Consider the following 72,089-nt stretch of genomic DNA (forward strand, 5'->3'; position numbering starts at 1 on the left):
ATGTTGTCTTTGACATGTGAATCTTTTTAAATTTGAATATGAAGTCTCATATGCCTATAAATAGATCATTTGAGAGCTTCACATTCGCAACATCCAGAGCATACAACATTCATTCAAAACTTTCATTCTCTCTTCTCTAAGCATTGAGCCTTAATCCTTGTTCATTTTGAGAGATATAGTTTGCGCTGTATTGTTCTTATTTTACTCATTGAGGAGTGTTTTCTGATAACCTACCTACTATCAGCTTTTATATCAGAAAAAGGTTGTGTATAACCCTTGTGCGTGTAGAAAGTATTCTATACGGGGAATAGTTGAATCACCACTTGTAAGGTGATTGCAAGTGTAGAGGGTGTTCTATACGGATCCTTTGTAGTGGTGTTGTTCAAAGGTGTAATAGGTTTCTATCTCCATCTGAAGGAAGTTGAATAGTGAATTCGGGGATCCTCAAGGGGTAACTTGAGGCGAGGACATAGGCAGTGGGGCCGAACCTCGTTAACATACTGAATTTACTTCTCTTTTACCTTTACTCTTTATATTTATTACTGTTTCGCATTTTGTTTATATTTTATATTGTATATTTGATTTATAATTGTTATTTTTTTAAATATAACTCAATTCACCCCCCTCTTGTGTTAGTCATCTGAGCAACAGAATGAGATCTTGAAAAGTTGAGAAGTGCCAAGAAACTAAGATTCACACCAACGAATCTAGGCATGAAACCTCTTGCCAATTCGAATTGGCGGGGTAACTAGGCCATGGGTAGACAAGACTCAGACATAGAACTGGCCGAAATTTTTTGTTTGCCTTCCTTGAGTGGCTCAACATCATATGAAAGGATGACCTAGTTCGTGATCCCTTCTAGATTAATGGGTGAAGAGACCCCTCCCCTCTGGGACCGCTGCAGTTAAGAGGAGAAACACTGAAGGATAGGAAAGGAATCGAAACCCGACCATAGCTGAACTCCACCTTGAAGGTTTTTCGCGGGATAATCCCCAAGAATCAAGTGGGAGGTTAGGAGTTTTTCTGCCAGATATAGTGGAAGGAACAGACAATAGGGAAGCATCTTGGTCACTCTGAAGAAACATTTCCTTGCCAACCTCACAGGAGACATGCACTCCATGGTCTCAAAGTACCTCAAGAAAAGGACCTACAAGGCCCGAGGAAAGCCCTTGCAATGCATAATGAAGGGCCACGTTGATATTGCACTTTTGCTATTGGTTATGGACTTAATTGTATGATTAGGAAGAGATGGAACCTGACTGGTCAACTCTTGGTTACCTGACTCAAAAGACTCAGCCTTCAAGACTAAGGCCAAGTCGTCCTCAGCCTACTTCATCATTTCCTCCAAGTGATCACCACAAGTCGAAGCTGGGTGAGTAGGCTCACCATCTTTTGGAGGCAAAAAAACATGTTGTTGATGACTAATTGACGACGTCGAACCATTACTCCTAGGAAGCGACAAAGATTGCCCACGAAAAAGAGTGGAGGCATCCCTAAAACTTGACTTATTGGAAGATTCATCCCTACCATAGACCAAATCATTGTCCAAACCAGGCTTATTTTCCTTATGCTCTGGAGAGATTGGAGGCCCCTCTTTTTGTCTACGAGAGTGGGCTGGACCCCTAAACAAGTTTCTTCCCATGACGTGGGAACAATCGGGAACAACAAAAAAATGGGTCAATATTTTTTCGAGTGAGGAAATATTGGAGTAAATTGCCTTAAGATTTTGCCCAATCTAGGAGTAAACTTATTGAATGTCAGTCTCCTCTTGGACTAAAAGCACCATGTTATATTCGCAATCTTCAGGGACTACATTCCACAATGTTTGGACGGGAAAATCTTGGCATTAAGCCTCTCCCACAGTGTACTCCCAACCAATACCTGACACGAAAAATAACTTCTTGTGCTAGTCCTTGATGTGAGAATAATTGGCAAGTGGTCTGTAAGCAAAGGCTACACAAGTCCCTATCAAGGCGGTAAAGTATACAGGAATTCCTAAGCAGTAAAGTCAGGGAATTCCTAGCCGCCTAGCTCCAATACCCGGTGCCACACTACACAACACAATAATAGCACTCTCCAGGCGTTGGAATTAAGCTGGGCTGGGGCTAAGCCCAAGTAATCTAGAATGTCCCGAATTGGATAGAAAAATGGGAGACAACCCCATGAGAAACACACTCATGAAAAGGGCCACCTTTCCAGAGAACCCTTCAGAATCAATAGCCCCTCAGTTGGGCCCAAATGCCTGCAACACGAACAAGTCAATTTCCTCACAAAGCCTAGGTCTGCCTAAGAAGTTGTGGTAGACCATGATGACCCTCAAAGTCATCCGAGCAATGGGAACTAGCACCCCAACCTTTTAAGGGGAAGTTAATGGTGAGAAGAGCGAGAACCACAAGAACCAAAATGAGAAGCATTGTGTAGAGCCACCGGAGACAATGAGAGAATAGTGGTTGCAAAGAAGAAGAAGATTTAGGGTTTGAAAAAGAATACAACAGCAAGCGGCAGTTAAGAAAATGCAACAATAGAAAATGAAGAAATCTGAAAAAAGGAATTTAACTAAGGGCATTGACATCATCCAACTAGACCATGATAGGTATCATCGATACATATATGGAACAACTAAATCTTATGATTTGTGTTGCACAAAGGAATGGGGGGAATAAACTGGCACACACCATCCCCTGCATGGGGAAGTGTATCGTCGAAGCAATTATTCAAATATAAAGGATAATTAAAAAGACAAAATTGGAAATTCCCACCACACACATGTGATAGGAATTTGTGGGGTCATTGAAAGGCCGAATGGGCCCTTATAAAGGAGTAGTTTGGTCCCTCGACCAAGAAGACCTATGGGCTAAAAGTCCAAGGCCCGTGATCCACGACCAAAGGACCAACAACCATTGTGTGTCAACATAGAATTCAAATACATTTGTTGTCAATCATTGTTTAATGACATAACGATCAAGACAATCTCTCGCATGATATACGCCTAAGATATTCACCTGGGGCATCAATTCCCTCCAAGGTAATGGTTGTTTGAGAGCCTTAAGGATCCATGATCCAATGAGGATTAGAGAGATCCTAGCAAGAGTTAAGCCTCCCTCATCATGTATAAATAAATGTTAAAGGACATGTTTGAGGTAATTTTGGAACTTTATTCACTTGAAATTCTCTCCAGAATATGTAATGACTTAGACATTAGAAGTGTCCCTAAACAAACCCAGCTTCTTCTACTTTCTGATTCGATCACTGGAAATTGTTATTAGAGCTACGAAATACGTCTGCTACAAACTATTTAAAACATAGTTATAAAAAGAGCTGAAAAGACATTATATACATATCATTTCACAAACCAAACGACACCTAGATTTAGTTTATACAAGTCAAGCTCTAGTTGGTTAATTTATAGCCTTATAATAAGAAATTACATACCATCTTTAATATTTTTTTTATAAAAATTAAATAATCTAATAAGAGATAAATTCAATGTGAGAATTTATAATTTTAATAATTCTTATTTTCAAATAAGGGTGCATCTTTGGTCCAGAGTTGGTGTAAGTTTTACACCCGCAAATTACGTGCTACCACCTAAGGATCCTATACACTTTAAAATAGATTAGACCACACAAGATTATTATTAAAACCCTAAAATTGGAAGTTCCAAAAAAAAAAAGACTAACGCTAATTAATTTCTAGATCTCATTTGACCATTGCTGTAGATGTATTTCGTAATGATAGAGAGGCGGATGGAAATTATGCAAAACCGATTTTGGATTTGGTTTTGCCAAAATCAGTGCTAGTTTCACTGAAATTGACTAGATAAGACACATCTTTAGCTAGATTTTTTGACGTTAGTTCTAAATAAATCCGATGGGTTCAGGCAAAAATTAACATTTGATTAGCCAAATAGGGTCGATATGCAAATCAAGCGCCACGCAAGCACCAGGGTGGCACCGACCAACCATAGCACCTTCACAATGTTGACATCCATCTAGCAACAATGCTCTCTCTTTGTTTTCCCTAAAAAAATTTAATTAAAAAATATGAATTATGATGTAGATCAGTTTATTGAATTATATCGATACATTATTGGAGGAAAAAAAAGATGTTTACTCTATTTTGTTTCTTCTCAAATATTGAATAATAAAAAATTTATATTAATATTTAATATTGTTTCTATTTCAGACAAAACATTATAAATACGAATTACGATTAGGTATACCATGAGGTATGTTATATGAATGACGGCGTGGGAGTCACGAACGAAGCAGGTCCGTGGTACTTGTATTTTCTTTGCGTATTTTTGTTATTTTGTCGAGGGATGTGATGGTTTTTCCTGCAACCGAAGGAAAAGAGGAGCACCTATACCAAACTCTCTCTCGTATCTCGCTCTGTCACTCTGGAAGTCTCTCCGTCTCTCTCGTCGATCGCTTCCAACCAATAGATACACAATCCCACCCGTCAAAACCCTAATTTTCACTTTCTACAGCAGGTCACTATATTTTTCTTTTCTTCTTTCCGATCTACGGAACCCTAAAGTTTTGCAGCTTCTAGATTAAACCGAAACCCTAGAGTTTGTTTTTATCTATGCTTTTCCGGAGCTGATGGGATCGAAATTCGAGAATATTTTGGGACAATTTCGGGATTCATTTCCTATAATATGTTAGATTCGGGTTCTGGTTTGTGAGAAGGTTTATTTCTGTTTATATATTTGTTGTTTGGGCTTGAATTTGCGGGAATAGGGTTGTGTAAGGTCGCTGGGAATTGAAAAAAAAACTTAGAAAACGGGGATTTTTTTTATGGTTTCGGAATGTTCGCTTTCGATGAGGATTCTTTGTAGATTGAGCTAGATCGTATAAAGGAAAAAGCCAGCTTGTGGAGTTGGCACTTCAGAGTTTTCTATTATTTCATTTTGTTTGGGTTGAGATTTGGCTCGGAAATGCCGGAGTAACCGATCGATGAGCAGGAGTGTGCGATTTCCTTGCACTAAATTGTAGGGTTTTGTAGTGTAGTTTCTTGAGTAGGAGTTGGATTGTCCTTGGGTGGATATAGTTGTTGAAAAATTTAAGTATGTCGAAGTGTTTTTAGTTATTCTGACGGTGATATGATTTCGGGGCATTCCTTAAGGGCAAGGGTTTGTTAATAGTTGGTGAGGAATTGGTATTGGTTTCCGTGGTTGAGACCTCACGGTTTTTTGTTGTTGTCATAATATTGTTTGTGTCAAACTTTGCAGAATGAGCTTAGAGAACGAAGACCATATACTGGATCAGCCAGTTGAAACGAATCATGAAACGCAAAAGTAATGAACTTATATTCCATTTCCAGTTTTTGATGGTCGAATTTTACTTCTTGCCATCTATTTGATATTTTATTTTTCTTTTCTGGTGACCTTTGATAAAAGAATTGGTTTTAATGATGTAGGAAGTTGAAAACTTCATATTCAAGGGAGTTTCTATTGTCATTAAGCGAATTGGACGTTTGCAAAAAGTTGCCTGGTGGGTTTGATCAATCAATTCTAAGGTACGAAGTCTCTTTTAGACGGGCTAATAAAATGTCTGCTTTTGCTAGCATTGCCTTGCCTTGTATTGCTTTGGTTAGTGCAACTGGTTTACTCGTGCATCATGCTATGTCTTAATCTGTTTTTGTTTTTTGAACATAATTAGTGACTTTGAGGATTCTTTCCAAGACCGGCAAAGAATCTCTGGTGGCTTGTCATCGCATAGTTACAAGCGTAATGAATATGGTTCATCCCCACCTACCAGAGGGGATTTTAGTAGTTATTCACGGGGTGTCCACGGAAGATGGGAAGGTCGCTCATCTGTGCGAAGCGATAAAGATAGTGATTCGCAACCTGACTTGGAGTCAGGTAGAATATTCCATGCTAATGTTAATATGTTTTATTTGTAAATTTTTCTATAACAACATGGACTAGCTTTTATATTTTTTCTATGCATATCTATTTGTGTATTGATATTTTGTTTCCTTTTTGTGTGGTGTGTATTTCTTGTTGGCATGTGGAAGCCATCCTTGATGACATTTCTAATATGCCTCAGGCAATATTGAATAGTTGGTTACCAACTGTCAGAAGAAAATGCTTTCTAAGTTTGTTGCCTGAAATATTACCCTGGGAAAAAACGATGAGTCCATTGCATGCGTCGAATTAGCCAATAAGATATTGGTGTTTTTGAAATCATTTTATCCAATGAGCCCATGCTCAAATGGTACCTCTCACCAGAAGGATGGGATGAAGGGGGAGCTCGTGAGTTAAAATCAAAAGGGGAAGAAAGTACTTTGTAACTGTAGTTTGGTCTAAAGCATACAACTTGCCTGGGTGTGCTGGTTCAAATCTCCTTTAACATTTTAAAAGGCTAGGTTGGCCCTGTGTACCTGGGCTATGCCTAGTTCTCATCGGTAAAATCCTTCAATAAAGATTTTTCGTTTTTAAAAAAAAAAGGCTAGGTTTGCAACATATATTTAGCTTGCTCCTGTTGTTATTAGACTACTGAACTACGTGTCTCTTGTATACATCCAGTGTACTTGGGCATTGCTAGTCTTCTATTAGTAAAAGTTTTACATGTTAATAAAATTATTAGACTATTGATGACAAGTTTAATAAATTGTGACAGAGCGTGTACTAAACTTGTAATGGCAACAATTAATTTTGTAATAAATCATGTCTTGCGATATCCACACACATGGAAGTTGTAATGTAAAGAGAACATCTAAGAGATTTTTAGTTGATCATTGATGGATGATGGGTCACATGGCCATGTTGAAAGATTTGGAGGGAAGGCAGGAAAGCCTCCACCGTACAAGATCTTGTATGAGGTTCTGGACCCGAACCTATGTCCTCTGTCTTGCTTTCCAGAGGGTTGTTCATAAGCACAATGCGTGTGGAATACATAATTTCATCTTTCTTGCTGGAGTAGCAGTGGAGAGGGCCTCCTTTGTGCTCAGTTTATATCTCTCTTCTGTCACCTAACTGAATTGGGTAACCCCTTCTTGCCTGTTTTTGTTGCTTGCATGTCCTGAAAGCAACTGAAATATATTCCTTTGGTAAAATGTTCTACTGTTATTCTATAGTTTGTTACAGCATTCTATATATGCCTATCTTTCTACTGCATAAAAATTACAAAATATATATTTTTTTTCTAGTGCTGAGATCTAAATAGATGGTCGGTTTGCCTAAGACAAGCACTGATCTATAATCTGTGCTGTACATTTTGACTAATTATATTAATAAGCAGATACGGGCAGGCAGTATGGCAACCAATCTCGGCGATCGTGGCAAGTTCCTGAACATGATGGACTTCTTGGTAGTGGTTCTTTCCCAAGACCATCTGGACTTGCTGCCGGAGTTTCGGCTTCTAAGTTTCGAGCTAATGATCACTACCATCTCAATAAGAGCACTGAGCCCTATCATCCTCCACGGCCTTATAAGGTTGGACTTATGCTTGTTTATGTTCCTCACTATTATTTGTATGAAAGAATAGAACGTAATGCCTAGAGTTGTGGATTTGGAGTCATAACATGACTTTTTCTATGCTCCAGCATGATTTTATCTACCTCAAATAATAAATAAAATGCAAAAAGATCGAAAACCAGTTGCAATTCGTTTATATAGGCTTCCTTGATACTGATGATATTATTATTATTATTATTTTTATTCATAAAAAAAATTATCACTATTATTTTTTGTACTGTGTATTCTTCAGGCAGTACCTCATTCACGAAGGGATACCCATGACTCCTTCAATGATGAAACATTTGGTTCTTCTGAGTTTACAAGTGAGGACAAAGCGGAAGAGGAAAGAAAGAGAAGAGGTAATTTGCACATTTTTGCCAGATTGACTGGCAAGGCAACCCGTATGTGTTAGCAACTTTAACTGCTTTTCTTGTTAGCAATTTTAAAATTGATTTACTTGCTTTTCAGCATCCTTTGAATTAATGAGGAAGGAACAGCACAAAGCGTTTCAAGACAAGCAGAACTTAAATCCTGACAAGCGTAAAGATGTGTTTGACATCACCACACTGCTAGAGGACTCCAAGGATGAGAAAAACATTTTGAATCGAAGCAAGGAGTCTGATGAGCCTGTAAAAGCTTCACTCAATGATCCTGAAAAATCTTCACTTCCCTCTCAAACTCCTGCATCCAGACCACTTGTACCACCAGGTTTTAAAAGCACAGTTTTGGAAAGGAATTCTGGACCTAAGTCCGTGATTCATCCTCAGACAGCAGAGGTAACTGGTTTTTATGTCCATCCTATTTATTGAAAATTTAACCTATAGTTTTACCTTCCTTGTGCTTTTATAGTTTATTACAATTTCTTGTAATTTATGAAAAGTCGCCAGGAAAAAGGCTGAATCCTGGGTGTCAATCTTGAGTAACTACCTAAATTCAGTACTTTCTCAACAGAGAAACTCTTTATCATGAAGAATAAAATGTGAATTTAAGATAACTTGAAAGTTATTCTGACTATGCCTAGATAATTTTAGGGAGTAAAGAGGATTTTGCCACTTGTCATTCTTTTCCTCTTTTTTGTGCTTCTCTCTTGCTATTTACATATTTGTATTGCTGCGTAAATATTTGTATTGCTGCATAATATATTGATATACGTATCCATGAATGATTGTTTACATGCATTTTCTAAAATATTAATGAAGAGCTTTGCTACTCATTAGCCACACACACACCACACACTAGACCTTTTTTTCTTAATTTTTTTTTGGGTTTTATTCTTCTTAAACTAATTGAATTCTTCTACTTATCATTCATATATTACACATTTGGTAAGAGAAAAAAAATAAAAAAAGTGGTGTATGGGGATGATGAATAGAACTTTTCATTAATGAAACATGGGGTTTTGTTGTTTTCTTTGTATACTCCGTGTACTTGGGCTACACCTACTTTTCTATGAAGAAAGTTTTATTTTACCTATAAAAAAACATGTGGTTTGTAGAAAATCATTTATTGGATTCAGAAGAGCTAATAATCTACTGACAAGTTTACTGTATAGGTTCAGCACATGCTGCTTGAGATTTTTCCTGTTTCAAATTTTTATAGCTAAATATATCTTGACCAAAGTTTGAATTCTCTTGCCTGCTACCTGTATTTAAACATTGTCTTTCTTGTCATATGTTAACTTATGCTTGTCCTCTCATTAGTCCGTGTCTGTTGCTTCTGTAGGTTGTGAATCCTGAACTTGAGAATAGCCTTTCACATGCCAAAGTTAACCTTGTATTAAATGGGACTTCTGATAATAAAGTGGAGAAACAGCTGACAGAACAAAAGGGTTTCACTACACAGCAACTTGGAAGTACTAGTAATAAAGTTTCCATACATAACAAGAGTGACAAGAATCTGAATGTACCATCCAGTAGCATGATGGATGTAGATGGTCAGTTGCATAAGATTTCGTGTTTTTCAGAAGCCTTTGAAGCTTCAGAAGATGGTGAAGTTAATAAGCTTAGTGGTGAGAAGGTGACAGGGAATAAAATAATTGGTGAATCCAATCGTGATCATTCAACTTCAATCCTAGATAAGCTTTTTGGTTCTGCTTTAACATCAAGTGTTGGTGGGTCCTCTAGTTTCATTGAGGTAATGCTGATTTCTAGTGGACTTTTATTTGGTACATATATAAACTTTTGGCTGTACGGTACACTGTCTATTGTCTTTTAAACCTTTATTATATGATTAAATCTAATTATCGAGATATTTTTATATACAATGAATTATTCCGAATTTTGTTTCTGATGTGTTCATGATATTCTTTCTACCATTGCCACAATATTTGCTCTACGAGTGTAGCTTACTTGATTAACTCATAGTGTAATGATATTTGCTTCCTAAGAATTTTTAAAGGTTTATTAACTATTTGTAGATCACTGAATGTAACCATGCCTGTCAACATTAGAAGACTATACAGAGAATACAAGCATGCTTTGCTATCATCAAAATTGGTCAAGCAACTGATAATAATTGCATTACTTACAATCAGACTTTGCTTGTATTAGGTTTTATTCAAAGTTATGATTTATTGAAATGGGTGGAGCATCTTATGGCTCCAATCTAAGTCCCGAGTGAAGTGAAAATAAATTTTATTGGTTGAGCTTTTGCATTAATATATGACCTGCTTGTAGCTCTTTTGGCATATCTTTACTTGTGTGGTTTCTCACTGCGTCTCCCAATGAATGGATGCTTTGTTAACTTTTGGTTGATGCATATTCTTCAGTTTGTTCGAAAAACATCTGTTTTCTTGTTTGTGATTACATACTCCTCTACATGATGCATATCTCTCATAAAATTCTTTTTGTTGCTTGTATAGCATCCTGTTAGTACAGGAGAAGAGACAGGTGATAGGACGGTAGAGGAGACAAGGAGCTCTCATGCTACTCAGTCTTCCAAGTTTGCCCGTTGGTTTCTTGAAGAAGGTATGCTGACATTAATCTTCTGGTTTCGAGTTGTTGGACATGTTACCGATAAAAAGAAAAAAGTTTTTGGACATGTTCAAATTTTAACTGGTTGTACATTGAGTTAAACAAGATGCTTCTTTCTGTTTTACTGCAGAAAAGAAACCAATGCATGATCTTTCCAGCACACCAAATGACTTGTTCTCATTGATTGTTGGTGGTGATAAAGGGGGATCCCTGGTTTCTGATGTGAAGAATACTGAGCACATTATACCTAATATTCCATTTGAAAGATCTGAACCAGCAGAGGAGCATAAAACATCAAATGTAACAGCTGATATAGTTGAAAATTCTGAGCAATTTTACAAGAACGATAAACCACAGGCACTTCCAGCTGTCCTTACTTGTGAAGATCTTGAACAGTCAATGTTATCAGAAATTAGTGAAAATGGGTCAACTTTGCAGCCGCCTGTACATGTCTCCAGCATTCCTGATCCAAAGACTGAGCTGCCAAAAGTTAATATTGATGACCATGCTTCTCAGCACCTCCTTTCATTGTTACTGAAAGATGGTGTACCATCCTCCAACCTAGACATCCAAAGTTCAGAGAAACTACAGAGCAATGAGGAAACAAGTTTTGTCTCTGCGGCTCAGACAAAAGAGGTAAATGCCGAGCATTCTTCCAACTCAGGGCAGACACTGACACTTGAAACACTTTTTGGGACTGCTTTTATGAAGGAGCTGCAATCAGTTGGAGCACCAGTTTCTGTCCAGAGAGGTTCACTTGGGCCTGCAAGAGTTGATAAATCAGATCCTCATCAGTTTCCTTTTTCTGTCATGGATGATGCACTTGTTCTTACAAATGATATTGTCCCCAATAAAGCTGGTTATGAAAGCAGTGTTTTGACCTCCAAGCAAAGACTGCAAACTAAACCTGCAAATATTGAGCAGCAATGGTTAGGTTTTGATGATCCTCAAACTGATCTGGATTCATCGCAGCTTCGAACTGGATTAAACTCTAATCTTGGTGGCCTTGATGGGCCTGTTGATATTCGGCTTCCTGAAGAGGATAGCTTGATTACAGTTAATGATCCTTTGAACCCTCGGAATTATGCATCTGTTAAGACTGCAGCTAGAGCTGAAGTGTTACCTTCCCCAAACACCCAAGTTGACATTGCTGAGAAACTAGCAGCTCTAAAATCTGTCTTCAAAGAGGAACGATCTTTCATGGGAGGTCAAGAAGGTCCACCTCGTTTTCGTGGTGCTTATGATGTGAGGGAGCCTGATTTTCCCTATCAGAATCTTAGTGTCCAACCATCTTCCCCACAATTTCACCCCCCTCGTGCAAATCATGTAGGGCCATTCTCCCATCCATTAGATTCTCACCCTACTAACGTTAATCCTCAGATGAAATTTATGACACCAGAAGGAATCATCCATCATGATTCTCCGCCAAATCATCAATTTTCTGCAAATATGCTTCATCCACATTTTCATCACCCCAGCACTGGATTGACTGGTTTTGATCCTCCCAATCATCACCCTATGTTGCAACAGATGCATATGTCAGGCAACTTTCCTCCTCACCTGCTTCAAGGATTTCCCAGGAGTGCACCAATGTCAGCTCAGCCAAGCAGGGGTGCACCTTTGCCTTCCCATGCCAACAATCAGATGACTGGCTTTATGCCTGAACTCAATCCATTGCAAGCTTTTCCTTTCGGTCACCGGCAACCCAACTTTTCTGGTCTTGGAATGCCACCACCGGGTAAAGCTCTCACCCATGTGATTTTTCTTCTGTATTTTATTTTTTATTTAAATGTGACTACCTGCTTCCCTTGCTTATTTTAATTGGCTTGCAGTAATATTCACTACAATGGTTTCATTTGTGCTCAAATTGTGCTGATGTACCCTTTGACTTCCCATTTACTTGCCGGAATTTTCTATTTTGGAGTGAATGATAAGTTCAAATTAAGAGCAACATTTCCTTACTTGAGTGGTAACCTGAACATGAAGCCATTGATTCTCTTTACTTCATTTGTCTCGATGAGCCGAGTAATGACCGACTGTAGCAGCCTTTTATGATTGTTTCAATGGGTGACCATCGACCAAGTTCCATGTTCATTGCCCCATCTTGTTATTGAGTAATGATAGCCACACAACTCTTTTCACAACTACTTTTATAACCATGTTTTAAAATGGGGGGAAAAAGTTCCTTACTCATTGACTGCCTGCTTTTTAATATCTTTTTTTTGCCCTGAGAGGGGGGTTGGTACACAATGCGAGTTGAAAGCAATACTGGACAGTATCTTTTCAAGTTGGAAGTGCTTATTTGCTGATTTTTGTTATTGTAAAATGTAAACCTTCAATAGACCACAGGAATAAAATAAAGAACTCTAAATCTTCCGGGGTGCATTTGGACTGTAAATCTATTTTTATTTTTTGAGAAATTGTACGTCCATTATATTCTTTCATTTAATTTTTGTTGGATTTTTTCAGCTCCTGAAATTGGTGGAGGTAGTAATAATCCAGAGGCAATCCAAAGGCTTTTTGAGCTGGAACTCAGGACAAATTCAAAGAAGATTCAGCCTTTTGCCGCTGGTGGGCATGGTCAGGGGATGTATGGTCATGAAGTGGACATGGGTTTTAGGTATAGATAGGGCTTGCTGATTGTGATCGTGTATATGACCTTGTAGTCAATGTCTCTTCCTCAGATCTGCAAGTCCTTGCATCAGTGATGGGATGGGATTGTTGCTCTTTCAAAGGGGAATTTGGTGGGTTAGTGTAATTACTGGGATTTTCTCGCAACTTGCACTTGGTAGAGTTGTTTTAGCTCAAATCACATCGTATTCACTCCTGTATGAGTTGGTCTTTAGTTTTTGAAGTTCTTAAATCCTTCTGAGATCACGTTTCGTAATATTTAACTTCAAAGTGTACAAAATTAGTGGATGTAAACATGATAGAATGAAAACTCTGGAAAGAAATCCTAAAAATAGAGATGCAATGTCAAGTTCACTATAAATATTTTATATTCATGAAATGATGTTAAATCAGCTATAAATCTAGAGGAATGTTACACATCATTCTATTCTATATATTTTATATATTAAAATATTTTTATTTTTATTTATTTTTTATTTCATTTTATTTTTATTAAACTAATTAAATTTTTCTATTTATTATCCATATACAATATATTTATTATAAAAAAAAAAAATTAAAATAAGTATGGTGTGTGAAGTGTGAGGATAATAAGAAGAATTTTTCATAAATTCAAGGGAAATGGTATGGTACGTGCTATCGGCTAATTTATGGGTTAATTGGATGAATAAAATAACGTAAAGATGGAGGGGATGGACCAAGAGCCACCCATAACTAAGCTAGTCACTGTTTAGACCCCTCCCAACTCGGAGCACAACCACAGGGCAGCTAGAGACGTAGACCAGGAGACATGTCAAACACGGGCACAAAAGCATGTGTATTTTAGGGGATCAATCTCTGCTAACGCGCATCTTTTGTTGTTTGGATGTAAGAAGTGTTTTATTTTATCTTATCTCATATTATTATTATTAAAATATAATTAATAATTAAATTTTTTTAAATTTTAAAATAATAATAATATTATAATAATATTTTATTTAATTTCTAACTTTTATTTTAATTAATCTCATGTCAACTCACTATCCAAATGACACCTTAGGGTTGACATAAAATCCTAACACGATTCATATAAATAACGAGTGATATGATATGACCCACTTCATCCGTTTAATAATTAACTTTTACGGAGTCAATCTAGACATGACACATTTAACCCGTTTCAACTTGCTTTTCTCGCTTCAATCCGTTTAATCCGTCTCATAAATGGATTGAATTGACCCGTATATTTATTTTTTAACCCAATTAATATAATTTTATATATAATATAAAAATAATTATATACAATTATTCACAATTGCAACTGGATTCAGGATAAAATATTTTACTATCAATATCCAAATTAATAATATGCAAGAAAATTAATATTTTCAAAAAATAAAATTACATGTTAACAAAATTTTTTTAATAGTTTGAGATATTAAGTATGCAAATAATAATATTATTATTATTATATCCCAACAACGAAAAAAGGCATATAAAATTAAATATTTATAAAATTTGAAATAGAACATATTCTTGTTATACAAGTCAATTACGAGTTTTGCGGGTTGACTTGCAATCAATTTATTTATTAATTGTGTCTTATCGAGTTAATTTGTTTTGACCCAATCCTATTTATATCAAATACAAACCTTTTTATTTCATGTTGAGTTCACGAGTTACATCATATATTGTTACCTCTATTTTCAGTGTCTATCTTTTAGGAAATGCAATTCATTATCATCCCCCTACCATCCCCCTACATTGGATAATAATATTGGCAATTAACCGCGTCTACACACAAAAATATCTCTAATCAATACGTTCCTTTTGGATTTTCCCCCGAACAGGTCAGATTGGTGATCCTCTTCCTCCTTAGTAGATACATGACACGAAAATTGTTTAGTAATTTTTTTATGGGTAAATAAAATATTCTTGATCATAAGAAATGGTAAAAGTTCAAGTATGTGAGACATATATAAGAGCATCGTCTATGCATACTAATTTAATAATATAGGAAATTCATGAAAGGTCATTCCATTAAATTAATTACAACCAACCAATGAAATAAAGTGTCGAAAAATAAATTTCTAAACTCATTCATTGACCATTCTCGATCATTGAAGTCTCATTCGCTCGTCCCTCCAAATCACCAGTCGTGTATTAATGGGGCCATCTTCAATATTTTTGCAAATTAAGAATTAACTTGAAGCCTCTTCAAGAAGCCAAGAGATTGATCGCCCTTCTTGGCATTATCCAACGTAGTCCCACCTGAGCTAAGAACATATTCCATAAGGTCATGACAATCTCATAATATAGTACATAATCAACGGACTTCCATGTATTTAAACATACAAAGAGCCTTTAGAAGGAACAGACGGTGAAATTCTCTTTATTAAAGTAATGCCAAGAAATCTTGTCTTCAACTTCCTCCTCATATCTCTTAGCGTAACGTCAAGAAATTGTCTTTAGTTTTCCCTCCATATGAGTAGAGTATAATAGGTCATAAAACTTTGAAAATGTGTCAACTTTCCAATTTTGTGCATTTCTAAGGGATGTAACATTCCATTGGATGGCATCAAGAGTTTTGCAATCAAGGCTTCTTTCATTTTTACCGTCCATAGAATTCTAATTAAGCTTTCCTTGAGTGCCCTATCGTCACACCATATGTCATGCCAAAACTTGATTTTGGATTCTTCACCCACCTTAAGGCAGATATTTCTAAACTATGTATCACATCCACTCATGTTTTTTCAAAGCCCCACTCCATGCTTCAATTCTATGACAGACTGATAGCTCTCCACAAGGCCTCCTGTTCTTGGTGGTGTCTCCAAAGCCATTTGCCCAACAGAGCCTTGTTAAAAATCTGCAAATTCCTAATGCCCAATACTCTTTTTGAAATAGGGGAGAATACCATAGCCCATTTTACCAAGTGAAATCTAAACTCATAAATTATCACCCTTAAGAAATCCTACTTCAGTTTCTCCATGCAACAAGCTATCTTGGTGGGGAGTGGGAATAATGATAGAACTTATGTCAACAAGTTGGAAAGGGTACTTTTAATCTCTATGGCATCTACCACCAAAATCTCTATGGCATTGATTCTCCTTTGCGAATAAGCCACCTAGTGGAAGAATTTGGTGCATTTATCTCCTCCTTCGACTATAAGGCCCTCGATTTCTATCTCTAATAGAAATGGGCAGCGAGTCTCGACCACCCATTCACCCGCCCCCACCGTCCGGACTCTACCAAGGGTAGACGGAGGCCCTGCCCATTAGGTGAGGACGTATGGGCCCCTACCCACAAGTTAGAGAGTTATGGGGACGAGGCCCAGGTTGAGCCTAGGCTTACTTGGGATATCTTCCGTCCGGCCCGCATATATATATATATCTATATATATTATAATATAAGTTAGATTTATAATGAAACGACCCGGTTTTGGAGATATCCAAAACTACGTCATTTCATTACAGGGTTAATGAAACCCTTCCCACCCCTGTGCTTGAACTCTTGATTCCTCCTCAATCCTCACTTTCAACTCTCTATGTCTCTCTCTCAGACCCTCTCACTCTCACCTTAGTCTCTCTCTCTCAACTTATTCGTCGTTTCCGTTGCCATCCATATTTCACACCATCACCAAGGCCAAATTCATTCTCTCACCATCTTTCTAAGTATCAATATGAAAGTTTCCCTTTTTTGTTTGTTTTTTTTTTTTACAACAGAATAAGGAGGATGGAATTTTTCATTGGATTTGGAGGATGTGATTGATTGGTGTTTGTAACTTTGTGTGTTGATTGGGGTTGATTAGGGGTTTGGATTGAGCCCCTAAATCAATTATTTGTACAATGTGTTTCAATTCCCCTAATTTATGTTAGGATTTTTTTTTTTTTCGAAATCCTAGATTAGTTTAGGGCTCATTATGAAACCTCTCAACTAATTTATTTTTAGGGGCTTCAAATTTGAAACCCCAAAATAGTATGTGGTTTCAAAATTGAAACCCCAAGAAATTTTGGAGTTTCACTTTTGAAATCCTAAAAAAGTTTGTGTGATATGTATGGTTTTAATTGTTATGTGATTTTTGTATAAGTTCACATATTTTTGAGTTTGTGAATCTATGGATAGTGGGTCAAGTCTGAATACTAGCACTAGTGCTAGCTGCCCTACACCTACCACTACCCTACTCCTGCATGCATGGGCTCACCAAAGAAAAAAATCTCACTATATCATATTAGAGTGTGGTGACCCCAATGACCTACAAGCAATGACGGAACTAGGATTTGGTGTGTGTGGGGGAGGGGTGCGATTGGCAAAGTGTGTTGTCATATGTCAACATAAGTAATATGTGTTTTTTGTACATGATTATATAAAAACAATAGTCATACGTCATAAATTGTATACAAAAAATAGATGTTTATAAATGCAAAAAGTTTCTTATTTTGCTAAAGACCTTTATAAAAAGATATCAACAAATAAAAAACTCATAAAAAAAATGCTTCATTATCATCTATTTTTCCAAAAAAAAAAAAAAAAAAAAAAACTGAAACTTGACTTCACTAAATTTCATTTTTCCTCTTATTCAGAAAAGAACAAAATGAACAAATTGAGGAAAAGAAACTAAATAATTTGGAAATAAATATGGATATCTAACGGTCAATCTATGCCAAAATATTATTTCATAACTGGTTTGAGGACTAATGTATATGAATTTTAGAAGTTTGTTCTGCCCTTATTTGTATGAGTTCCTTTCCGAGCTGAATGTCTCAAAATTTTGAAAGAGTAACTAGATAGGAAGAATCCAAAGAAAGCTATAACTTGGAGTTGTTGGAAAGGTGCAAGGAGGAAAATAAGCAAATAAAAATCTATGAGTAAGAGTCATTGAGTATGCCATTGGGAATAGAAAATGTGATGTTAGATGAGAACTTAACAGTGACTTTTTGGCAGCCGGTGATAAGAAAAGATAATATATTTTTTTTAGTTTTATACTTTTAGATTAAATAATTTATTTGTTCAAACTATTTGAAATGGCTTGTACCTAGGTGAATGGAATATCAGTTGTACATGATTGATAGTGAAAAAATTAAATAGAAAAAGGAAAATACTTATAATAGGACAAGACTACATGATATAATTTATTTTGGGGGCGAAAGCACGTGGGCCCGTCCCCACACCTAAGGTTTATGGAAGTATGATCCAAACTAGCGAAGAAGTCATTTAGCTTGTATGGTGGTAATAGACGAGCTACCTTTTTTGTTTGTAGATGATGAATGGTTTTAAGCATGTTTTGAGTACTTGAAATCTAGTTTTAGCACCCCTTATTGCCACACGGTAGTGAATAATATTTTTAAATTATAAGGTGTAATGAAAGATTTATTGAGAAACCTATTGGTGGGTCAAAGAGTTTGTCTCACCATTGATACATGGATATCGGTCCAAAACTTGTACGTCTCTGACTACCCATTTTGTAGATTGTGATTGGCAATTACACAAAAAGATTCTCAAGTTCTGTTTAATTGCCAATCACAAAAGTGAGACCATTAGGAAGACATTAGATGTTGCAATAAAGAAGTGTGGTTTGGAGCAGGTTGTGTTAATAACGGTTGACAATGTCTCCTCTAATGATGTTGTACTTGAGTATCTTGAGAATAAGGTTAATGAAGACAATTTGTCAATTTTGTGTGGTGAGTTTTTGCGTGTTCAATGTGCTGCACATATCCAATCTTATTGTAACCGAAGGTTTGAAAACTTTTCATGAGTTGGTTGCAAGATCAAGAATTGTGGTGAGATTTGTGAGATTTTTACCAACTAGGCTTGAAAAGTTTAAGGTGTTTGTTTGTGTTGTGGGCATAGAGTGCAAGAAGATGTTGAGTGTAACACCCCGAAATAAATTTGAATCGAAAGAATTTATTTTATTTAGACATTAGATATGCCATGAAGACTTAGGATAAATTTATGGATTAAGCACTCATTAGGTTTTTAGTTTGGTAGCGTAGTCAAATAATGATCTGTTAAGGGAACGAAATGCCTTTTGAATTTCTTTTTGAGGCACTTAGGCTCATAATTAGATAAAATGGATTGCATCATTTGATTCGTAGGAATTTTAGGATTTTATACTACAACAATTTTCAAGTGCCAAATGAGCCAATCAAAAAGCATCACTTTATCAACCACTTGCCACCTCACTATGTAGGACATCCAAGTCAGCCTAAGAACACTATGGAATCTCATTGACATATGGCACCATCATCATTCTTTATTTGGACCTCATTTACATATGTCATGCTTAGACACGTGTAAACAGGTTGTGCGTGAAACAAAGTAAGACCAATCATTTCTTGCAAAGGTCATACAACTTTTTGAATGCCCATACCCTTCCACTTACTCCCTTGTACTGCCCTTGACCAGCCCACTCTTTTGATTGAAATCCCAACCCCAAAAATCAAGCCATACACACATGCCCATTCCAATTGGTTTTTCTCTCTTCCTTCACACTTGAGTTAGTCCTTCTTGTAAGCAACCAAGTCACCCTTGTTGTACCTCTCTTACACTTACCATACCCTTCCACTTACACCCTTGCAACATTCAACATAAACCCTCCCTCAATTGCACTCACTTCACCGCCCAACACATCACACATAATTGGTTGTTTGTTTCACACACATACCCAACTCAAACTTGTAAGCAACATATCCAAGACCCATACTCTCTCATGCTACACGTACAACCTGCACTTAGGGACTCCTCTCCCTCTCTTTTAGTCCCCTCACATCACACACACTCACACACATACACACAACCAAAATGAGAGAGAGAGAGAGAGAGAGAGAGAGAGAGAGAGAGAGAGAGAGAGAGAGAGAGAGAGTGAGAGTGTGTTGCTAAGTTGTTCTTGTTTCAAACTCTCCCATTTTTCTGCTCAAAATCGAAACTCACTCCCTCACCTTCTCATTTCCTTTTGTTCCACAAGTCCACCACAACTCCTCCCTACTTGCACACAAGTTTTCAAACCAAATCTTGCACATTTGAGAGAAAACCGAGTGAGTGAGAGAGGGTTAAGGAGAAACTAGGCAATCTTCTTGGTGATTGGCCCGATGAGCTCTTTTTCTCAACTTCTCTTCTTCTATTTTTTATTTCTCTAAGTTAAGGACTTGATGGCCTAGTTATTTGAATTTTTTAACCTTGAGTTAAATGGTTGAATCTTGGTGATGATGGGTATGTTGAATTTGGCTAGCATGTGTTAATTTTTCTTCGAGTTTTGACTTGAAATTCCATATAGTTTTAGGCTCTACTAGGTGATTTCGGTTTTAATGGACTTGGTGACATGTATGGTGTACTAAATCTTGGTCTGAGTTTGTAACACAAGTGCCTTCACTCAAAAGTTCATGAACCTATTAAGGTTGGTAAGACCGAAATTTTAGTGCGAGTTCTCTTCGAAGAAGTTGGCTCTTTTGAATTCTAAAGTTTGGTTTGGTGAAAAGATCTTGAAAACCCTTGTTACGGAGAGTTATATCTATGTATTAATCCTTTTTCTAAACCATGAAACTAGGATTTAAGTTGAGTTTTGATGGCTACTTATGAATACATGACTTTGGAGCAAGCTTTGAGGTTATTGGCATATTGCCTAGTTGTTTGTTTTAATCTTAAATTTTGGTTATGACATGATTAAAACACAAGCAAAACCTAGCTAAGGCTTGACTATGATGATCATGGGTAAGTTATTTCAAGGAAATTTGCCTGCTACGTAAGGATTTAGTCAAATTGTTTTTGATTGAAAGACATACATGTTTCGATTTTAGGGTTTGTAGCATTATTTGTATTCTATCTCTTGATACCATGAATAAGCTGCTTAAGGTTGTGTGATACCATCTAGAAATGAGTACTTAGCATGTTAGAAGTTAGGATGTGGGACTCTTCGAAGTACTTGTTGTTCATTCGCAAAAGAAATGCTAAAGAACACCATGCTAGTTTTGGGTTGTGAAGTTTAATGTGTTTGTGTTGATAAATTCATATGATGAATATACGACCATGTGGAATATGAATTTAGTGACCTAACGTGTCATTAAGCGAGAATTTAGAATGTGATTAAGTGCTAAATTCGGATTAAGTTGTTAGCACACGTCTCCTTACGAGACTTAAGGTGGCAAACATATCACATCTTAGTGTTTTAATTTATTACATTATTAATATTATTATTTATTCAAAAAGCCATTTATGAGAGTTAATATTTTCAAGTAATTATTTGTAACCACTAAGTCAACAAATACTGACGTGGAAATTAAGTTCACAAAATGTGATCTCCCCACTTCCTTAATGGTAGGTAGGTGTGAGAGAATATACCAATTGGACATGGATCTTGGCCGGTTTATAAATTGCCTGTGATTAGCCATTAAGTCATGAGCATACAGAAAAATAGACTTGGCTGAAAATCTTGTTCTTTTACTCTTCATGTAGACAGTGAGAGTATAGAGAGTTTTAAAAAATTTCTATTTCTAGTCTCATAAACTTGTGTCTTTGATTTTCAGATTCCTTGGCTGAAGACTTAAGCAATTATGGTTGGAGGTTAGATCATCATTTTCTTCCGCTACATTAAAATACATATGTTCTTTCTCTCATTTATGCTTTCACTATTGATATCAGAGCCAGGTTTCCATGTCATATTGCTTAGTATAATGTTGTTCTTCGTCGTCAAGCTTAGTTTAGATTTTTTCTCTATGCATGAAATCTTATTTCAGTATTTTATCTTGCTATGATGTTCGGATATGAATGAAAAATAAATTATCTATTGAAAATTGTTCTCTTTCTTACTTTGGAGGCTATACTATTGGGGCTATGCATTGATGGGACGCTCATTGTGGGTCATCTGGGTTGGGCTTGAGTTTGACATAATAAAGAGTTTCATGAAAGCATGTCAGGTTGCTTTTACAGTGACCAAAAAAATGGATGTGACCATTTTGAAATCTTTTCAAATATAAGTATATTATATTTCAAAAGATTTTTTCAAACTTGGATGTGACGTTTTTCAAATTTAAGATTTTGAAATTTTTGATATTCGAAAGTTCTTCTCTCTGCATCTGTATCTATTCAATTTAAAATTTATGATTTACACCTCAAATGTAATGATAGTTTTTATTCCACGTATTGTGGGCTCTGGAAGTGACTGTATTAACTAGTTTGACATAAATGACTGATTTTTAAAATAGTGCTTTTGTTGAGAATAAGATTCAATTTTTTTTTTAAGTGCTTGATATTTTCTTTTCAAAAAATTGGCATTGTTATGTTTTTAGATGTACCTGTAAATTGTCAATTTTTATGGAAATGAAATCTAATAAAACTTTGTTTCCTTTGTCGTGTGTTCAGTTTTACAATCATTTTTGTACGAATTAATTTGTGGGCGATATGCAGTTTGAGAGTTTACAAAAATTATTCTGTGCATATATTTTTCTATCATTAATGCTGATTACAAGGAATACATGTTGTTATGTGCCTTTGTTAAATTTATTTATTTGGCATGTACATGAATATTTTGTAAATAATAGATAAAGCCATATCAAGAAAATGAATATCATTGCATATTAAGATTAGCCACAGCATTGTACGACATGTAAATATTTCATTCATATTTACAACTTGACTTTAAATCCACATTACAATTAAGTTATGGTTGATGGTTGCTTTACCCTATAGGGAGGTAATTATTTTCTTTGACTTAATTAGAATAAGATAGTGACCAGGGATACTAAATACCCACAGGTGTAGGATTCATTCTCTCGAAATATTTAGAAAATAACTAGTCGTATTATAAGGTATAAGCATATCTAATGCATTATGCAACCTCTACCTACAAGAAGGTTTAAATTGCTTTTGAATATGAAATTGGTTGATTTAAATTATGGTCATTGTTTCAAAGAATTAATTTATATTCTTGGTTATTGCAATTGCTGCTACTTCCTTTTTTATTAATGATTCTCATATTCCACATTTGAATGGTAAGAATTTTTTGGATTAAAAGGACAATTCTCTTGACATTAGGGTGTATGGATCTTGATTTAGCACTTCGTGTGGACAATTCGGCAATGCCTACGAAGTCAAGTTCCGTTGTGGAAAAATTGACTTTTGAATGGTGGGAGAAATTCGACCGTTTAAACCTAATGCTCATCAAGTCGCATGTTAGCAAGAGCATTAGAGGTCAATTTCTGAGTGTGAGAAAGTCAAGGATTACATAAAGGCCATCGAAAAGTAATTCATTAGTTTTGACAAGGCACTTGCAAGCACTCTGATGAATAAGTTGTCAGTGATGAAGCATTACAAATCTAAGAGCATGTGTGAGCACATCATGGAAATGAGGATATTGCTGCTCGCCTCAAGTCCTTAGAGATTGAGATTACAGAATCTTTTCTTGTCTATTTCATACTTAGCTCTCTCTACATAATACAGACCATTTAATATATCATACAACACACATGAGGAGAAGTGGCCCATTAATGAGCTTCTAACTATGTGTGTGCAAGAAGAGAAGAGGTTAAAACATGAAAATCTGGAGAGTGCCAATTTTGTCACTCATAAAAAGGGACAAGGAAAGAAAGGCAACGGTGTTGATGGTAAACCTTTGAAGAAGAAAGAAAAATGGTTATTCAAGTGACATGGCCATGAGGATGCATGCTTCTTTTGCAAGAAAATGGGGCACCATGGTGATGTCACTTGAAAGGTAATCTCGATATTCTTGTGTGTTATGAATCCAATTTCATAAATACTCATCATAATACATGGTGGATTGATTCGGGTACCACAATTCATGTTGTTAATATCATGCAGGGCTTTCTTAGCCTAAGGAAGTAGACAGGAAGTGAACAAGGCATCCATTCCAGAAATGGGATGCGTTTGCACGTCGAAGCTATGGGGACTTTTAGACTTGTTTTAGAAAAGGAATTTCAATTAGACCTTGAAAATACTTTTTATGTTCCTTCATTTTCTAAAAATTTGGTTTCAATATCTAGACTGGTACCTTTGAAACTTAAATTCATTTTGTTGATTTTGAAGTTCATTTATTTAAAAATGTGATTGCCATAGACTCTGGAAGTTTGATAAATGGTTTGTACAAATTGAATTTAGATCTTGCCTATGAGCAAAGTTTCCTAACAATGCATGGTAATGTTGGTACCAAATGTAGCATTGTTGATGAGTCCTCTTCTATACTGTAGCACCAGAGATTAGGTCATATCTCCATGAAGAGAATAAAGAAATTAGTAAATGATGGAGTCCTCAAAACTCTAAATTTTTTTAATTTTGGTACTTGTGTGGATTGTATAAAAAGCAAGCAAACCAACAAGACAAGTAAAGGTGCCAAGATGAGTGATGAAATGCTTAGGATTATATACATTGATATCTGTGGTCCATTCAGCACCCCTTGTTGAAATGGTAAGAGATACTTTATCTGTGGTCCATTCATTGATGACCATACATGTTATATGTATCTATACCTTCTATTTAGTGAAACTGAAGCACTAGATGCATTTAGGACATATAAGAAGGAAGTAGAGAGACAATTATACAAGAAAATTGAGATCGTAAGATCAGATAGGGGTGATGAATGTTATAGGAGATACACATAATTAGGACAAAGACCAGGTCCATTTGCTGAATTTCTTAAAAATAAGGGTATCGTTAATCATTATACGATGCCAGGATCACCTTACCAAAATGGTGTTGCGGAAAGATGGAACCATACCCTTATGGATATGGTTCAAAGTATGTTGAGCAATAATAATATTCCTTTATTTGTGTGGAGCAGGGCCTTAAAAGCCGCAATGTGTATCTTAAACAGAGTTCCATTTAAGGTAGTTCTCAAAATGTCATTTGAGCTATGGAAATGATAGAAACCAAGTTTGAAACATTTACACATATAGGGTTGTCCAGTTGATGTCAAAATTTATAATCCACACTCAAAAGAAATCGGACCCTAGAATAGTCAGTGGACACTTCATTAGCTATGTAGAAAATTCTAAGGGCTATAAGTTTTATTGTTCCTCACACGCACCCATAATTGTTGAAGCTAAAAATGCAAAGTTTCTTGAGGATATTGACATTAGTTGGAGCACTATTCCTCAAAAGATAAGAGTGGGAGGAAACAAAGAATGAAGGTGATTAATTCTATATGTTGATGACATCCTACTTGCAATCAATGATCGGATGTTACTATATGAAACAAAACAATTTCTCTCCAAAAATCTTGAAATGAAGGATTTGGGTGAATTCTCTTATGTCATTAGCATGGCCTCTTATGTCATTGGCATAGAGATACATAGAGACAGGTCTCGAAAGACATTAGGACTATCTCATAAAGTCTACATTGAAAGAGTTCTAGAGAAATTCAGGATGAATGAATGCAAATTGAATGCAGCGCCCATTTTGCAGGGTGATAAATTTAGTTTAAGTCAGTGTCCAAAAGCCATGGTAAAAAAAAGATGAAAAACATTCCTTATGTATCTGTAGTTGGCAGTTTGATGCATGTAGAGGTCTGTATAAGACTTGACATAGCATTTGCAGTGGGAATGCTTGGCAGATATCAAAGTAATCGTAGAATGGATCATTGGAAGGCTGCCAAAAATGTTATGAGATATTTATAAAAATTCAAGGATTACATGCTCACTTATAAGCATGTAGACAATTTGGAAGTGGTTGGATATACAGATTTAGATTTTGCAGGTTATCAAGATTAAAAAAAATCCACTTTAGGATATGTCTTTATGCTAGTAGAAGGTGTTGTATCTTGGAAGAGCACCAACCAGACGATTGTTGCGTCATCCACTATGGAGGCAAATTCATAGCATGCTTTGAAACAACTTCACAGGCAAAATGGTTAAGGGATTTTATCATAGGACTTCAAGTTGTAGACTCAATATTTAAGTCATTAAGGATTTACTGTGATAGCTCAGCACCGGTGTTCTTTTTGAATAACAAAAAAAGTGGGAGTCGAAGTAAACATATCAACATAAAGTATCTTAGTATTAGAGAAATGATTAAAGAACAAGAAGTAATCATTGAACATATAAGCATTGATCTAATGGTGGTTGATCCTATGATGAAAGGGCTCTCAATTAAGGTGTTTGCAACAAATGTGGAGAGCATGGGATTGGTTAGTACACCTTGGGCTTTATCTCTTATTTGATCATCGATAAAATCAATTTATTTGTGCACATATAGTATTTGCTCCTAATATTTTCTATTGAGACATTTAGACCGATCGTGACTTGTAGAAAGTTATTCATAAAGAGTTACCACATAAAGTTTTACTAAGAAAAGTTGTACACTGTGATACATGGAAGGAATTGTTTATTATACAAAATAAAACCGCCATGATTCATGTATTGTATCTTTCTATAAGCATAAGGTTCAAGTAGTTTTATGGCCATATTCAGTTTTTGAACTTCTTATCCTAGATAGTCTTTAAGATATATCATGTGAGCTAAGTGGGAGAATGTTAGCGCATGTCTCCTTATAAGACTTAAGGTGACCCACATGTCACATTTTGGTATTTTAATTTATTACATTATCAATATTATTATTTATTTAAAAACTATATTTGGGAGTTGAGATTTTTAAGTAACTACTTGTAACCACTAAGTCAGCAAAGATTGACGTTGGAAATCAAGTTAACAAAATGTGGTCTCCCCACTTCCTTAATGGTAGGCAGGTGAGAGAGAATGGGCCAAGTGGACATGGGTCTTGGCCAGTCTATAAACTGCCTATGATTAGCCATTAAGTGATGAGTGTACAAAAAAAGAGACTTGGTTGAAAATCTTGTTCTTTTACTCTTCATGTAGATAGTGAGAGTATAGAGTTTTAAAAAATTTATGTTTATAGTGTCATAAACTTGTGTCTTTGGTTTTCAAATTCCTTGGTTGAAAACTTAAGCAATTATGGCTAGAGGTTAGATCATTATTTTCTTTTGCTACAATAAAATATATATGTTCTTTCTCTCATTTATGCTTTCAATATAAGTCTCTAATGGTATGCAAGTAGACCTAAAATCACACTTGGTGAATATTTGGGTTTTAAGGTTTCAGCCATGTTAGGTTTCTTATTGTAAATGCATGATTTATTAATTTCTAATTTCAAAATGGATTTAGAATAGAAAATACATGAGGCTTGTGAAGTTTAGACCTGATTGCTTAAGGCTTTATTTGTATCTCTCAAAGAGTTAAGGGAGCAATTTTGCAATTGCCCTAAGGGTGTTAGATTGTGAACTTTTCTTTGTTAATGAGATTTCTTAATCTTAGTATATTTCTTATTTTAGCCCACTTCGATTAATTAAACACAAGGATTTTTGTAAGTTAACTTTTGACTTACTCTTGGTATATACTAGTATGCTAGATAATAAATGTCAAGCCAAATGATTCATGTTTAATTTAAATTCTTGTAATATTCAAAATATTTATGTTATACCATGATGACATATGTCATAAGTATGGATATCTACCACTTATCATGAATATCTATCATGAAGCAAGCAAGTTTGTCATGAATTTCAAGTCAAGCATAAAAGATAAGTTTTTATCATCACCCCAAATGCTAGGATGAGAGATTCTTCTAATGAATTTCACCTATCCACTTGGAGTGTATAAAATGAAGTGAAATCCCTTGGATTAACAAAGAACCATCAACGGCCTTTTAATGGGATCAAAAGATTCCCTGGGGCGAAGTCAAAGGCACCTAATGATGGTGGGTGTGCAAATGAATAAATATTCATGGTGTAAGCATTTGCTCTGTTTGAGTATCTGTTGTGAAATGAATAAAATACTCATGGCGTAAGCATTCTGCCCTGTATGAGTATATCTAATAAAGTACTCATAGCTGGTGGATAGACCTATGATGTGATGCAGTAACCAACAAGAGTACATGATTTATGGGGAACCGTGGAGAGTCCACCTTATGTAAGAACAAAAATATGAATGAATGAAATCTATTTTATGAAAGCAAGCATGTTATGAAGTACAAAAACTCTGATATCATTGAAGTTAGGTTTTGTAAAAGCAACTCCATATTAACCATGTATACACGTCATGTTTATTATTGTGCACGCTTTATAAACTAATGGTAGCTTAATTGTATAATTTGTTGAGATTAAAATCTCATTGTAGTTGTCTCAATTACCATTCTCACCTAGAATGGTAGAAACTGTATCAGGTTAAGGAGAAAGTGAGTGTGATGGATGATTGGCTTGAGATGATTAAAGATGAATTACCCTTGAAGGCCGACTTGTGTTGATTGCCTTCTATATGGAGTTCTTTAGGTGTTTGATAGAGGAAGAAAAATGATTAGATTTTTAACTAGCATAAAACAATATGCTAAGCTTTTGTGGTTTATGACCGGTCAATGTTTGGGACCCTATTGTTATTGTATGGTTGTTTAAGACATAATATTTTGAGATTCTAGTGTGTTCTAGTACATATTATAAGTTGAAAGAATCCTTCTACTGCCATTCATACATATTGCTAGATGCATGCTAGGTGTAGTGCATATTATTTGTCATGAACGGGTATATGTAACTTTTTATTACATGTCTCGATACTTCAGTTTCCGTTAAATCCTAAGTGGGCTTTGGAGCCGTCATATTGTGTTTTGATGTTTCTACAAGATCAAACTTAATATTCTTGATGTTGAATACTGCCCAAGAGTATAGATTGACCTTTGATGCCATAGTTGATGAGAACATACAACACGTCTGCCAGTTTGAGGATAAGAGGAAATCAAGATGGCCCACCGATTGTGATTGGGATAATGTGCGGGTTTTTTAAAATTTTTAAGGCTTTTCTATAGGTGACATGCACCAATTATGGGTCTTTGTATGTTATATCTAATGAAAGAGTCATTGGATGAAATGTGTGAGAGAAGTGATACTACTTTACAAATTATAGTAATGAGCATAAGGCTCAAGTATGAGAAGTATTGAGGAGACCTGAGTAGGATTAATATTTTCCTATATGTAGCTATTACTCTTGACCTGCAGTACAAAATTAACGGCATTAAGTTTGACTTGGAAAGTACTAACAGGAAGATATGGGCGGATCAACTTGTGGCAAGGGTTAAGGAAACTCTCGATATATTGTATGATGAGTTTGTCCCATTTTGGAGTGTTAATATAATAGTTCCACCATCTACCACAACGCCTCCTCACAAAGTCGATAGGTCGAAAAAGCGTAGATTGGGTGAGAGGTATGGCGAGACTTTCGAACTTCTGAAGACTTGGATAGATACTTGTCAATAGACATACAACTATCTATGGCCCAATTTGATATCTTAATTTGGTGGAAGGTCAATATCAAGTATTCCATTCTTTAAGAGATAGCCCACAATATTTTGGTCATCCCTAATCCAGATTTTATGATGTCACTTGCCACTTGGAGTAACCATCTCATCTTACTATAAGTCTATGTTCTTGTTGTCACTTTAGTTTTTTTTTTTTTTTTAAGATGTATTTCAATTCTTAAAATATTTTTATTCAATTCCATTTTTTTAAGGTTTTATAATGTCACTTGCCACTTGGAATAACGATCTCATCTTACTACAAGCTTATGTTCATCATGGTTACTCTTGCTTACTATTTTATTTATTTATTTATTTTAAAGATGTATTTCCAAGTCTTGAAACATTATTATTAATTCAATTTATTTGACAATTTGTAATATTTTTATATTAATTTGTAATAGTCTACAGTACTTGTAATAACTTAGAATTATTAATTAGAACTTAGAACTTAGCAACTTTATTAGAGATCATTTAATTTTACGTTTTATGCATTTAATTTAAATTTTTTGTTTTATATATTTAATTGTTGCTCAAATAATTTTTTGTTGAATTAGGCATAGAAAACAAATTCTAGGCCCGATAGATGCATTAAGGCTGGACAGATCGCTGGTAATCGACCGCCCGACATCCAAACAGGGGGCGGGTAACCACTTTTAGTCAGCCCCCCGGCATCCAGATTTTGGGCCCGTTAGACCCATTGAGGCCAGAGCCCAAGTCCTTTCATGTTCCACAGACACTAGATTTTTATGAGCTCTCTCTACTTCAAATAGTTCGCTCTCTCCTCTTCTATACCCTAATATCCCTTGAGTTATTCAAACAATGTTTTCTATTAGCATTCAACATTGACAAACACCTATTCATTCCGAACCTTCAAATCATTTTTCAAAGACTTCAATTTACATGTCATGATATAGCTTTGGTTTCAATGGGGTAAGAAAGACCACCATTGCCACTCTATCAATGAAGCCCTCTAATTTCAATCTGGGTAGTGTGCTTCCCAATCTAGAGATACCAAGAATCTATCGATCTTTGATCAAGACGGGTGTTCTCAATTTACCCAACCAAGTGAAGAGCCACTTGCAAGAGGAAAATCTAGTAAGTCTTGTTCAGACATGAAGTCAGAGAAGTCTACCATTGTTGAACTGAATTTGGAGCCATCCGATCTTTCACTTAGGAGCCAAGTGACATTGAAGTCATGACCAATACACCAAGGTAGGTCCCATATATTGCTTAGTCTTACGCACTCATCCTATCATAATTTTCTTGCATGATCTAGATTACGACCATAAGCACTTGCAAAGGCCCACTGAAATCCATCCACAACATTTTTGAATGAGCAAGTCACCATGAAATCCCCCACACAATCTTCTCATTCATACCCTTACATTTTAGAAAATGACTAGGTTCATAATACTAAATCTATTATCTTCCCTTAAATCTTGAACAACTTTAACTCATTTCTCTTGCTTTGTAGTTAATTGTCTAGTTGGGTATTTTTAGTTCTATAGCTCTTTTCTTTGCTGAATTGAGCTCATCTTCTAAACTTGAAAGAGTTTGTCTATACTCTATGATTGTTAGAAGAACCATGAATTGATCCTCGAAGCCATCACATATTAGCTCTACACAATGTTGGATCTCCTTTGCTTTGTGTAGAACCCATTCTGATACTTGAGCGTTGTTGTTATTAGTTGAGTGTACAAAATTCAATGGGATGGCTTCCTCCTAGGGTTCTTATTCACTATCTATGAAATTCATTTGATATATTAGACCATTTACATTCCCCAAGTTAGAACTTGACCCTTGCCAACTTTCTTCCTTAGGTCCATCAAAATCATACCCAACCATAGCACCCATCGCCTCTAATATGCTCTCTACCCCTGTTATAAGCATTTTGCAATCCCTTACCTCATCTTGATTCTTCCCCAAGATCAACCCTTCTACCAAATGTTTTGACATTGCCAGAGTTGTTTCAAGAGTATTCTCATCATCATTTCCTTTAATTACCACTTCCTGAACGCCATTTTCTCCCTTGAGAGCGTGTTTTGCTTCTCAGCTCTTATCACAAGCATTATTACTAACAAATCATCCATCAGAATACCAGCCATCGGATTGTCGTGTTTCGACAAGGTTTCTGTACATAGAGACGGAGCTTGAAATCTAATTTAGGGGGGCCAAGATACATGTAAAAATTTGTATAAAAAAATGACATCACTCCATGTATATTATAATATGACAACCAATTATGCTAATTGAACTTGTTACTTTTTCATTGAATAAAATTTATCAATTATGGAATCCGTGTTAAATTTTTCAGCAATTTCTTTCTCAATGTAGACTAACAAATAATATCCAAGAAAGTCAACATCCATTTTGTTTCGAAGCATTGTCTTAATGCTATTCATAACTAAAAAAGCTAGCTCAGTAGTTAGCATCGAGATTGGAAATGTCAAGTCAAGTTGAATCAATTTTTCAACCAAACCATAAACCTGGCATTTCTAGTAGCTTTCACCACTTGACATAAATAAAAATTGTGGAAAAGTCTTGTAGGTATGGATGATAAGGCACGTTGTGCAGGTAATATTGCAACTGAAATCTTGGTTGATCTTTTCCTTGTTCAATAAAATCTTCTGGGAAAAATTTTTTAACAAGACCTCATATATTGTCAATAATAAATGATTGATTAGTATTTTTGGGATTTAAAGAAGAACTAAGCACAAGAATCTCAATTGCCTAAATCTATTGTTTAACTCATACAATTGAGAGTCTATAGTAGAAGTGAATATGTCCACTCTATAATGATGCTTGATTGTCATTTCTCGTAAATTTAACAACCTTGACTATAAGTAAAAGAGCATTCATATTAGGGACATCAATCTCATGACATTGACAAAATAACAATATATATATTTTTTTCAAACAACAATACACTTTTAGATAATGTATTCTAACCACTATCTCTCATTTTTTTGAATAAGTTCTTTTGTACTTGAGACCAAATTCACAACATTGAAGATGTCCTGAGATTTTTTTTGTAAATATTGACAAAAACTATCAATGATCCCCATAGTTTCTTCATCAAATATAAAATAAATATAAATTCATATGATGTTATTGTATCATAAATCGAGGAAGCATCTCCAATAGGGGGGACAACTTGGGCACTTAGACCTTGACATAGCCCCCGATGCACGGGTGCCCCAGTACAGATGCTGGGGGGTGGATTGGCCCCCATGACTATCTGACTCAGCTTGCACACCACCCACCCAAGACAAATAGACAATCAAAAAAACCAAAAAATCCAAAACAACCGAAAATCTACAAAAAATCCACAACAAATCAGAAAATGAAAAAAAAAAAAAAACTTAACAGATTTGACTTCAAACTCTATCGTGAACCAAGGCCATGAATGGCAATGGGTCTCTTCGCAAACCTATGGCCATTCATGGTCGTGGTTCTAACTTCCATGACCATTTTCCTTCAACAAGGAGGAGAAGAAAAAAGTGGAGGAGCCAAAGAGGAGGAGAAGAAAAAGAAGAGGACGCGACGATGAGAGAGAGAGAGAACGACCAAGGGAGAGGATGAGAGATTGAGAAAACTAAACTCCAGAAAGGAAAGAGACAGGGGAAAGAAAGAAAGAAAGAAATAGACAAGGGGACGGTTAGGTTAACCTAACCCCAAAACGAGATCGTTTACATTATTTATTTTTTTATAAAAAAAAAATCTAAGATAAAACGACGCTGTTTAGGAGGAAAACTCTCCAAAAAGACATTGTTTTATTAAAAAAAAATATTATTATATATGTGTGGGCTGGGCATGGTGGACTGGGTAAATCCCAGGCAAGCCCTAAAGTGACTTAAAATGGGAATCCCATCTTAAATCTCCGACGTGTTGTAATGTTCTAATTTGATTAAGCCTTGTACTAGTCTCAACTTCATTAGCCGTAATCAATTTGGCAATTTTACTTGCTTGAGCAACATACAATTCATCATTACGTTTACAAAATTTTTCAAAACAATTAACAATGACAATTAATGTAGAGAGAAATTAGTGGATGGGGATAACCTCTCTTGAGGTTGTCTCCAGAGATAACTATAATCTGTGTGCTAAGTAGTGTATGTAATATGCATATGGGCAATCATGTGAAAATAGAGGTTGCAAACAATTCCACTCAACTCACATATTACTAGCACTGTCATACCGTTGACCTCGGATAACACTGTCATACTGTCATATTACTAGCACTAGCATTGAGGTTGTGATGAGATAAAATATTAGATATTTCATTTTTCAAGGTTGATGCAACAATATCCTTAACATGCACAAGAGTAATAAGCTGCTCTCAAATAAATCTTTCTGTCAACAAATCTTAAAACAATAGCCATGTGTTCTTTTTTGGACTCATCATGGACTTCATCAACAATAAAACAAAACTTTGCATCCTCAATATAATTACAAATCACTCTTCAAGCTTTTCTTGTAAAAATAAACAAAATCTCTTTACGAGTTTATGATAAGACATATTTGGCATTTTGTGGGATATTTTTCAAGACTAAAAGTTTATACATTTCAATAAAATTACCTTCATTTATGAAATTTAAGCTTTCATCCCGACCTCTAAAAGCACATACTTGAAAAGTGAGTCATCCATCGAATAGCATCAATCAAAACGTTAGGTTGAAATCGATTCTTCAAGATTTGTTGTGTTTTTTTGTTGATGCATCACTTTGTCAAAATGCTATGATTGGTTGACCAAATCTTCACAAGCTTTAATAGTAACAATATGCGGTTAATTGAAGTCTTTGCCCACATGACACAAAAAAAAAAAAAAAAAAAAATCTTTTTCGTTAACTTCTTACCAATTGTGAAAACCCTCTATCGTACACACATTTGAACCAGAGTATCCTGTTGGTTTCTTGTTGAAAAGATAACATGGAAGATAACATGACCCAAAAAGGTGCAGGCTTTTCGTTGTTCACTTTTTTTCAATTGTGAAAACCCTATACCGTAAACACATTTGAACCGGCGTCCAGTTGGTTTTTGTTGTTAAGAAAAAATGGAAGACAAAACATAGCATCTTTTGTTGGTGAATACACCAACCAATTAGGTAATATCTTAAACCACTCAAATTGATATCGACTAGGATGACCAGTTTTTTCAAAATATGGATATTTTTCATATGAAATTGATATGGGTTAACTTTGAGAAATGCTCATCTTATTTCATCACGCTGATTCATATGATAATCTCATACTGGAAGAAGAAAACCTGGATCACGCACTAACCTAGAAGTATCAATTCTTCATATTGAACTACGGGTATTTTTTGAGAATGTTGCATAGGATTTAAGGTGTCAACATTGGTAGTAGAAACATGTTCAACTTGTGAAATATCTACATGATTGTTCTTGAAAAAAGATTCAATAATTTTTGGTTTGCCTATGCCGTTCAGCCTAATTTTTTCAAAATAAAATAAATAAAAACGAACCCATTAACAACTGAAAATAGAATGTAGGGCTAATTTAATCAACTTTTTGAAATGGAAAAACTTATATATCGTTAAATATTTCAAATGCATATATGACATACCTTTAGTAAATCAAAATCTAAAAAGCTACTTCTTGACCAATTTCTTTCAATTCATGTCCAATGTCGGTCCTCTTAAAAAAGATAATGAAATACCAGTCATAATTAAAAAGAAATAGATGCTTTAGATGTTCTATTTAGCATGCATTAATTAAAAGAGCAACAAGAGCACCTAAACTAGGTAAAGATATAAACACGTTTAAAATAAAATTATATAACCATTCATCGATAGAAATAGATGACAAATATCAACTAATTAAAGGTGAATAACTAATTATAAGGATTCTGTTAATACAAACAAAACCCATAAAAAGAGTCTTGTAAACTAATAACACATGAAAAAGCAAATATATATATATATATATATATATATGATTTAAACACTTTACATTCAAATTTAAGAACTTTCACTCTCAACAGAATTTTTTAGAATCTTGCTTATTTTGTTTCTAATTGATTTCACCTTGAAAGAATAAAATACTGAGTTCCAAGGGGGATGGCCCCTCTTGCCCCTATGTGGTAGTTTCGTCTTTGCTTGTACACCACTTCAGGTGGTTTCATCAGCGTCAACACTTCTCAATCCGAATCTGAACCTCAATTTATTCAAACAGTGTCCTCTTCGAATGTTGCTTTGTACTCCTCCCAATGGAAACCATATTTCCATTTTCACCCTTCTAACACCGCCTTGAATGATCTTCCTGCTGCCGTACTTACCCTTGTTGATGGTAGTTTTACTTTATCTCTCTCCTATCTCTAATGCTAGCTTTCCCATCCACCCTTGCCTGTCCCGTATTCAACACATACGAAATGGAGATTTTGTAACACTATCATAACCCCATAAGCTCCATGGCCATCTTCCTCTAACCCTTTCCTTCCACTTCTTGAGAGATAATAATGGGACCTCTTCTCCCACCACCACCACCACCAAACTCCATTACTGCCAATCGCTTGCCGTATTAATTGGAGCTTTGTTGTGCTATAATTACCATCACAAGCAGTTCGAATACCCCATCCTCAGTAACTTCGCCCCTTAATAACGGCCAAGAAAATTTGATTAGTAAAACTATGAGATCTAGGTAGCAAAGATAACAATGAAAATGAGTATTTTTGCCATTATGAAAAATTACTAAGCAATAGAAAGTTTGTTCACACACAAGGACAAGATACATACTTATATCATCTCATCATAAACAGTTACCCAGAAGATGACAGATGACTCTTTTAAGACTAAACTAAGTATGCAAAACCTACAAAACAAAATTACAACTATATACAGTCAAAACTGAATGACACAACGCTTGCAACTCTTTACAGATGATGGCTCTCGATACTAAGCTTGAAATCACTGAACTCATTTATCCTACGCTGATGGATGCAACAAGTACATAATTAGCCAAAGAGCAGTAGTGCTACGAACTGGTAGTTCCTCTGAAGAGTTTATGTACACAGATTTCGGGTTATCACGATGCCATATCCATGTCTTGCTCTGCCCGGCATTTTCCGTTTATTGGTCGTACCTTTCACTTCCTAAGCAGATAGAATGGCACTATGTGATTGATCGGCACAGATTTTGTTGAAAGAGCTACCAGATTTGGCCTTCTCGTGGTCAGTATCATTCAATGAAAGCTGCCTTTTCTGTATAAATATCATAAATAGTTTACAAATGAGAAGATTGTTTAAATCATTTAATGAAGTAATATAGGATAAATTGTTAATCATATTTTTGATTGGCTTCGGAAGCTCAATCAATGGCATTTGACAAGATGCACAACCGTAATTTTTTTCTATAGTTACATCGAAACACCATACTAATGCAGCATGCATAATGGATTATTCCCCACAAAGCCATTATTCCAACATCAAAACATTATAGCATGCATAGCCAGATAATTCCCCATCAAAAAAGGGTTGCCAAAAAAAAAAAACCTTCCAGTGAATTTATGAATAGGAAACGAGTACTAAATCTCAAAGTGTGACTATAAAGGTAGTAGTGGCTCTTCTACAACCATTCCACAAATTGAAACATACTTTCAGTAGCAAATGAAATCTAGGTAAGAGCACCTTCTCAACTTGTGTAAAGGACAACTTGGCATATTGGTCAGGAAGTAAAGTCTAATCAAACATGAAGGTGATATTGTTAGTCTTGTTAGTTATTGCAATTTTTCAAATGGCAACTACTACTACTCGAACCCCCATCCTCCAACCCAAAGCCCAAAAAAAAAAAAAAAGGAAAAAAAAAAAAAAACACCTCAGATCTTGTAACTTACAATCAATCTGGGATCAAATACAATCCAGTAAGAACACCTTCTCGACAAAATATAAAAGCGCCATATTGAATGTCTACTTAAGGTAAAATCAAAGATGAGCGAACAGCAGGATAAAACTATCAAATGTCTTAATATCAAGCTCAAAGTTAAGTTTTGAAGCTGAAGCCTTATGCTAACTAGAAAAATATTTGAACTATAAACGGAAAAGATGATACAGTTAATAGAAGCTGTTAAAACACCACAAACAAGCAAGAAGCTTTTGGGAAGAAATTTTTTACCATATTTAATAAGAAAACAGTGATAACACTTGCCAATTTGAAACAGTGATATTATATGAAAATTGAATATGTTACAAGTCTTCAAGCTAATATAACTTCACCCCCTTTAAATTTCAGGTCCCTAAATCCGGTGAATAACCCCAACTTTTCACTTGAAATACAATTTCCATGGCATCAACATACAATTGCTAGCAAACTACATGATCGAGTCCATACAGGAGAGCAGAATAAACACAACTCCATGACATTCTATATAACAAGAATGTAAATGGGTGGCTGTCTGATTCCAGATTTCAAACCTAAGTCTCTAAAATTAACAGTAGCAATAGCTGTTTTAGGGTTGATAGATGCATCATGAAAACGTATACGATAAATCCAGAACAACATGAAGCAAAAGAAATACTGGGCATAGAAGAAATGACTTACATAATCCTCAAATACAGGACTTGTCAAATTTACAGCAAGGTTTTTCATCAACAGCAATACCTGGGATAACGCAAATACATTTGTTACATAAATCAGCAGCTTCATCAGAGAAAAAATAATTGAGAAAAATCCAAAGCATATAATCTCTATTGAGAACAAGGGGGCGGGACAGGATTCTTTTGCTACTAAAACTGATAACAACAGAAAAATGGTAAAATAAAAGTACTAGACTTTTGAAGAGGACGGACGTACAGTTTCCAAATTTACTCGGTCCATCTGCTTCAGTCTCTGCAAGTGACCAGTGGCATTGGGATCAAAGACACTGCCAATGAACCGGTAAACTTGAGCGAAATCTGGCATTACTGCATCAAACGGAAAGTAAGCTAATCAGCAATAGTAGGTCAAAAAAATTCATGAACTGATAATAAAAAAAAACAAGCAATATTAATAACTACAACTGTTTAAAGCAGCATTGAGCAGAAAATACTTGACTCCAGAAAAAGGTGAATTCCAAAAAATACAGGTTCTCTAGCATGTGCTCTAAAGCATGAGCATCTCCCAAGCTAATACAGTACCAAATTGTAATGACCCAAGGAAAGCCCAAGCCACATCTAAGCCTATCCTTACAAAATAAATAGTAGATTGCAATTGAAACCTCTTGGAATCATTACAGAGGGTAAGAACTTATCTATTGCTAACAATGTGGGATTCCATTCACCATCTTTTATACTCAATTCGAGGTATTACCTCTCCCTTAAATTTTAAGGTCCATGATAGGTCATTCCATTACAGGTGGCACAGCTCAAGTCCCACACTTTTGACTAAAATTGCTTTGATGCTATTAGAAATGACAGCCACATCTGTGCTATAACCCTAGAAAAGACAAATCAATTTGAATTTTTCCTAGAATCACTTATAAACCCAGTTTCACCTAGTAAATAGCCAATGTGGAATTTATCACCCATGATTACTTTTATAACATACCCACCCAATGTGGATTTTCATATTCCCAATGGAGGACAGGGATGCTACAAAATAATAGGTGATTGAAAAATAAAACATGCATTTTCAAGTGTTAAGCTAATATAAAATCAGCGAAGGTCTGACCAGACAAGAAAGGCTAGACTTGTGCATTCATGAGCTCCAAAAGTTGAAGGATAAATGATTGTTTATTTAACATATATTTGGAATCAAAGTGAAGCATACGGGTGAAAAGAATTACAGTTGAGACATGCAGCATTTATAAAAGACACAAGGAAAAGAGGAAACATATTATCCCAACCAGGATTTACATCATAGAAGTTTGTTTTTGGTATAATCTTTTTCCTGGTAAACTACTGTTAGAACCAAACTACAGAATGCATTGCACCCTCAGATTCCATTATAAAAGTGCTATTGGACAATTAGTTGTAATAAAAATGTTTAGAGGATGGAATGCCATTTGTCATTCTCATAGTCCTGTAGTGAGGAAACATGGCACAGCGGAACTCACACTGATTATGCCCAAACCTCAATTTTTTAAATTAGAAAATTGAAAGAAAAGAATTACGAACCTCTAACTGGCTTTTCATGATCCTCTTGATCGACCTTTTCCCCTCTTGGCCAAGTCCTTGGAGTGCTTTCATTACTACTACTATAGCAGCAATTATTTACAATGGGTGGCTCAATCAATCCCGCATCGTCTAAAAAACCCAAACAAGTATATGTTATGTAAACAGAATGAAGCCAACATATTTTTAGAAGAAAAGAATATAAAATCAAGTTTCAACTCGCAAATCAGGTAGGAACGGCTCAAAACCTTTTATCACTTGTGAGACACAGGCTACAGGCGGAGAGTTAAAACTCCAAGTAGACAAAGTTGAACTGGTTATTGGATTCCCAGGAACTGATGATGAATCTGGCCTATAAACATATGCAGGTTGAAGCATAGCAGATGAAGATTGATATGGGCTAGTACCTTGGGACGAAACTGAAACCGCAAAATTCACACAAGCGAAAGATCAGCTCTAATTCTAATGGAAACTACAAAATTAAATAATAATAATAATAATAATAATAATAATAATAATAATAATAATAATAATAATAATAAAGCAGGCCAACCATCCTAACCATTTTTAGGGGCTTTCTGTGGATACGGATGAGCTGCCTTTCTCTTTGGTCGAGGCGGTGGCACATGCTCACCTGCTCCACTCTTCTGAACCTTCAGAAAATACTTCTGTGCATGACTACGAATCTGCAAAAGGACAAACAGTAAAGGCAAAGACAATGGGATAAGTGGAACACGAGACAATAGACTAATTCTCCAACACAAAGGCTCAGTTAAAAGCTTTTCGTGTTCACGTTATCCTATAGTTTCTCAACTTGAAGGTAATAAGTAAGTCCGCAACACTAAACTTACCTGGATAACCGTCTTAGACCCTACGAATGCTTCAATTTTCTTCCAGTCCCGATCAAATCTGAAATGATTCAAGCAAAAAGATAAATTAATTAAGAAACAATTAACAGAAACGAAAGGTTTTCTCTCATATACAGAAACGGCCCCGATAACAATAAGTATTTCAGGGAACTGTTCAGAATTTGGGCATTCAATTATTTTGATCTAGAATCTTCCAACGAAAACCCCAAGATAGAAACAAAAATATATCATTTCCCCCCAATTCCTCAATATTCTCAGCAACCAAACAGAGAAGAGAGAGACAGAGACAGAGAGAGAGAACAAATTCCCAACGATGAAAAGAAACAATTTCCAAGGAATAACAAACACTCACAGTTGGAGAGCTTCGAGGAACTTATCGTGCTCCTGCTCCGTCCAGCTCTCCCTCGACTTGGTAATCGTATAGGGTTTCCGGACCTTCTTATTCGGATCATCCGGGAACGACGCCGTAGAAGCACTTGCAGCGCCGGTGGTGGTGGTGGTCGGCGGCGGCAGAGAATTGGGACCAGCAGGAGGGTCCGTGGTAGCGGGATCGAAGAAGTAAAACCCCTGAGCTGGGTTTGGGCTCACAGACACCATAACGCTTGAATCCACAAAACTCTTTATTTCCTTTCTTTCTTGCTCGCTCCCTTTTCCTTTTCCGTTTGCTTCCTAAATGATAACTACTCGACCGACCTCTGAATCCCCCGTCTATTTATATACAGAGGCAGAACCTGTAGACTTTGCCTACCCTTTTCGAGCTACCGTACACGTGGCGGTTTCGTTTCTTTTGAAGCTTTGGAACTTAGACTTTACGGTGATTGTGGATGCGCCACGTGGCTCCTCGTATACCTCTGGGCTAATTTAAAATTTTGCTTACAAAAACAGTCCACTATATTACTATAGTGATAAATGGAAATTTTAATCACCTCTAATCCTATACACCCATTTTTTAAAATTTTTTTTAATAGAATAATTCAATTAATTTAAAAATATATATAATTAAAAAAAATAAATAAATATAATATATAATATGTGATGTGTAAGGATAATAAACAGTAAAACTCGAGTATAAATATTGATACATCTTTTGTCAACTAAATTGCAAACATTCCATATTGGTCTATTACATTAAAAAGTATTACAAATTCTTTTAAATCTAGACAAAATTTTCAATTTAGATTTTAATTTTTTGACTGTAATTACAAAAGCATAAACAAAAACTTGTCTATATTTTCGCAATCACTATCACATTTTAAAAAATAAAAATATTATATTTCTATTAAAATAAAAATCTCAAGCTTTTTGCTATTCATTTCCATATTAATGACATAAGATTTGAGGAGATGCTAATGTTAGTGGAATTTTTTACAAGACCAGTATCCAAAGATCTATATCCGACAAGTCACTCAGTGACCCGGCCAGGAGTTCTCGACCCATATGAGTTGGACAGAGGGTTTCGGGTCGAAAGATGGGTCATTATTATGGAAGCACAGGAAGCTATCCCGGCGAAAGAGAGAGAAAAATAAGGACATCTTGATAGGACTAATTTCTAAGGCGATACTAGAGAATCACGTCGCATTAAATGCGTTCACTAAGGGATCACGCTACATTAATTACCTCACTCAAATGATCACGCCGCATTAAATGAGATATGGCAGAAGGTACTCTAAGAGGAAACAGCTCCCCCTACCGCAGGGCATGGTGGCCTGGCCTTTGAGGTTAGATATAAAAGAAATTCTCAAGTATCAAAGAGCGGACAAATCAAGTATTCCTAAGAAAACTCTCTAGCAAAAATCATGTTTTCTACCATCATCTCTAAAGATATTACTGACTTAGGCATTGGAGACTCTCCTAACCACCCAAGTGCTACTTTTTGCCAATCTCTTCTTTGTGTTAGTAGGCCAATGATACCGAAAATCCGCACCACTGAAAGCTTGGCTCATAGGTGTACGAAACATGACATTTACACTACGTTTAGAAGGTAAGAGTGTATAAGATACATGATATTTTGTAGGAAAATGATAGAAATACAACTATTTTTACAATATTTTTGTAAAAACTTATAAAAGTAACCTCACTTTACATTAATATTCTTATTTTAAAATATGGTTATATAAAATATTGTAAAAAAGATTGTACATGTGTCATTACTCTATTTTGTATGCTTGATAATAAAGATTTTACATATCTGTATTATAGAAACAAGTCTATAAACTCGTAATAAAAAAAAAAAAAATCAATTGATAATTACATAATCAATATTTAACGTTTTCCTCCCTTACCTGGTGTCACAGGTCTTTTAACGGGTGAAAGGGGGCAAAATTCGACATTTTCCAAACCAGAAAATAATATAAAAAGAAAAAAGGCTAAAAGATGTCGGCACTCGCCACGTTATTAGTTAAACGTATGAGAGTGACAGACACTATTTTAAGCAGCCTTGGGTTACATCCCAGGAGGCACCGAGTTCAGCGAAACTTCTAGCACCCATCGTGGCACACATTTTGGGTGATGGAAAAGTAATAGCAAGATTATTTGAATCAAATTATTTTTTTGGGTTTTGAAAAGTAAGAAAAAATTGAATAAAGATATTTTTTAAAATAAGTATTATATTGGAGTTAATGTCAGTGAATAAATAAAGTTAAAAATTTATTTTAATATTTTTTTTCTTTTGAAATATGTGAAAGTTATATTAATATTAGGTAAAAAGTTTAAAATTTAAAATAAAATAATATTTTTTATTAAAATAATATTTAAGAATGCAGATACGATAAATTTTAAAAATTGAGAATTATCTAAACAAAGATCAATATTACTTTTTATTTTTTATTTTATATTGATTTGTATGATACATATTTCTTAAGAACACTGCTACAACAGCCTATACACTGCATTCCCTTCTTTTTTATCCAAACCCATCCACACCTCTCTCTCTTTTCAAAATCTGATTTCTATCATCTGAGTCTCTCCTCAATCTCTCTCGAACCCCTCTCTGTCTAACTGAACCCCCTCTCTCTCACACACATAACCCTCTATCTCCCCAAATTTTGGGTTGGCCTCATTTTCATTTTTTTCTTTTTCCAATCAAATTTTCTACACACAGACACAAAAACACATTAACAATGAGAGAATTTGGAGCTGATTTTTGTGTTTTTATATATAATTAATGAACCCGATTTGCAATGTTAGGTGTGTGGTGTAGAATATGTAAACCAGCAGATGAGAAGATTTTCTCATTTCTTAAACCAACAAGATTGCAAACTCACAAGCAAGGTTGCATCTCTCACATTTAATTTTTACCAAAATTACCGCATCATCCGTGGCGTTGCGCAATTGAACTAGTGCGATGTTAAACTAAATGTTGTAGGGTCAGGTGAAGTTCATATATTTTGGGATTTATAACCCAAAAGCAAAAATTAATGTGACATTGCTTGATCCTAAAGAATGGGCAATTTGGGGGTCACCATGAAATAGGTAACCTGTAGGCCCTGTGGCTTAAACCCTTATTTTGAAAAACTTGAGAACCACACACAGCCCTCACGCTCAGATAACTGCACCAGCTTGGGGGACCCCAACACAATTCCTTTGAAATGGGACATATCATTGATGATTTGATCCACCATTTGTGTAGGGGTAGGGGTGGGGATATCAGAATCCACAGTTTGCTTGAAGCTTAAGCTCCATACAAAGGTAAAGACAACACTCTTGCTTTTTCGGCCACTAAATGTGAAGCATTTCTGAAGAATATGCTTTTCATGAGTCATGTCACGGAGACCCTGCTCTCTGAAAATAAATAGGAAAGAGCTAAGATGCTCGGCTAAAAAAGGAAAGAGTTATAGAATTGAGTTGCAACGTACAAATCTATAAGAGGAGCCAACAAATGAGATTCCCGCAGAACAAATTTCATATGTTCGAATGGAATCTATCTTGTACATTCATTTCATATGAGGCCAAACAAGCAATACAGAAGGCCTACAAAGCTCATTATATCTCCAAAATTCAATAAGAAAAAAGGGGGAGAAGAAAAATAAAAAGAGAAGAAATATAGAAGAATGCTTTACAACTTTCAAATTGTTTTGAATTAATACAAACCTCATGCGCAGGAAAAAGTTAGTGTTCTTAACTCTTGGGATTTAATCAAGCCAGCGAGTAATCCCATCATCTTCCCCTACAGCTGCCAAAATCTCAATGCGTACCTCCAAAACAGCCTGCATTTTGTCAACAGTAATAACATTTTAATAGCAACAAAACCAAAACAAAAATTGAAAAAGGAAGCGGAGGGTGGGGATGCATTACTTGAGAACAGCTAATTATGGCAATGTTTTTTACTTTTTGATGAATAATAAAATTTTGTTGAGAAAAGTAATACGCAAAGCAAGTACACAGGAAGTATACAAAAACTGAACCTATTACAAGTCAGGAACTTAAAAAAGAAACAAGAAAATCATGGACACTAGTTTCATTAAATACAATTGCCGAAGCCCATTTAAAAGACATAAGATTATGCACCAAGCAGTCCTTATCTTCAAAGCATTGACCATTCCTCCCAAAACAAATACACCACACCAAAATTTTAAATCTATGATCACCCTCCACAAAGCTCCCATTTCTTGGTGGTATCTCCATAACCATTTATCCAACAAAGCCTTGTTGAGGACCAACAAATCCTGAATTCCCAATCCGCCTTCATGTATGGGGTTACAAATCGTAGCCCAATTCACCATTTTTTCCAATACCCCACCCCAAATAGATTGCGACTTAACGGAGGCACCCAGTGGAAGACCGAGATACTTCCTTGGTAGAGTGGAGACTTTGCATCCCAAAATATTAGCCAATCTCAAAACACTTGGAACATTTCCAACGGGCACTAATTCTGACTTTGTAAGATTCACTTTCAAGCCCGATGTCGCTTCAAAGCAAAGTATAAGAGCCCACAAAGCTTGAATGTGGTTATGATTATCCCCATAAAATACAAGCATGTCATCTGCAAATAAGAGGTGGGTCATCTCAAGTGTGCCGATTCTTGCATCCCCAACAATAAAGCCAAATAGAAATCTCCCTTCCACGAGAACTACAATCATTTTACTAAAAACTTCCATTATGAAAACAAATAGTAATGGAGATAAGGGATCACCATGCCTCACAACCCTTGAATTTCCAAAGAAACCCATTGGGGTCCCGTTTACCAAAATAGAGAAAAGGACAATGGCGATGCAAAATTAGATCCAAGAACGCCATTTTGCTCCAATTCCACACCTCTCAAGTATGCGTAGCAGAAAATTCCAATTTACACGATCATATGCCTTCTCCATGTCAAGTTTGCATAATAATCCTGGTTCGCCCGACTTGATGCGACTCTCCAAACATTCATTAGCAATGAGCACTGAGTCAACAATTTGTTGACCTCGTATAAATGCATTTTGGGGCTTGGATATGAGCTTCTCCAATACCATACTCAATCTATTAGCCAATGTCTTTGCAAGGATTTTGTACATACTACTCACCAAGCTAATAGGACGAAAATCCTTAATCTCCACTGCTCCTGGCTTCTTTGGAATCAAAGCAATGAAGGTAGCATTTAGGCTTCTTTCAAACTTCCCTCGTTTGTGAAACTCATGGAAGAAGCTCATGATGTCATCTTTAACCACCTCCCAACATGCCTTAAAGAAAGCCATAGTGAACCCATCCGAGCATGTAGCTTTGTCACCTGCCATACTTCTCACCACCTTACAGATTTCCACCTCCTCAAAAGGCCTCTCTAGCCAACTTGCTTCTTGCTAGTCGATCGACTCAAAAGCAAGACCATCCAGACATGGTCTCCAAGAAAACTGCTCCGAAAGTAATTGTGCATAGTAATTGGTAATGTGCTCTGTGATCTCAGTCAGGTTCGATGTAATCCTCCTATCTGCCAATAAGGACTCAATGATATTGTGTCTTCTATGCGAATTCGACGTTCGATGGAAGAATTTGGTACATTTATCCCCTTCTTTTAACCATAAAGCCCTTGATTTTTGTCTCCATGAAATCTCTTCCATTAAAGCCAATATTTCAATATCCAATATGATATGCTTTTTGTGAGCCTTTTCTTCTTCTAAAAGCTGCCTCTCCTCCTCCATGTCCTCCAAACCCTATAGTTCACCAAGTAGGGACTTTTTATGGTGTTCCACATTCCCAAAAATCTGCTCACTCCACTTCTTCAAGTCCACTTTGAGAACCTTTAGCTTACGAGCCAGCAAATAACTCAGAATGTCCTATATGATATATGAAGACCACCATTGTCTCACTCGCTCAATGAAGCCTTCTAATTTCAGCCACATGTTCTCAATTTTAAAATACCTTTTACCTCCCTAGATGCAACACAATCAATGAGAATGGGGAAGTGATCCGAATATAATCTTGGAAGTCGTTTTTGGAGTAGGTCCGAAAAGTGTGCTTCCCAATCGGGTGAAATAAGGAATCTATCAAATCTTGACCAAGCTGGTTGTTCTCTATTACTGGACCATGTGAATGTGCCACCCACTAGAGGAATGTCCAGAAGTCCTTTCTCACAAATAAATTCAGAAAAATCCATCATTACTGCTAGAGCTAGGACCCCCAACTCGTTCGCTTGGGAAGCGAGTGACGTTAAAATCTCCCCCAATACACCAACAAAGCCTCCATAAGCTACAAAGACCAACCAATTCATCCCACAAGCCTCTTCTCACTATATTAGAGTCGGGTCCATAAACACCGACAAAGGACCATTGATAACCATCTTCCCCATCTTGAAAGAAGTAGCCACCATATATTCCCCCACCCACTTCCATATTTTCCACCACCCTTTTATCCCACATTACCAAGATGCCTCCCGAAGCCCCCTTAGATGGCAAATACAACCATTCCACATGGTACCAGTTCCACAAACTCCATATGGTGCTTCGAGAGATGACTTCCAATTTTGTCTCTTGTAAACATATGACATCAACTTATCATCTGCAAAGCTGATTTCGTACTTTGGTGAGCTTCTCTAGTTCATTCAACCCCCTGACATTCCATGAGACTATCTTCAACTTCATAAAATTACCGATTTTACCCTACCCTTCGTTCCACCACGACTCTCACTTCCTTTGTAATTGACCGAACACGTAAGTCGCTTTAATTCCCTTTCCCTTTTCTTGGCTAAGTATCTTTTCATGGCTGAATTAGGCTACCCATCTTTGATGGCAACAAGTAAGGCCAAGAATTAATCTTCATAACCAGTACATGGGAGTCCAATGCACAATTGAATCTCTTTGGCTTTACGTAGGACCCAATTTGATGCAAGTGTCTGTTCTTGCAACAGGGGCATTGACTTAAAGGAGTTGGCTCAAAGACTTCAGCACCATTGTTCATTCTTATTGACAAAGATTCCCCCTTGTTTTAAAAGACTCCGGATTTGAATAAAACCAAGGTGCTAGGCCTGTTCTCAACACCTGATCTCTCATAACTGATCTTCATCAGCATCTCAAAGTCCTTTTGAGGTTCCTGCGCAAGCACCGTCAATCTCCACCGGCGACGTCACCTCCTATAGGTCGTCGAGCATCAGTCCACCCACCACATCTCTTGCTCTCGGTCTGGGATGTCACCAGCTCCTCTTGGCCCTTTTCCGTCACCAACGAGCTTCTCATACCTCTGAAACAAACTACCTCGGCTATGAACTCTATCGCCGGCATCATCTTTGACGACCCATTGGTTAGGGCTTCACCCACCAGTTTGCTCTCTCCAATCGGTGAGTTGTGTGGTTGTCAGTTGATGTGTGGACAAGGATGGCATATCCTTGCGATAGCAGGGGTTGGGCTGTGTAGCCCTTCAGTTTTAGCCCGCCAAATTTTGGGCTAGGCTAGGGCTTTCCCTTTCTTGGCCCAAGAATAACGCCTCTCCTTGCCCCCTTTAAATTTGTTCAGCCTGCTTTTGCCCAAACATGAGGATGTTGGGCTCAAGCCCAAGACCAGTCATTTATCCACCCTCTAAATCATAAAATTTACTAAGTTTTTTAGCTGTAGCAAATCTGTTTTAAGGGAAAGATCTTCATCCCTCACAATGTATCCTCTCTTGGTCAGAGAGCTACCTTCCATTTCAGTGTTATTTTTGTAGGTTTGATTAATCGAAGCACATTTCCTTTCGTTTCCCTCAACGACTGTCTCCTTTACTTTCAAAATCCCAATATTGCCCTCCACCCTGGGTACCACTATTGATGTATCTCCTCAAGCTTCATGTTTGCCTATAGTTAGCCCCGATGATTGAACCACCCCTGCATAAGACTTAGGCATAGTGTTGAGTTTTGAGTTTTGAAACTCACCAGTTCATCGTAGGTTGATTTTTGAGACCTTGACAGCCCAACCTTTCTCCCCTTCCCCTAGCTATTGTAAGCTTCCCGCAATGTAGATACCATTTTGTTCCACCCTTTTCCCTCCATGTCTTCTGATATGAAGATGAAATTCTGTCGACCACCATTGCCATATTCCACCAACGCCATGTATCTACCCAAGCATTGGAGCATCCTTGGGCAATGTAACTTCTGTTACTATCCCGATAGATTGCAAAGAACTCCTTAACATTAGCCAAACATACCTCAAGGGCTCTAATAAACCAGTTCACCATGGACATCTCCAGGACTAGTGCTTTCGCAACCTTCCAACTTCTCTCTATTATGCGAATCCATCAGCTAACTTCCTTAGTTAATGCAAAAACTTTAGATTCTATAAGAATCTCTTTCAATAAAACCATGATAATCTCATAGTTAATCACTCAAGATCATAATCAATTATTTGAAAAGGCAATTTGTTCACTTTTTTTCTCCGTCAATCAATCATAGTTTCTAAAATCGTTGATATAGTAAGTTCACTGAAAGAGAGAGATAGAGATGTGTCTAACTCCCAACTCGCATTGGCAGAAACACTCTCAACTAGATTTCCTTTATATATAGTTTCTTCCCAACTCCCAATAGCCAAAGCACTCACTTGCAATCAACTATGGGTAATTATCTAATCTGACCTCAAATATCTCTTTGCCTCAGGTCCCTTTCTTGTTTAGGCTTGTATGCTTTGTGGGGTTTGTATGCTTTGAAACTTTTCCCAACTAACCAAATGAAACTTAGCTTCCTCCCATATACAACCCCACAAAAAGTCTCAAAATAATTTCTCCAACCAATTAGCCACACCAATCGGAATGGGAATAAAAGATAGAAAATATTTAGTAAGGTTAGACAATGTACTTTTGATAAGGGTGATTTTCTCCCCTTTTGACAAATACAACATCTTCCAACCTACCAACCTTCTCCCTACCTTCTTCAACACCCCATCCCAAACCATACTAGCCTTGAAATAGCCAACAAAGGAAGCCCAAGGTAACTAATCAGCAAAGAGGAAGCCTGACAATCCAGAATACTTGCCAACCCACTCATATTTCTCACCTCGCCAACCGGTACAAGCTCGGACTTCCCCGAATTGACCTTAAGGCCCAACACAACTTCAAAACAAGGCAGAAGCGCTCATAGATTTGCATATGGAGTGGATTCACATCACAAAACAGTGAAGTATCATTTGCAAAAAAAGATGAGAAACCGTAACCAAACCTTCTTGAGGCCCTCCCACCATGAAGCCTGACAACAAACCATTGCCAACCGCAGCCCCCAATATACAACTAAACCCATCACGATGACAAAAAGAAAAGGAGACAATGAGTCCCCTTGTCTCAAACCAACTAAACTATTAAAAACCCCCTCAGGAGAGCCATTCAATAAAATTGAGAAACAAGCAATCAAAACACACTGTTTGATCCAACCACACCTCCCCCCAAAGCCACATTTCCCCATAACATAAAACAGAAAATTCAAATTGACATGATCATAAGCCTCCTCCATATCAAGCTTACATAAAAAACCACTCAGCTGATTTAATTCTACTATCCAGACATTCATTTGCGATTCATACGGAATCCAGAATTTGCCTCCCTCTAACAAACACAATCTGCGATTTCAAAATAATCATCTCCATAACATTACACAATCGATTGGCCAGCACTTAATAAATAATTTTATAGACAGGCTAATGGGACGAAAATCATTCACATCAAAAGCTCTCGCCCTTTTTGGGATTAGTGCAATAAAAGTAGCATTTAGACTCTTCTCAAACTTACCAAAAGAGAATAATTCATTAAACACTTTCATCACATCCTCCCTCAGAATGTCCCAACAATCCTGAAAGAAAGCCTAATAAAACCATCTAGACCAGGAGTCATATCTCATCAAAAGGTCGCTCGAGCCATTGGGCGCTAAGAGGATCAATAGTATCAAACTCTAAAACCTCTAGTTTTGTCCTCCAATCATATTGCTCCGTAAAAAGATTATGGCCTGGTTTGGTTATCAAGATGAGCTGTTTTCATATAATCATTATAACTTTTCCAAACCCCCACACAAAATATAATAAAAATTCAAATTTTTTAAATCTCAAAACAAAAATAATATTAAAAATTATATTCTAACAATATTTTATTCTAACTTTCAACTTTTATCTCATCTTATATCATCTATGTAACCAAACGAGACCTCTCATAGAAAAGGCAAATATGCTCCTTAATGTTAGCCTGGTCAAAAAAACAGCACATTCAACCTCAATCAATTCAATAGCATTTTTTCTTCAATGAGAGTTAGTTTGCCACCCTGTGAAAAAGCTTTGTACATATATCCCCTTCTTTTAACCATAGGGCCCTTGATTTCTGCCTCCACGAAGTCTCCTCCATCAGAATAACCTTCGCTAATTTAGACCCAATAAACCTCTTTCTCAAAATCTCATCCTCTAAAAGAATACTACCCTCTGCCTGACTCTCCAACCCCTGCAATTCCTCAATAAAAGTCTTCTTATGCCTATCAACACAATTAGAGAGTGTTGAGCGACATCCCAAGTTACCAATCCTTGTTTTTCTTCATTTGTTCCCTTATCAAAATTCACCAAATCCATTTGTATTCATCCTTGTAGCTTTTGGGCTGCATCAAATTGGTATAAGAGCTTTTGGTTTCAAATGGATCAAAAGCAAAATTCTTTTATGTCTTGCACTTTCGATGCTCATGAAAGTGCAGATGATGTTCTGTTGATTGGTCAAAACTTTCAATCTATGATGAGTATCTAGAAGAGGAAGAACCAATCTACATGAATAGTTACCACATTTTGATGAAGTAGAAAGACCAAGAACAGAAACATTGTGAAACTTTTGTGAAAGATTTGGTTTCTAGAAGAGCCAAGACTAACCTTATATCCTTCTAGAAGTAGGAGCACAGTTGTAAATGGGACGATATCTCATCCTTCCGTCAATTGTTTGCCTTGGTTGTGTAAGTGACATCCACAATTAGATAGTGTTGAATGACATCCACTATCCCCTGGTTGAGTGACATTCTAGGATTATCCATTTTTACTTTCTATTGCTCTCGTGTTCTTTTTATTCTCAATAGTCTTTCCTCATTATATTAAGCCTTAATCCTCACATATTCTTGCAAGTCGTGCATCGCTTCAGTGAATCCAAATTCATTTGTTGTCGCTACCCGTGGCTTGCATCAGACTCCTACATGTCATTTCATTGAAGTTGTTGTGGCATGATGATGTGACATGATGTCGTGACGTCCTGACCTGACAACTGAGTTGGCATGTAGCATATGCTGGACAGGACCTAGAATGTTATTTATTTTGAATTTTGAATTGAAGCATTTATGTGTCTTTAGTTGTGTGTTAGGTATAGAAAGTAATTGAGCATTTAATATTTATAGTTGTTGGACATTGTAGAAGTGGTTGGAAGTTGTCTGCAACAATTAATAGGGTGTTGAGTTGTTTTTCATTTATTAGATTGTTGGAAGTTGGCTACAACATTAATATGGATGTTGGGAGCTGTTTTTCATTTATTATAGGCTATAATAAGCCAAACCCATGTACTCCTATATAAAAACTATGAAATGAAGATAAGATTTTGAGTTTAAAACCCTCTTGCAAGTTTTGCATCTGAAGTTGAGTTCATCTCCTTCCATCAAGTGTTTAGCTTGTTTGTGTGAGTGACATCCACTATTTCATGCAAGCCACAAGCAACAACAACAAACGAATACGGATTAACTAAAGCGATACATGTGACTTGCAAGAATATGTGAGAATCAGGCAAAATAAAATGATAAAAAAGCTATTAAGGAAAAGAAACAAAAGAATAATGGAAAGTAAAAATAGATAATTATGGGATGAAACTCAACCAAGGGATAGTGATAGAACTACACAATCAAAATCTACATGTCATTTCATCAAAGCTAACGTGCCCTGATGACATGGCGACCAGACTCAGCAGCTGAGGCAGCATATGACGTGTTGGACAGAACCAACAATGTTATTTATTTTGAATTTCAAATTTAAGTAGTTGATCATTTAATGTTTATAGCTGTTGGATATTGTAGAAATGATTAGGAGTTTTTCATTTATTGTGGCTATAATAAGCCAAAACCATGTACTCCTATAGGACTATGAAATGGATGAAATAGGGATCCACTTTTGAGTTTTAAAATCCTCTTGCAAATTTTGCATCTGAAGTTGAGTTCATCTCGTCCTGCCATTAAGTGTTTAGCTTGGTTGTATGACTGACATCCAAAATTAGATAGTGTTGAGTGACATCCACCATCCCCTGGTTGAGTGACACCTTAGGATTATTCATTTTTACTTGTTCATTTTCTTCTTTTCATACTCAATAGTTTTTCTTCATTTTATTTTGCTTTTGATCCTCACATATTCTTGCAAGTCACGTGTATCGCTTCAGTGAATTCAAATTCGTTTGTTGCCGCTACCTGTAGCCTGTATCAAATAATGATGCATATGCACAATCAAACTCCTATATGTCATTTCATCGAAGCTAACGTGTCATGATGATGTGGCAACTTGACCTGCCAGTTGAGGTGGCATATGGCATACGTGCTGGACAGGACCTAGAATGATAGGCCTGGTTTGGCTACAAATCTCATCTTATCTCATATAATCATTACAACTATCTCAAACTCCTACATAAAATATAATAAACAATTCATCTTTTTGAAATCTCAAAACAAAAAAAATATATTAAAAAATTATATTCTAATAATATTTTATTCAACTTTTAACTTTTATCTTATCTCATCTGATCTGTGTAACCAAACGAAGCCTTATTCTAAATATCAAATTTAAGCATGTATGTGTCTTTAATGGTGTGTTAGGTATAGAAAGCGACTGAACATTTAATGTTTATAGCTATTAGAGATTTGTAGAAGTGGCTGAAAGTTTTCTACAGCAATTAATAGGGTGTTGGGAGTTATTTTTTATTTATTAGGTTGTCGGAAGTTGGCTAAAATATTAATATGGGGGTTGGGAGCTGTATTTCATTTATTGTGAGCTACTATAAGCCAAAATCATGTACTCCTATATAAGGACTATGAAATGGATGAAATGAAGATTAGATTTTGAGTTTAAAACCTTCTTGCAAGTTTAGCATCTGAAATTGAGTTAACTCCTTCCATCAAGTGTTTGGCTTGGTTAAATGAGTGACATTCACAATTAGATAGTATTGAGTGACATCGACTATCCCCTGGTTGAGTGACACCCAAGTCTATCCATTTATACTTTCCATTATTCTTTTGTTTATTTTATTTCTTTTCCATACTCTAATAGCTTTTTCCTCATTTTATTTTAACTTTGATCCTCACATATTCTTGCAGGCCACAGGCAGCGACAACAAACGAATATGGATTCACTAAAGTGATGCACATGATTTGCAGGAGGATTTTAAAACTCAAAATTTGATCCCTATTTCATAGTCGGGGAACCTCTCCAAGGCAGGGCCCTTTGAACCCACCCTGCAGAATAAACACCGGTCCCGTGCATCACACTCTCGAAAGTTTCCCTACACGTAAGTAGTTAAATTACTGGCTTTTCACCAAGGAGTGTGGCCCCAAAAGATTGTTTACACCCACGAGGTGTTGAACCTTGGACTTTGAAGGGAGTGATACCCCAAGATCAAGGCATTTACCACTTGGGCCAACCCCTTGAGGTTTCATCCAACTTCCAACAACCTAATAATTGAAAAACAACTCCCAAACCTTTTTAGTTGCTACAGACAACTTCCAACCACTTCTAAAACCTCCAACGGCTATAAACATTAAATGTCCAAGTACTTCCAATACCTAACATTAAATGCTAATAACATTATAAGTTTTGTCTAGCACATATACCATATGCTATCTCAGTTGCCAAGTCAGGTAGCCATGTCATCATCCCACGTCAACTTCGACAACATGACATGTAGGAGTTTGATTGTGCAGTTGCATCATTCTCCTTTTCTTCAAAAATCAACTTAACCTCAAGTTGAAACTTACGTCCTCTCAAAATGGTTTGCCGATAAGATTTACTCTTCATTGCAATCACAAAGAATGGGACATCGTCCCATTTACAACTCTGCCCGTACTTCTAGAAGGATATGAGGCTAGTCTTGGCTATTCGAGAAACCAAGTCTTCCACAAAAGTTTCACAATGTTTCTATTCTTGGTCTCTTTCTACTTTTTCATCAAAGATTGGTAAATATTTATTGTAGATTGGTTCCTTCTCTTCTAGATACTCGTTGTAAATTAGAAGCTTTGACCAATCAGTCAGAACATCATTTGCACTTTAATGAGCATCTAAAGTAAAATACATAAGATAATTTTGCTTTTGATCCATTTCAAACGAAAAGCTCTGTTACCAATTTGATACAAGGCACGGACAGCGACAACAAACGAATATGAATTCGCTAAAGCGATGCACATGACTTGCAAGAGGGTTTTAATGTCATTTCATCAAAGCTGACATGGCATGATGATGTGGCACAAACCTAACCTGGCAATTGAGGTGGCATATGATATATATGCTAGACATGACCTAGAATGTTATTTATTTTGAATTTCAAATTTAAGCATTTATCTGTCTTTAATGGTGTGTTGGTAAATGAAGTAGTTGAGCATCTAATGTTTTATAGCTATTAGAGGTTATAGAAGTATTTGAAAGTTGTCTGCAACAATTAATAGGGTGTTGGGAGCTACTTTTCATTTGTTAGGTTGTTGGAAGTTGGCTAAAGCAGTAATATGGGTGTTGAGAGCTGTTTTTCATTTATTTACTTATTTATTTTTATCGGTAATCAAGAGATTTTTTTTTTATTTTTTATTTTATATCCATGGGTGTCTGGGCCAGCTTGCACGCACCTCGACTAATCCCATGGGACCCTGAAGTTAACGGCAAGGTAAACCTCCAATGGCCTTGAAGGGACTCGAACTAGTGACCATTGCGAAGCAAACTCAAGTCCTGATCAACTGAGCTAAGTAATCAAGAGATTTTATTCATAAAAATAGGAAAAGTTCAAGAACACAGGAAGTGCACATGAGAAATGCCTAAATAGAGTTTACAACCGATAGTAAGAAGTCATGGACATTTAGTTCGTTACAAACAATGGCCCCCACCCATGAGAACAATGTTTTAAAGAAAAAAATTCCAGCTCCTCCATTGTCTTCTCACGATTTTCGAAGCTTCTATCATTTCACTCCCACCAAATACACCAGCACATACAAATAGACCCTTTTCAAGATTGTTGCAGCTTGTGAATTACCTCTAATACCTCTCTAGCTAGCTAGAAAATCCACCAATCTAAGAGGCATGACTCATGATAATCCAAGTCCTATAAAAAAATAATCCCACATGGTCCTCGCCATCTCGCAATGTAGAAATAGATGATCTACTAATTCACGATCTCTCTTACACATATAACACTATTAGCCAACATTTTCTTATGTAATCTGTGTTGAGAATTTTGCCCAACACTACCTTCCAAACAAAAAAAGCAAAGCTTTCGTCTGCCAAATGCTCTTCCATGGAAAGCTTTTTCATTTATTGTAGGCTATAATAAGCCAAAACCATTTTTTTTCTTTTTTTTAAAGAGTCAAGGTCACATGTCCAAGAGTGACCCATTCCCAATTTTATTAAAAAGTCCATCACTTATGGTGAAAGAATACCATAAAACAGATCTCCTGAGAACATAAAGCCCACAGGTAAACCCACAAAAGACCCCCCTGAAACCAATACATCAACCACATCTAAGATAAGGAATGCCAAGCTTGTCCATACGAATAATTCCCCGGATAGGGCCTTAAATGGAAGTATCTTCCCCAAACTCTAAATTGACTCCTTGCATCCCTTGCTTAGCTAAAAAATCAACCACCATATTAACTTCTCTGAAAATATGACGAAAGCGAACATTTAACTCCCCAACAATAACTAAAATTTCCTCCCAAAAATCCCAAAGAAACCAATATTTGCACACTCCCGACGCCAACCATCCAACTATGACCATTGAATCAAACTCTACCAAAATATCTCTTAAACCCAATTCCTTGCACAATCGAAGCCCATCAAGTAAAGCTCTACATTCAGCGATGGTGTTAGTAGCATGACCATATGAATGAGCAAAACCTGCCACTACTCCACCATACGAATTCCAAATAATACCACCCCCCTTGAATTTCCCAGGTTACCGCAAGATCCGCCATCTACATTCAATTTTACTTCCCTCTCTCCGATGGTCGCCGTGCAATTAAGTTTAATTACCTTGCAGCAACCGGAATAATTGGTCATGCCAATTCCTCCAGGATCATCCTCTCTTGGCCACATATCCACCGAAATTCTTTTATCTTACTCAACAAATCTCAAATTAGAATTTTAACAAATCGAATAATAACATCCGGATTAAATTTCATACCTTCCATTCTTGCCGCACATCTATATAAGGACCATGAAATGGACGAAATGAAATTATCATTTTGAGTTTAAAACCCTCTTGAAAGTTTTGCATTTGAAGTTGAGTTCATCTTCTTCCATCAAGCGTTTGGCTTGGTTGTGTGAGTGACATCCACAATTAGATAGTGTTGAGTAATATCCACTATCACCTAGTTGAGTGACATCCCAAGATTATCCATTTTTACTTTCCATCGTTCTTTTGTTTCTTTTCCATACCTAATAGCTTTTTCATCATTTTATTCTGCCTTTAATGCTCACATATTCTTGCAATTCACATGTATCGCTTCAAAGAATCCATATTCGTTTGTTATCATTGTCTGTGGCCTGCATCAAATTGGTATCAGAGCTTTTGATTCAAAATTCAATCAAAAGCAAAATTATCTTACATATTTCACTTTTGATGATAATGAAAGTGCAGACGAGGTTTTGATTGATTGGTCAAAACTTTCAATCTATGATGAGTATCTAGAAGAGGAAGAACCATTCTACAATGCCTATTTACCAATCTTTGATGAAGAAATAAAAAGAGACAGAACAGAAACATTGTGAAACTTATGTGAAAATTTCGTTTTCTTGAAAAGCTAAAACTAGTCTCATCCTTCAAAAAGTATGAGCAGGGTTGTATAGGGAAGATGTCTCGTTCTTTGTGGTTGCAACGAAGAGTAATTCTGTTCGACAAACCATTTTGGAAGGACGTAGGTTTCAACTTGAGGTCGAATTGATTTTTGAAAAAAAAAAAAAAAAGAATAATGCAATTGCACAATCGAAGTCCTACATGTCATTTCATCGAAGCTGACGTGGCATGATGATGTGGCACGATGACGTGGAGACCTGACCTAGTAGTTGAGATGGCATATGGCATATCTGCTGGACAAGACCTAGAATATTATTTATTTTGAATTTCGAAATTAAGCATTTGTCTTTAATGGTGTGTTAGGTATAGAAAGTAGTTGAACATTTAGGGTGGGTTTGGATGTTATAGAACCCTTAATAAGGGGTTATAGAAGTGGTTGAAAGTTGACTATAGCAATTAATAGGGTGTTGGGAGCTGTTTTTCATTTATTGTAAGCTATAATAAACCAAAATCATGTACTCCTATATAAGGACGATGAAATGGAAGATATGAAAATATCATTTTGAGTTTAAAACCCTCTTGTAAGTTTTTCATTTGAAGTTGAGTTGATCTCCCTTTTCTTTCCATCAAGTGTTTGGCTTGGTTGTGTGCCTTTGATCCTCACATATTCTTGCAAGTCACGTACATCACTTCAGCAAATCCATATTCGCTTGTTGTCGTTGCATTGGCATGCATCACTCTCCAACCTTGCAATTCCTCAATAAGAGACGCCTTATGTCTATCCACACTCCCAAAGATTTGTTCATTCCACTCCTTAAAATCCTTCTTCAAAGCATTTAACTTACCAGCCAATATGAAACTAGGGGTACCACACAATTGATAGGAATTCCACTGTCGTTCACCATATCTTTGAAACCATCAGCCAACAACCACATATTTTCAAACTTAAAAATATATACGACTTCTGTGAATGCCACCACAATCCAAAAGAATAGGGAAATGGTCTGAGCAAATTCTAGACAAACGCTTTTGGTACACCTTAGGGAAATGAGATTCCCACAAAGGAGATACCAAAAACCTATCTAAACAGGACCAAGTCCTATTATTGGACCACGTAAAGGCACCCCCGCCTGCCCGGGGGGGGGGGGGGGTCACGAGAAAGGTTAACCTCAAAAATGAATTCATAGAACTCCTTCATCACCTAGGTAAAATTGGAATCCAATGATCTCTCACTCGGAAAACAAATGGCGTTGAAATCCCCATCACACCAAGGCACATCCCACCAACTAATAAAACCAGCAAGCTCTTCCTACAAAAATCTTCTGCTGCTGTCCACAGTAGGGCCATAAATACCAGCAAAAGCCCATTCAAAACCATCATCTACATTTCTAAAATGACAAGCTAGCTAAAACTCCCCTATACATTCCTCCAAATATCCATGCATATAGACATGCACGAACTAGAATGATCGATAATAGGAATGAAATCCATACGTTGCATTACGAAAAGTGGATAGTCAGACATGCAATCTTTGATTTGGCTCTGCTCTCAATCACCCAAGGGAAGGGATAAAGAGACATTCAAGTGAGCATGTGTCAAATTGGCTTGAATTGTAGTCGATCACAATTCGGAAATGTTTTTCTTTACAAGTAACATAACATTTTATTGAAAGTTGTAATAGGCATGGCCCTAACACATGAGGTATACAGATAGCGTACAACTAGTTATAAAATTAGGAGCTAGAAAGTGATACGAGAAAATCATTTAAGCAAGCTCCATTAAAAACACAAGATGAGGCCCAAAGAAATTAAGTATGAAAGTAGAAACTTCTAAGCTCATCCGGGGAACGCTCCTTATCTTCAAAGCTTCGACCATTCCTTTCAATTCATAGACACCACATGTTACATAAAGGAATCAGCCTCCATACATCCTTTCAATCACAGTTCGCAAATAGTAGAAATTGAGTTCTTTTTCCTGCCCATAACTTCTACCTTTTCAAACCTAATTCATGGCTGTCCACGTGGATCATTTGCCCCAAGAAGAGGTCTTAACATTTATCATTGGGTTAGAAATTTTTCCCTATTGATGATAACAATGCAATTCTATGGTAGTCAAAATCAATTTCCATGTGCCACCATTACCAATCTGCTATATACTGATGATCAGATTATACTCGGCCATGCATCACTACAGGAATCCAATTCCATTCAACAGGACCAGATCAAGACTTGAACATATTCTCTCCAGTCTAGGCAACTGCTCAAAAAGACCAGTTTTTTTTTTATTATTAAGTAAATAAGACCAGTTTACATCAATATTTTAAGCAACAGTATACAGGGTCACACCTTTTTATTTGGTAAGTATACAGGGTCACACATTAAGTATAGTGTCCCGAGTCCTTAATCTGAGGCTAACACAGGCCAAAGAAAAAACACCTGGGTCATCCTATTTTCATGCAATGATCCAAAAACCACGTTTTTGAAGATCAGAAAATGTCCTAAATCCAGGAGGGAGGGGAAGAGAAAGAGGAGGAGGAGAAGAGGAGGGGGGGTGGGGCGAAGTTTGAGTAGTAGATGGATGCATGATATCAATAGAGCCTTAGTTTCCAAACTAGGGTGCCTTCTAGCCATAAGTATGCATGGATTAGAGTACTAAAGGATAAGTAACATAAAAATACCACCTTTCCTAAAATGCAGCCCAAAAAGAGAGGCCCTTGGATATGGAAAGGTATATTGAGGACTCGAGCCCTCCTCAAAAAAGGCTCACCTACAAATGGAAACTCCCTATGGCAGGCCAATTTGCACCAGAGACTAAAAAATCATACTTTGGGAAGTGGTTTGGCACACTGTCCCCACTAAAGCATGCCAACATTGACACACTCCAATCTGTGGACATGTTGCAAGCTGATTGGGTCGAATTAGCTCTTAAACCTAACCCAATCCTCAATATCAACCTGTAAGAGATCCACCATTTCCTCTTGCTTGTCACTAACAATTGGGTTATTGACCCGATATGGCTAACGAAGAACAAAGGGACTCGTGTACATATTAGACTAATTCCATTCAATAGGCTGGCCATATCAAGAAAATCAGTAGGGAAAACTTGATGTAGTGGCAAATCACCTCCCCAATGCGCCCAATACACTCTTGGTAACTCCCACCAAGTTACCACCAAGTATGATCTTTCCATTTGCGAAAGCCAATCCACGTCAGCAACTTTATGTAAGGATGATGCGGACTTTAGTCTCCATAGATGGACAGAAAAATGCCCACCTTTGGCTCTCAATATTGGAGAGGCCAAAGCTGCCCTCTTAGCAGTGTCTGACGCAACTAAGTTGCATTTGGGAAAAAGTGATGATGGAAGGTGAGACTACAGTTGTTTTGCTGGCAATCCAAAAAACAGGTCTCATAAGCGATTGGAGAATTTTCCCAGTAGTAATTGATATCCACTTGTTTTCAATCAGGCTCAAGATTGTGTGGCCAAGAGAATTCATAGAGGGGCTAATTTCTATGCACACAACCTAGCAAAATAGGTGGCCTCGACCAATAGACAGAGGGAGGAATCCTCATATAGACATTGGAAAGGATCCTCAAAGTGAAAGAATTCCCATTGATTCTTCAGCTTTCATAATACTAATATAGACCGTGGGAAGAAACGTCCCCGGGCGGTCCCCCGATCACATTGATCATTTTTCTTAAAGAGGTCACAGCCCCCATCATTTTATTTATATAGCCCTCACCTGTGACAAAGGAATGTGGTGGTAACATTCTAAGCACCTTCAAGGACAAGGCACAATGTCTTAAGCACATTGATCATAATCCAGTGGATTATATTAAGAAAAAATGAAAATATAAGACAACAGTTCTATTTCGAAACTTACCGAAGGATTCCTACAGTTAATGAGCCGACATTCTTCCAAGGGACCTTCCAACATCCAACTCTCCCAAACATCAAAGCTATGACTAGCAAATACAAATTCCATTCTTCTATTAATCTGCCATATCAAAATTTAAACTTCTTCAACTACCAAATAACAAGAATAATCATAGTACAATGCATTTAAATAGTCAGGAAGTCAGCTAGTTTGGCATATATTGTCAAAACCCCATTGATAACTAAGGAACTTTTTTCAAATATTATTTTTTTTTATCAGTAAATAAGATTTTTATTAAAAATAGCCGAAGCCACTTTTTTCAAATATTAAATGAGAAATATTTTAGCCACAAAGAGATTACACAAAAGTAATCCCACAAACTGACATGGTTTCATGTGATTCGTCATATTGTAAAGTTACTTTTATTGTATAGTAGATCTAACGGATCATATAAAGCCACGACAGTTTGTGAGATTATTTTTGTATAATTCCTTTGTGGTTGTAGCAGTTCTCATATTAAATTAGTAATGCATGAAAGATCAGACAATAACAAGCAACCCTTTTAGCCACTCCAATTTCAATTTCAAGAACACATACTCCACCCTGCATGATTTTGTAGTACCTGCAATAACTTTCCACCAGCAGCAAATGATCGCAACCCAATTGTGTCCTAAAGAAGAGGCATCCACATGACATATCAGCCAACCAGGATTGCAGTTAATATGTCCAATTTAAGCTACCTATCATTAACTGAAAATAGGCAGGAATTTGGCCCAGTATAAAAGAGAAAAGTTCCAGTCAACAAACCTTGCTCCTCAAAACAATGAGGAACTGTGCTGCAGGATCTCTTTTAGTTACGTTTGACATGGTATCTAGGAACCAACCACCACCTTTAACTCTTTGCCTAGAAACATGGAGTGTAGAGCGATCTGTAGCATATAAAGCTACAACATACCCATCTTTCAACAGTTCATCAGACTTTCCACCGAGCTTCTTTTTTGATTTTAGATGCTGGTCAGAAGTTGATTCTTGCATTGACTCCATGGGTGTTTTCCTACTTCTTGACTCTTCAGGGGAAGCAAATCGTGAACCAGAGCTTACTGCTTGATCTGTGCCACTCATAGCAGTATCATCTTCTCGAAGTGAGATACTTTCCTTTTCCAGAGCTGAGGGTTCATCTGGTTTTTGTTGTGATTTTTGATGTGTATGTCTCTTCTTGGCCTTCTTACCTGATCTGCTTCGCCTTACTTCAGATCTGGTAGTGGTGCTTCGAGACAAACTTGAAACCTGGTGCTGGCCAGGAGACTCTTTGGATTTGATAGTATCTTTTTTATCAGAGCTTTCTGGGCTTACAAGAGCATTATCTGTCAATCTCTCACCAACTGAACCTTGCAGAGCACTTTCTCTGTCTTGCTTATCAGACTGTTCATTTTCATCAGCTATTTCGCTTTCCTCTTCCTCCTCATCAGATATGGCATTCTTTGGAACAATCCCATCAAAGAAGAATGTGTGTAACATAGAAATAGCTTTCTCCCTTATCTCCATCCATACTTCTTCACTATAGTCCGCACTTCGTGGAAGAATCAATACATTGGGCATCTCCTTTAACTGAAATGCAACATGATATGATGTATTAGAGTCAACAGAGTTACCATATTCCCAGTGGCTCTATTTAGAAAATCTGTCACATATGGCAATATTCTACAGTGTAAGAAGATTAAAAAAATCATGCAACTTCTTCCGCTATACCAGACTTCCTCCACACAAAATTTGCAAAGAGATTAAAAAAAAAATTTGATTATTTAGAGATGCCGAAAGGACCATGGCAAAAACAATATAGAGCCCTCTAGTCTTTACTTCTTTCCTCAAACCCTCAGACATGTGCAGGAATATGAGTATATCTGGCACAGAATGTGGAACCGAACATTTTAGTCATTTCAGTTACCCCCAGCATGACAACTGGGACACAATTTCTGTAGTTGGTCCATGTGGAAGAAGAACTAAAGGGCTGAAGATATTCTCAAGCATGTATGAGTGTGAAAATGCCTGTACAAATTCATAAATATATAATAGTTACACACCCAGGCTTCCATCCATTGTGGCCCTTCCGCACCATCCAGAGCACATCCAGCTAAGGTGCCATCAATCAAAAGCTGCTTCACAGCACAATCATCCATCAGCTGAGTGCTACCAGTATTGACAATAAAAGCCCCTATGCATTGCAGAAAAGAATTGTTCATGTCAAAAACTAAATAAAAAAGAAAGGTGAACCACAAAACCTGTAAAGAAAGATCCATATACATGTACCTGGCTTTATATTCTGCAAGCATTCTGCATTAATAATGTGAACTGTTTCATTACTTAGAGCACAGTGAAGTGAAATAAGGTCACTTGCTGCAAGTAAATCATTAAGAGTATCCATTCTCCGGGCAGCGGGAGGAAAAGTTATTGAAGTCCTGCTTACTTTTCCTTTTCCCTGAGCAGCAAATGCGGATAAAGTTATAAATCCAGTTTCATACACAATACATAATTAGTATTGTAGGTTGTTTTTGGGTCATTAGGAGCGCTTTATTATGGGCTAGGTGTTTTCTTGTATACGTTCAGTATACTTGGTTACTCCTTTTGATATATAAAATATTTTTACTTATCAAAAAAAAAAAGTACATAATAAGTCAACATGGAAAATTTTCAAGAATGTTTCATACACAAAAAGGGTATAAACATAGCTTCATTTTAGCGAACACTTCCATTGAGCATAACCAGCAGTAAAGTAAAACACAAAACTGTTTCTTTTCCTTTCTATTTTTTTTTTTTTATTGACACCAAGTGTTCGGGAACAGCGTCCCAACTAATCTCGGGAGTGCACAGGCCCTAAGCAAGGAGTTTCCCGCAAGTGCACCTTCGGGTAATTCAAGGGAAAAATTCTCCAATCCGATAGTCCCTAGAAATTGTTTGCACCCAAGGGGATTTGAAAACCTTAGACCTGGGGGGAGCATACCACCAAGTCCAAGGCCTTTACCACTTGAGTCCAAGGCCTTTTCCTTTTTATTTTAATTCAAGCATTTATAAAAGATTGCTGTACTATACAATATGTAATTCTCAACATCTAAATTAGCACATTCTTAGCAACTAATTCTTTCATCCGAAGTCCCAAAAATATCAAAAGCCGTGAAATTTGGCAAGCTCAACAGGTTGTAACACTGAACATGTCAAATCTATCTGATTTTCACTTCCACTTCATAATCATAAAAGTGGAAGCACATTTCAAGCCGCAAAAGCATCCATTTGAACATAATGTACTCACTTTCCTTCTGATTCATAGCCCATTGGCATCAAAACAAAGTATCTTTTTCTCCGAAACATCACAAACAAAAGCACATAACAGTTCGCATTCAAATGATAAAAGGAAATTCAAATTAGCCAAATTTACTCAAATCCAACTGCTTTCAAGCACCAAATAAAAATGATACAGAAATTTATTAGAACAGAACTGAGTGAAAATTGTGAAAAATTACGGGGCATTATAATATTCGAACCTCGTGAATATCGAAATAAAGCACGCTCATCTTGAAGGCTAGGCTCCTTGTAGCCAAAGATCTAGCCGACGCAGATCTACCTATGATCCCCAAAACCAACCCACGGCAGCGTCGCATTCCTCGGCAAAGCGGTTGCAGCGAACCGAGCCATCCAGAAGCGGAGAGCGCGTGGCGGGAGAGCAAGTGCGTCCTGCGCAGCAAGCCGAGGAAGAGCGCCATGACCGTGTCGGCGATCTCCTCGGCTCGCGACGCGTCGACGTGTACGAGTCGGAGCCCGAGGTCTGCGGCAAGGGAGGATTCGACGGCGCGGTCGGCGGAACCGAGGCATAGGATAAGCTGGTAGGGGCGGAGGCGGCGCTGGGCGGCGCGTGGGAGGAAAGAAAGAGAGTGGAGGATAACGGCAGCGGCAGACTCGATCTTACCGTCTGCCAAACGGCTCAGAGGGACGTGCTCGACGGAGGCGACGCCGGCCAAGGAATCTTGCTCAAAAGCGCAATCTTCGATGCAGTTAAGGGAGACAACGGAGGGGAGCGGTGGTGCAGGGTTATTACGGCGGGACATTGTCGTAGAGGAGATGAGATTATTGGTGGCCATGATTCACCTCGTCTATGACCAAGACAAGGAAGAATGGTGTTATTACCGTTGCTATCTGAGACTTAGTGTGGTAGTTAGGGTTTTATGTCTGAAAATGCAATTTGTTGGGGGACATTTCTGTGGGTAAATAGAGTGTTTGGGGCTTAGCTGAGGGGTCGTTTTAGGGTTGCTCCAGTGCCCCTGGATACTTTCAAGTGTTCTAACACACTTCCTGGCGCTCAGAACCGAACCCAGTGTCCCCTCCCTCTCTCTCTGTCCTCTCTCTCTCTCTGTGTAAAGGTGTCCTTTGGATATTTCTGAATTCCCATTTATATTCCGGGGACCGTCAATACTTAAAAAATAAAAATAAAATAAAAAATAAAATAGTGAATACTGAATAGCCTTACAACCAATTACAGTTAATTTATAATTTTTAATAATATAATACTTTTTAAATAAAAAAATTCTATCTACTATATTATCATCTCACTTACATTTTATTAAATAAATTAATAAAATGTGACATATTTATCATCATTGAATAATCATTTATTATATATTTTTTTATTATCAAATCGTGATAAATGCGTCACATCATATATAATAAGATACAAGTAAGATTAATATATAGTATTACTCAATTATAAAAAAAATTACACTTTTATCATTATGAAAAAAATTATTTTCATATTAATACCTTAGAGTCTGTAGAATATTCTTGATAAAAGAAAATTTATTATTGTTTATTAAGAGTATAAATTTTTTTTTATAAAATATATTTGATATCTAGTATTAAAATATATTAATTTTTTTATATTTTTTAAATATTTATGTCATGTATATTTTTTTATTGGTGTTGACATATCCTATCAGTATTTATACTGACGAAAGAATAATTTAAAAGTTGAATATAAATATTATTTTAAAGCTTTTTAAATCATAAGTGATTGAAAAGATCAAAACGACATGTATTGTACAATAATTTTCTTTTTTTTCCAATAATTGATGGAATTTATTTTAAATATCTTTATATTCAAGTTGTAGATAAAAATAACTACTTAAAATTCGTTATATATCATTTTGAGGATGGCAAATTTTTAAGAATAATGATACATGTAAATCATTTTTAAGATTTTTTATATAAATATATTTTAAAATAAAATATTTAAAATTTTTATAAATTATTTCATAAAAATATCTATCATTTTCTTTTCTTTTTTTAATGGAGAGATAGAATGCGTTATATGCTTTTTCATGATGAGACTTTGATAGCAATTCAATTCTCAGCTGAGAGAGTCTGTCCACAAAGTGCAATTTCATGGCTGCCGAATCAAAATAAGCATTGGTCAAGAGATGCTTACGGTAATGATAAACAACTAGTCCTCTGTTTGGGTTTCTCCATCTCTTCAAAACTTTTCCAAAGAGTCTTCCAAAAAAAAAAACCAAACATATTCAAATTTTAAACAAGTTTTGCATAATTTTATTCCAACTTTTTCCCTTTTTATTCAATCATTACATTAAAAAAAAACAAAAAATACAACACAAAATTACAGACAATTGCTACTCTTAAAATTATATTCCAATAAGTTTTAATTCTTCTGTCTATTTTTACAAGCCCCAATACAAAACATATTACAGAAAAAACTATTCAAAACTTATTCTCAATTCACGAAATCCCACGTGTATCTCATTTGATGAATAATAGTAAAATGATACATAAATAATACTGAAATTATTTGATTTTAAATATTTTATTAAATTTTAAAAGAGCTAAGAAAAGAAATTAAATAAAAATATTATAATATTCAAAAATTATTTAAATATAAATTATTATTATTATTTTTGTCTAAAAATTTTGTATTGATGTTTGTATTTTGTTTTAAAATTTATAAAAATTATAATAGATAGATAATGATTAAATAAAAAAATTGAATAATGAAGATTTAAAATTAAAAAAAATGTTGGGTTTGAATAATATTTGAAAAAATAGTTTTAAAAAGTTTTGATAATTTCTCGTCTGGTCCCATCATCCAAACGGATCCTATCTTAAATATTTCTGAAAAATTTCAAGTGAAACAAGCATGTATTAGTTATCACATTAATGCCGACGCACGACATCAAAAAGTGGGTTCCCAAGAGGATCTCAAGAAAAAGAATAAAAAAAAAAAAAAATGTACCTTTCAACTCAAATACAATTTACATAAACATGTTTCCAGGTTCTGCACCCACAAGATTACAAGGAAATGGGATCCCTGTGACAATGCTTCAAAGCCGGCAAAGATGCATTTAATCACACCGCAGTAAACGGATTGTTAAGAAGTATAAAAACAGCACACATTTCAAACAAAAAATGCTGATTACAACTAATGAATTGAATAGAATAATGAAAACCTTCTACAATTTAATACAACAAAAGAAAACCATCTAACATTTTCCTACAAAAAAAAAAACTAAAAAAGCATAAAATGACGCTTCACAGAGAAACATCAAACCACCTGAAACTTCTACATGGGGTGGACATAGACACATCCTCACAGAAGCGAAGTCACACTTCAAGACGCCGCTCACACCTCCATCCTTCATTTCAAAGAGGAAATGCATTGCATAATACCCAGCGATTGAGTCTAGGATGAGAGACTTCACAAGGGTCTCAAAGTGGCCGCCATGTAATCAGAAAAACTACCCGACCAAAGGCCTATACGGCATCCACCTCACCTACAAAAAGCCCATACCTAACAGACAAGCTAACTGCTTAATAACATCTCTTGCTTCCTCTTCCTGAATTTTGAAATCCTTTATGACTTCCTTTAAAATCCCAAAAGGCTTCCTCCCTCCGCATCTTTTAAAACCAGGATAAGAATATTTTCGTTTCAAATGATCCAGGTCAGATAAACCTCCTCCTGAAATTCCTAGTAGTGGTTTGATATGATCGCATCAGAAGTCCAACGCCAACTCCTATACCAAGACACATCCCAAGACCAATACCAACACCAACTCTAACACCAGCATTAAACCAAGAGAGTTGGCCATCCTCCCCATAGTACATATCTTCAGGGTAAAACCCATGTCCAATTTTCCCATCAGACTCAGAATCTTCAACATCTGAGTCCATGATCTGCAAAATTCCCAAGAGAGGATTGATCACAAATCATTCCATACAAAAGAAAATATTTTTCCTGGCCCAAAAGCTCAGCTAAATTTCAAATGTTTTCTTTCCCTCAACTGGAAATGAAACATGGCTACCTGTAAATAAGAAAAACTGCCAACAAAAATTGGAAAAAAAAAAAAATATCATTTTGATGTTTCTCAAAATCACATGAGCAATTATTTGGATAAAGTTTTTGAAGTGCATTTCTGCATTGCATGATATTTTGCTGAATTTAAGGATGAAAAATCCATACTCTCTCCATCCCAAACTACACAGATAAAAGTTTCCAAAATAAATTAACGTTTTCCAAGATTGAACTCTGAAAATTTTATATTTCAAACTTGCCTATTTTCGAGTTTAATCCACTTTACTTGCACATTTATGGGCATTTTTCAAAAGATTATTTTCCATTAAAATATGTGCCATAGTGACGTGGAGTGTCAAAAATACAGATTGAAGCAGACCCTACACCAATTCAATACACAATCCGAACACAAGTTTCCATTTTTCCACATAACGAAATAGCAGAGAATCTAAGTTTCCATGTAGCAGACTGCAGCTTGCTGAATCTAGGACCAAGCTAGAAGAAGGTTAAGGAAACTAGAAGAAGGTTAAGGAAACTAGAAGAAGGTTAATAACATGAATCTAGGACCAAACTAGAAGAAGGTTAAGGAAACTAGAAGAAGGTTAATAACAAAAATAACTATTCAAGGAAACGTTTCTCGACAAGGATCCAAACCAAACCAATAAGATCCAGAATAAAACATAAGCTAAAAAGCCATACATTAAAAGTTCGCAATTCCTAGCCTACATCACCAATGCCTAACTTAAATACAAGTCCAGTTTCTGGTCACGCATTAAACCCGGAACTAAAAATAAAGCTTCCAATACATCGAAAAGGGCTTAGTTCTGTTATTATAAAATTTCTATAATGAATCAATTTTGCCCGGAACTTATTGCTACTTCAAGCACCAATATACAAAATTAACGAAGTGTTTTATAATGTAACTCAATTAGATACAATGTAACTCAATTAGATGCACGTACATTCTAAAATCAAACAAACCCATAAACAATAAAAACTTAAAAAGACAATATCAATACCTGCCCTTTCCTATGTCGAACCAAGCCATTAGCATTGCGTTGTTCCTTCCCCATTTCTTCATCCTCCGGAATGGCATCAAGAAAAGAATGCCTCACCGCCTTCCGCCTCGGACTAATCTGAATAGTCTTGGTCAAAATCACCGGCACTCCCGAGCAACAGCCGGCGATATAAACCTCAAATGATGGCGAGGAAACCCCGAGCTTCGGCTGGAAAAACGCCGAGGAACCAGAACCGATCGACGCTGACATATAACAGTCCATACTCCAGCCTGTCCTCGCATTGTTGTCCAACCCCGCACACCCATTTCCCCAATCCGACTCCATTCGCTCCAAAGACCCGCACAAAATCAAGTCCTGGTTCTCGTAAACTTCGAACTCGACCCCGCCAGCGACCCTGACAGTATCAGTGCTCACGTAGGTTACCTCCGATGACTCCTTGTCGAGCCGGTCGCGCCGAAGGGTCAGTGACGGAGATTCCGAGGCAGGTACCCGGGAATTGTTGATTTCGAGCGAAATACCGATCTCGCGGCGGAGGTGGCGCAGTGTGAGGTGGCTCGGGACACTGTTGATCACGCACGGAGCGATCCGCACGTAGAAAAGCCGGGTTTCGAACAAAGCCGAGTGGTTCATATACGGTCCGTTAGAGAATCCGTACGAATTGGAGATCTCCGTTGACGATTCGTCATCCAAATTGTCCATGCCTTGCCAGAATTGAAGGTTGGTATGTAAAAGTAGGGCTTCGAAAACAAAACCGGACGCTAAACGTTATAAAACAGCGACAGGTTCTCTATTTGTCGTTTCTTTTCCTGCTTGGAACTCGCGGTAAACGAGATCGAAAGAAAAGGAAAGAGGTTGTTAGGCAAAATTTAGTTCTCGGAATGCAGTTTTGGGAAGCGTCGGAAAGAATCCAAAATCCGGAGGTGACAAATTTGGGAAATGAGAGAAGAATGAAAGCAATAGAAACGAATTAACGCTCTTGCAGGAAATGGAGCTTTCTGGAAGTGACGTAAAACAAGAAATATTTGTAGCCAAACAGGGGTCTAGGTGAGGTGGAGGGTGGAGGTGAAGGTGGAGGGAGTGGCGTGGACTGTGGAGGGGGTTTTGGTTTCAAGGAATCTCTGGGAGTTTCCTTTTCTTGGGATGTCAGTTAGGGGAAGAAGTCAAAAAACTATGCAGAATGAATATTGAGACACGCGTCGTTTTGACAGTTTTGAGCTGGAGCGATCTATCGACGAGTATGCCAAAAACTTATTGGGCTCACACGAAGACAGGGCCCATTCTTTCTTTGTACGAACAAGTTCACCTACCTATAAAGCCCACAATATCCTGAAGAGCACAAATCGCATAACAACATTGTAAGACTATTATATTTAGGTTATATTTGAGTAGTGATATAATTTTAAATACTCTATAAATATTAATAAAAAAATAATAAATAAATATTAAATAGTAATAAAAAATAGGTAAAAATTAATGACAAAATAATAAATAGTAAGAAAATATTTTGAGTAATCACTCAAACCAAACATTAGACTATTATTTTATAAATATTTTATCTACACATAAATCTTAAATAATAAAATTTACACACTGACGTAATTTAAAGTGATGTATCATATTATAAAAAAGGATCCGGCTTGACTCCAGTTGCAAAGTAACATGATATCTCCTGTTATTAGATCTAAGGGCTATTATTGCATCTTTTAAACAAAAAAGAGTGTGCTAATACTATGTTGGAGAGGAACATGTTTTATTTATTTTTTATTTGTTAATTTTTGTCAAAATTTTACTACAAATAAATTTTAAAGATTCTTGTTTTTGCTACATTATTTATATGTTGATATATAAATATATTATTTATTATAAATAGTAAAAAAATAAAAATATATTAATGTCTTCCATGCTAGCACTTGCAAAAATATAACTATTAAAAAATAAAGAAATTTTGTGCCCCACGCAGCGGCTGTAATAACTTTATGCCCAACACATTGCATCAACTATAATTATTTTAACCATGATAGGAAAACAAGCTTAAGCCGCAAGTATAACGTGATTAAAAAAAAAACCATCTATTTATCAATTAAACATAGAAACTAGTATAAAATATATTTATATATATTTTTAATATTTATATACAAA

The 72,089-nt window shown here is 36.3% G+C and overlaps 2 protein-coding genes and 1 pseudogene across 2 annotated transcripts; 1 reads left to right on the plus strand and 2 right to left on the minus strand.

Moving 5' to 3' along the window:
* The first annotated feature begins 4,253 nt into the window (after positions 1 to 4,253).
* Positions 4,254 to 13,314, plus strand: LOC122310367. The gene is made up of 11 exons (XM_043124264.1): positions 4,254 to 4,271; positions 5,234 to 5,299; positions 5,422 to 5,520; positions 5,664 to 5,866; positions 7,248 to 7,441; positions 7,716 to 7,824; positions 7,934 to 8,241; positions 9,188 to 9,598; positions 10,326 to 10,431; positions 10,568 to 12,175; positions 12,907 to 13,314. Exons 2-11 carry the CDS (start codon positions 5,235 to 5,237, stop codon positions 13,065 to 13,067), a joined length of 3,264 nt encoding a protein of 1,087 aa, XP_042980198.1. The 5' UTR covers positions 4,254 to 4,271; position 5,234; the 3' UTR covers positions 13,068 to 13,314.
* Positions 13,315 to 36,014: 22,700 nt separating this feature from the next.
* On the minus strand, positions 36,015 to 41,011 carry LOC122310375 (protein REVEILLE 5). The gene is made up of 8 exons (XM_043124271.1): positions 40,671 to 41,011; positions 40,301 to 40,358; positions 40,012 to 40,135; positions 39,698 to 39,868; positions 39,453 to 39,581; positions 38,152 to 38,261; positions 37,900 to 37,959; positions 36,015 to 36,563 (listed from the first exon to the last, which is right to left on the minus strand). The coding sequence occupies exons 1-8, from the start codon at positions 40,913 to 40,915 to the stop codon at positions 36,456 to 36,458; spliced, it is 1,005 nt and encodes a 334-aa protein (XP_042980205.1). The 5' UTR covers positions 40,916 to 41,011; the 3' UTR covers positions 36,015 to 36,455.
* A 3,145-nt stretch (positions 41,012 to 44,156) lies between these two features.
* Positions 44,157 to 71,127, minus strand: LOC122310378 (annotated as a pseudogene).
* Between the last annotated feature and the right edge of the window lie 962 nt (positions 71,128 to 72,089).

This window comes from Carya illinoinensis, chromosome 1 (genome assembly GCF_018687715.1).
Source record: "Carya illinoinensis cultivar Pawnee chromosome 1, C.illinoinensisPawnee_v1, whole genome shotgun sequence".
NCBI lineage: Eukaryota > Viridiplantae > Streptophyta > Magnoliopsida > Fagales > Juglandaceae > Carya > Carya illinoinensis.

Coding starts and splice junctions, on each gene's coding strand:
- LOC122310375 (XM_043124271.1), bottom strand. CDS start 40,915: ATGGTGTCTGTGAGCCCAAACCCAGCTCAGGGGTTTTACTTCTTCGAT. Junction 40,136..40,300: donor GGTCTAAGACGGTTATCCAG/GTAAGTTTAGTG, acceptor GTCCTTTTGCAG/ATTCGTAGTCATGCACAGAA. Junction 37,960..38,151: donor ACCGAGTAAATTTGGAAACT/GTACGTCCGTCC, acceptor GCGTTATCCCAG/GTATTGCTGTTGATGAAAAA.
- LOC122310367 (XM_043124264.1), top strand. CDS start 5,235: ATGAGCTTAGAGAACGAAGACCATATACTGGATCAGCCAGTTGAAACG. Junction 5,300..5,421: donor ACGAATCATGAAACGCAAAA/GTAATGAACTTA, acceptor TTAATGATGTAG/GAAGTTGAAAACTTCATATT. Junction 8,242..9,187: donor TTCATCCTCAGACAGCAGAG/GTAACTGGTTTT, acceptor TTGCTTCTGTAG/GTTGTGAATCCTGAACTTGA.